Source organism: Esox lucius, chromosome 3 (assembly GCF_011004845.1).
Source record: "Esox lucius isolate fEsoLuc1 chromosome 3, fEsoLuc1.pri, whole genome shotgun sequence".
NCBI lineage: Eukaryota > Metazoa > Chordata > Actinopteri > Esociformes > Esocidae > Esox > Esox lucius.
The window spans coordinates 14803866-14875954 of record NC_047571.1 but is presented as its reverse complement, the minus strand read 5'-3'; positions in this window follow the sequence as shown (position 1 = coordinate 14875954).

Here is a 72089-nt window from a genome sequence, read left to right as displayed (position 1 = left end):
CTGACCATGTCTATCCCTTTATGACCACCATGTACTCATCCTCTGATGGCTACATCCAGCAGGATAATGCACCATGTCACAAAGCTCGAATCATTTCAAATTGGTTTCTTGAACATGACAATGAGTTCACTGTACTGAAATGGCCCCCATAGTCACCAGATCTCAACCCAATAGAGCATCTTTGGGATGTGGTGGAACGGGAGCTTCGTGCCCTGGATGTGCATCCCACAAATTTCTATCAACTGCAAGATGCTATCCTATCAATATGGACCAACATTTCTAAATAATGCTTTCAGCACCTTGTTGAATCAATGCCACATAGAATTAAGGCAGTTCTGAAGGCGAAAGGGGTCAAACACATTATTAGTATGGTGTTCCTAATAATCCTTTAGGTGAGTGTATGTCATGCAATAAAATGCATATTAATTATAAAAAAATCATACAATGTGATTCTTTGGATTTTTGTTTTAGATTCCGTCTCTCACAGTTGACGTTTACCTTTGATAAAAATTACAGGCCTCTACATGCTTTGTAAGTAGGAAAACCTGCAAAACCGGCAGTGTATGAAATACTTGTTCTCCCACTCTATGTTCCTCTTTCCTACATTATCTTTTCAAGGTGCATACCATCATGGTGGTTCTCCATGGTGTTTTCTGTTTGCTCATAGTTTTCTTTACCTTTACCTGTGCAACACGATCCATGACATTCAATATTTTGGGATTCTAATTATCCAGGAGTACATCAACTGACTCAGCACTTATTGTTGGAGAGATAGCTATGGCTTCCATAAACTGAGCATTAGTACTCTCATTAATGTACCTTTTCTTAACAGAAACAGGGTTCACTGGAACATTCGGAGTGATAAGTGATTAAAAAAAGCCATGACAGAGGAAATATCGAGACCTTTTGAAATAACCAGATCTAGAATGTGGCCTTGAGTGTGTGTACGCTCTTTCACATGTTGAGTGAGATCAAAAGTGTCAAGTAGTGCAAAAAGTGATCTGGCATTATTGTCCATACCATTATCTATGTGGATGTTAAAATCCCCTGTAATAATAAACAAGTTATAATCAACTGATATAACAGAGTAGTTCGGCAAAATCATCAATAAAATGTGCAGAATATTGTGGAGGATGGGAGATGTTGTGCCCCCATTTGGGACAAGGACAACTTCTGGAAGCATTGGGTGATTTTATTTAGAGGGTCAGGAGAGGGGGGATGAATACTCTGCATATGAGTACAGTCCTTTATGCTTATCTTGTTTGGAAATGGCATTCCAAGAGTGAGACGTATGTTGGTACCAAGCAGCCTACATCCCATGATGTTTGGATGAACCCCATCAGGTCTTTACAGTTTCAAAAAATATTGAAATTGTCAATAAATGTTATCCTTTGGTTGAGGCTTGCCGATGTCAGCCACGTATTCAGCCCAAGGAGTCTGCTAAAAGATTCAATTCCTTACCCCAAGGTTGGAATGGGGCCTGAGATGAAAACATGTTGTTGAAAGTATATATTTTTTCTTCAGTAGCATAGAAAAATAATTTTTCGGGATCTCAGAGAAAGTTTTCCTTTATAGAATGTCAAAAGACCCAGTGTGGATAATAATCTGCATGTTGCTTCGATGTGTAGAGAGAAAAACTGGCAACATTTCTGTTAGCTCTCTGACCGATGTGTCAGCCATGGTTAGGTTTCAGACTTTGCAATTCTGATATGCTTGGTTATGTCATCCCCAATCAAGTATGTATCTGGTTTATCAGATGTGGAGTTAGCAAAGCTTCTTGTTTCACTTGTCAGTGGTTTTAGGGCTATTTCTTGGATTTTGGTTAGCCCTAATGCTAGTGTTGTGGTTAGCTTCCCTAGGTTCATTTACACACATTTCGTTCCAAGTCAGTGGATCGTACCTATATAAATATAGAACAAACAAAGAGCAATAACCATGGTGGGCATAGGGTAAACTCAAATGTCCATGTTATCCTGTTGCTAGCTAGCCAGTAATGTGACACTACAGCAAGCCAAATTCTTAGCTTCCTAGTTAGCTAAGCAGTTAGCATACTTACTGGCATAAAAGGCAAGTTAGCAGTCTAACCAAACACACTAGACAACATGTTTGAAGTTAGAAATGTTAATACAATTATCTAGCTTTATTGCCAGCCTAGTAGACTAGCTAGCAAATTCCCAACCTTTCTTACCAAGGCACTGGCTATTATCTAGCAGGCTCACAACCATGTTAGCTATCGTTTACTATAGTAGTTAGAATTCAAAGTCTGACTGTTCTACAAAGTGTTATTGTGTAGAACTAAATAATACCAATTGATTCTTTGTTTCATGTTTGATTAATTAAGCAATACTCTCTGACCGCTATCTAGAGGCAATTAAACAGACAAGCTAAAACATAAAAGCATCCAGCAGGGATCCGTTTTTTTTCATTACCTAACATTGTTTACTATAGCTAAGGGTGTTCAAATGGCTATGAAAAATGTCAGTGTTTTGAATTAGCTCTTTTTTTACATGCACAAGGGTGAAATATTACCTGGAATCATGTTACTCAAAAACAGTTTAATTAACAGTAGTTAAAGTCATATCAAAGTCGTATCTCTTGCTTTAACATGGATGTTATTGCATTGGATTTAATTGGGCATTCAGGTGCAGATTTATTACCAGTTGTGAACAAACTGGTGCATGGCATGTTATAATGTTCTTTCTCCAATACTAAAAGCGCACATCTCCCACACTGAGCTCTCCAAAGGATGAAGATTTAAACATATTGCATTTCAGTCCTAAAGTACATGTGGACTTTGGCAAAGTTTGACTATCAATAACATTATCTTAGGGAGGCGTTATGAAGCCTTCACAACAATAAGACATCTGACCTCTAATGGATTTTGCTATTAGGTTCTGTCCTCAACCTTGAGAATGTATTTGTTGTGGTTGACAATAAAACACAAATTCTTAAAAGCCAGGTCAAAGTAAGGAATCAATGTGAGATATCAACCCCCACTTCATTTTAAATTGTTTGAAATAGTAAATATCGACTGTATACCCTCCCTACGGACCAGAGGACCTTGCCTACAAATGAACAGGCGTCTGAACCAAGTCTCTTTAATTCAGCAGACCACATTTCATGAAATGTTGGCACTTACACCATCCGAATCTTTCAAGCATTCTATACGAGGAAATAAAATCTGTTGTAGCTGCCAATGTCTTATGCTTGTACCTGTTTTCAATCCCTTTTGTAACTCTGTAATATGCACTCAGCAAGAGAGACATCTCTATTACATGTAGCCTGTGGCCACAGATTCCTGACTGAAGCAGCAACAAACTCTCAGCTTGATTTCCTGTCTATGTCCAAGATTTCAAATTATACAAATTACACACAAATACAATATGTTGATCCTGGGATGGATGACTGCAAAGTATTTAGGAATGTTTTCAGAAAAAAAGCATCTGATAAAATTAGTGTACATACATCTCAAAAAGCAGAGGACGGTAAATACATGCAAAATGTCCTTAATCGTTTGTGGTTTTATGGTTTTTCCTTGTTTTTTAGAATTTTTGTCATGTACTGTAGTGAAAATTTAAGGGATGGTAATAAAGAAACATATGATATTAAATTAAAGGAATGTCAGACCACAACCCAAAGGTAGAAAATTACTAGTCTCTCAACTTCTAAAAACCCAGTGGCCAGGCAGCGGAATCCTATGAAACTGAGCCTACATTCTGCAGATTTTCTTACTACAGTTTTGTGTTCCAAAACTATGGTATGTTATGAACAGTGGACCCCATTTTGTTGACTTTAACAATTGCAAAGCAAAACAAAAATGCATTGTTTATAAGTGCAGAGTACATTTTATTATTGCACTCACACATTTCAAAGTTCACATTTCTTATCAAAAACATGTTAGAAAGCAACAATATTTCCCAAAAGGATTTTAATAGCTTTTACTTGGCTCTGTAAATGTTATGAAAATCATTGGCAAGACTAGCCTTACCCATTGGAAAGAATGTCTAACTAAACTAAAAACACTACCTTCATGGGAGAATTTGGATATCGAAGGGAAACATTAAAAGCTTATAAAGAACACCAGGTTTTCTCACTTACAAAGCATGTAGAAGTCAATAATTTTTATCATAGGTACTCTTCAACTGTGAGTGACGGAATCTAAAACAAAAATCCAGAAAATCACATTGTATGATTTTTAAGTAATTCATTTGCATTTTATTGCATTACATAAGTATTTGATGCATCAGAAAAGCAGAACTTAATATTTGGTACAGAAACCTTTGTTTGCAATTACAGAGATCATATGTTTCCTGTAGTTCTTGACCAGGTTTGCACACACTGCAGCAGGGATTTTGGCCCACTCCTCCATACAGACCTTCTCCAGATCCTTCAGGTTTCGGGGCTGTCGCTGGGCAATACAGACTTTCAGCTCCCTCCAATGATTTTCTATTGGGTTCAGGTCTGGAGACTGGCTAGGCCACTCCAGGACTTTGAGATGATTCTCACGGAGCCACTCCTTAGTTGCCCAGGCTGTGTGTTTCGGGTCAATGTCATGCTGGAAGACCAAGCCATGACCCATCTTCTATGCTCTTACTTAGGGAAGTAGGTTGTTGGCCAAGATCTCGCGATACATGGCCCCATCCATCCTCCCCTCAATACGGTGCAGTCGTCCTGTCCCCTTTGCAGAAAAGCATCCCCAAAGAATGATGTTTCCACCTCCATGCTTTACAGTAGGGATGGTGTTCTTGGGGTTGTACTCATCCTTCTTCCTCCAACCACGGCGAGTGGAGTTTAGACCAAAAAGCTCTATTGTTGTCTCATCAGACCACATGACCTTCTCCCATTCCTCCTCTGGATCATCCAGATGGTCATTGGCAAACTTCAGACGGGCCTGGACATGCGCCGGCTTGAGCAGGAGGACCTTGCGTGCGCTTCAGGATTTTAATCCATGACGGCGTAGTGTGTTACTAATGGTTTTCTTTGAGACTGTGGTCCCAGCTCTCTTCAGGTCATTGACCAGGTCCTGCCGTTTAGTTCTTGGCTGATCCCTCACCTTCCTCATGATCATTGATGCTCCACGAGGTGAGATCTTGCATGGAGCCCCAGACCGAGGGAGATTGACCGTCATCTTGAACTTCTTCCATTTTCTAATAATTGCGCCAATAGTTGTTGCCTTCTCACCAAGCTGCTTGCTTATTGTCTTGTAGCCCATCCCAGCCTTGTGTCTACAGTTTTATCCCTTATGTCCTTACACAGCTCTCTGGTCTTGGCCATTGTGGAGAGGTTGGAGTCTGTTTAAATGAGTGTGTGGACAGGTTTCTTTAAACAGGTAAAATACAGGGAAACAGCAAATTAATGGTAAAGCTCATAATAAAAAATACAAAATAAATACTTTAGAAAAACAAATATGGAAATTTACCTTGGCACCTAAGACCAATTTTGTATGTACCTGTGAACTTTTTTTGATCTGTAATTCTATGTACTAGTGTCTTGTTCATTCCCTATTTAAGTCTTCATATTTGCAGAATGTAATCATAATGGGCTTTAGAGACATTTTTGTTTGTTATTTGTTATTTTGTTTGTATATTTATTACTTTATTACCTGTTGTGCCATTGCTCCTTTTGTTCAATCCCTTGTGTTTAATCCAGCATATTGTTCCACTGCTTGTTATTTATATTATTTAATTGTTGAATGTGTCTTATGCCCTTGTTTATGATTTTGCTTTACTGTGCTTTTGTTTGTTCACCCTGGGTGAAGGGGAATGCACAGAGGGGGGCACATAGGCAAGATGTCCATAGGCTCACATTCTACTCGAGTCTCCTTGTCTATATACACCAAGAATATAAGGTAAGAATCTGGTCAGACCACTCACTGTATTTTTGTAGTTAGAGAGGCTAGCTGATTCATGGTAGGACGGATCAGTAAGTGGGTTTTTACTTATCCTTTCTTTGCTTTTCTGCCAGGACGGCACTTTTTATAGAATCTTTTAATACATGTGAAGAGACACCAATAAATCTTGTGTTTAACGGTAATACCTGGTTTTGTCTTCCCTGTTCACACTTCAATTTCACATCCTGAACAAAGAACCATTGTGTATGTGTGTCACAGCGTGCTATGGTTCTTCTACCGTAGGGGGTTCATAACAGTTGAGTTTTTGCCAAAAATTTTGATTTAGGTTGTAACCAGAAAGATCAATTTGGACTCATCTGTTCAAGGAATGGACTTCCAGAAAACTTCAGGTTCATCCAGGTGGTTTCTGGAATTAAGACGAGCAGCTGAATTCTTTTTCAGGGTAATGACTTCTTTCTAGCAACACTCCCATGAATCCAGTTTCAATTCAGTGTTCTTCCTATTGTGGAATCATGTATAGTAACCTGAGATGCAGCTAAGGAGGTATGCAAATCACCAAAAACTGTGGATGGGTTGGCATTTACCTGATTTATTATTTTTCTTTTGGCTCTTGGGGATATTTTGGAAGGTTGTAAGGCCAAGTGGCTGTCATGTAGAATTCACTCCATTTGTAAATTATTTGCCTCACAGTGGACTCATAGCCTTACCCAGTCTGATGTGCTCTCATTACCTTCTTCCTGACGTCCTCTGAGGTCTGCTCTCGGAATGGTGTTTTGGGTTCACCAGTAAGGGTAACACCAAACTGACCTGGTTTCTTGTCTCTTGTCTCAGTGTCCCACCAAAAATTTTCCCCAAACATCCCTCTTTTGATTGATTCATTTAGTACAACAATTATTCATCCACCTGATTCTACTTAACTACTTAATTTAACCAATCCAACTTATTTTTTCCCTCATTGTTGCTCCTGCACTAGTAGTATGATACAACAGGCCACATGTTTACCTGATGCTCAGCGGCTGTAAACAATAATAAAATGTTGTTTTATACATTTTGAGTTGTTGTAATCAACATTGATGCTCTAAATGAAGCAAGCCAAGACATTACTTTTGAACAGCACTATAAATGTGAGAGACTTTGTTTTTACTATTGACATAGATAGTTCTTAATTTGTTCAAAATGTACTGCTTGTTAGCAGTTTAGTAAACTGATATGTCTGAAATGTCAAATAATATGACTTATTCAATTCTGGTGAGATTTGTACAGCACAGATGAAAGTGACATGGACACTGCCTTTTGCTATTGCAGATGAACTCATCTTTGCATCAATATCCATTTAATTACCTCTAGAATATGACATACTATTTGATCCTTTGGAACGAAAAAGAGGAGATTTAGCTCAAAGCATATGAAGATAATAAGGTGACATGACCCATGGTGTCTCTAAATGTCCCTCAACACATCATTATATAACACAATGGACATCAACTTCCTCAGAGTCAACTCCTCTGAACCTCACAGGTTTGGAAATTATGTTGCTTGAGTTTATTCTTCTGCTGCCTGTCTGTCTTTGTTCCCTGTTTCCGTCTGATCTAGTTTGTTAGGTGTTTGTTTTGGAGGAAATGAGAATGACACAAATTATGTGATATGATCAAAACCAACATACCCAGAAGCAGACTTACTTTTGCTCATGAAGTCTTATTAGAGGAGGGTTGGTAAGGGGTTGTTGTTTGTGTTTTCCTTTGCCCCTGTTCTGCTGTAATACCAGGGCCAGGACAGGCAGTCATGAAGAGGAGGAAGAGAAAGACACCATTCACTTTAATAATTATTTATTTCTCCTTCCACACACACAGACAGTCATAGTGCCACTGGTTAAATGTCAGACACCAACATACTGGTCAAATGAATAAAGAGATTCTGTGCAGATGCAGATCCAGGATCTCTAGTAGACTGTTCTGTTGCATCAGTGAAGACACTGTCAAAGATTTTGACATTCTGCTGTAGAACCCCCATTGAGTTTATTCCCATGGCAATGTATTCCCTTCCTGAGGAAAATAACTGCTATGCCAGTATGTCATTGCTCTCTCTGGTACACATTTACTTTGTATGGTGAAGTTGTTTCCAATTATTTTCACATTCTTACAAATTCTTACAACTGTACTGCCAACAAAGGGGTTGCTACTAATTTTGAATAGCTAGATTCTAAACTTGTTTTTTCCCATTGCTCCCAAAAAAGCAGATTGTTGGTGCAGTGCTAAAGAGAGTACAAATGAATTATAAGTAAAGACCAGGATTTGAATCCTAACAGTCGGACCATATGTGTTTTGTGGACTAATTTTAATTTACAATAAACAATTCATAGTCGATTCTGCAATAAACTCAACCTGTGCACACCCACATGAAGTAAATAATTGCATAATGATTTAGTTTTATATTAATAAAGTGTGTGTTTGAGTTTTTGTATTTTAGTATGCACATTTTTAAGTGCAGATCAGAGTTCAGGGCCTATTTTTTTAATCAGTCTCTCGTTCCTGGGCATTAAGTTCTTGTACTGCCTTTGAGTGCTAGATGGCAGTGGTGCAAACAGCACGTGGTTTGAGTGGTTGCCATGATGATCTTTGTGGCTGTTCTATGGCACTGTTAGGAGTAGATGTCCTGCACATGACCATACGACTCTCCAAATATCCATATGATAGGTAGTGCCATTGCCATATAACCGAAAGTAAAAAACCCTGAGAGTATGCTTTCAATAGTTCATCTTTAGAAGTTTGTGAGAAACCGGAGAGTCGTGAAGTTCTGTTGTGCCTTTTTTTTTACCACACTTGTGGAGAGGTAGGATCGTTTTAGGTTCTTTGTGATGAGCAGAGGAACATTTTGTACATTGTTTACTGTCTCTCCTGCGCTCTCTTTAAGTTTAAAATCAGCTCCTTATTGTTTTTGAGGTGTTTAAGGGGAATTTCACTGCTGCCATGTCCATGAATTTCTTCTTAACATGGTACTAAACAAAAAACGATTAATTTTACAAACCCGATTCCAAAAAAGTTGGGACACTGTACAATTGTGAATAAAAACAGAATGCAATGATGTGGAAATTTCAAATGTCAATATTTTATTCAGAATACAACATAGATGATATATCAAATGTTTATACTGAGAAAATGCATCACATTAAGGGAAAAATAAGTTGATTTTAAATTTCATGGCATCAACACATCTCAAAAAAGTTGGGACAAGGCCATGTTTACCATTGTGTGGCATCCCCTCTTCTTTTTATAACAGACTGCAAACATCTGGGGACTGAGGAGATAAGTAGCTCAAGTTTATGAATAGGAATGTTGTGCCATTCTTGTTTAATACAGGCTTCTAGTTGCTCAACTGTCTTAGGTCTTCTTTGTTGCACCTTCCTCTTTATGATGCGCCAAATGTTTTCTATGGGTGAAAGATCTGGACTGCAGGCTGGCTATTTCAGTACCCGGATCCTTCTTCTATGCAGCCATGACATTGTAATTGATGCAGTATGTGGTCTGGCATTGTCATGTTGGAAAATGCAAGGTCTTCCCTGAAAGAGATGACGTCTGGATGGGAGCATATGTTGTTCAAGAACTTGGATATAACTGTCAGCATTGATGGTGCCTTTCTAGATGTGTAGGCTGCCCATGCCACACGCACTCATGCAACCCCATACCATCAGAGATGCAGGCTTCTGAACTGAGCGCTGATAACAACTTGGGTTGTCCTTGTCCTCTTTAGCTCGAATGACATGGCGTCCCAGTTTTCCAAAATGAACTTCAAATTTTGATTAATCTGACCACAGAAATGTTTTCCACTTTGCCACAGTCCATTTTAAATGATCCTTGGCCCAGAGAAAACGCCTGCGCTTCTGGATCCTGTTTAGATACAGCTTATTTTTTGACCTATAGAGTTTTAGCCGGCAACTGCGAATGGATTTGGGTTCATCGACAATGTTTTCTGGAAGTATTGCTGAGCCCATGTTGTGATTTCCATTACAGTATCATTCCTGTATGTGATGCAGTGCCATCTGAGGGCCCGAAGATCACGGGCATCCAGTATGGTTTTCCGGCCTTGACCCTTATGCACAGAGATTGTTCCAGATTCTCTGAATCTTTGGATGATATTATGCACTGTTGATGATGATTCTTTGCAATTTTTCTCTGAGAAACTCCTTTCTGATATTGCTCTACTATTTCTCACCACAGCATTGGGGGAATTGGCGATCCTCTGCCCATCTTGACTTCTGAGAGACACCGCCACTCTTAGAGGCTCTTTTTATACCCAATCATTTTGCCAATTCACATAATAAGTTGCAAATTGGTCCTCCAGCTGTTCCTTATCTGTACATTTAACTTTTCCGGCCTCTTATTGCTACCTGTCCCAACTTTTTTGGAATGTGTAACTCTCATGAAATCCAAAATGAGCCAATATTTGCCATGACATTACAAAATGTCTCACTTTCAACATTCGATATGTTATCTATATTCTATTGTGAATTAAATATAAGTTTATGAGATTTGTAAATTATTCCATTCCTTTTTTACTCACAATTTGTACAGTGTCCCAACTTTTTTGGAATCTGGTTTGTATATCTCAGTGTTAGAAATGGGTCATATCCATTTCCTGGTTGTAAGCAAACAATAATTTCAAGCAATTTCAGTACCAACTGCTCAAGATTGGCCATCAACAGGGAGTTTATTAATTTGTAAGTCTAAAGACATCTACATGGGAAATGGGGCATTGTGCCGGGAAAACCGTGGTTCTCAGTGAAGGATGTAGGTACATTTTCCTAAACAGATGTGGCCTTCTGCTGGTTAACTCAGACCCTATCCCTGCCCATTAAAACCTCCATCAACAAACAACTGTAATTCTGCAGAACTGGAAAATTGCTGCCATCATTGCAGGTCTTTCTGAACCATGAAAACAAATAGTTAACCTGGTATGTTAAGAACCACAGCGTTATCTCTGCAGTACACTTAGTCTTCAGTGCTGTCCATGGTTTGCTACTGTATCCATGGTCTGCTACTGTATAGACAAAAAACATTATTGTTGGTATGTTTTTATTGATTTGGCTTTAGTCTACAAATATATTGATATATAACTTGACAGCTGACTTTCATTTGATATCCGTAACATCCACCTTCAGTCTGACGTTATATTCAGATTGTTTTTATTCCCCTAGCAAGGTGTCTGCCCCCAACACTGCCAAGCAGTCCCTTGTAAAAATCAACCATCCTGCCAAGACTCAACAAGGTGTACAGACACTGGTAAACTGGCCCCTTCTTCATTCACATTTTCAGACTCACCAGTACATAATAATATACAGGTTCCTTTTAGGTAAATACATCCACTGCCATAGCTTAGAATGCTACTCCATTAGTAACTTAGAGCTATATCTAAAGATGATCACTTCTAAAGACTACATACTTCGGTCATTATTCTTTTTAATGAATTGCAGAAGAGCCAAAAAATACAGGATTGACTGTAAGGTGCAAAAACGAGTTAGTCTCGAAAATAGGATAGCCTGTTTTCAGGATAGCCAAGCAGGGGTGTAGAATTACGGGGGGGAAGGGGGCCATAACCCTCCCAATATTACAGACAGGTCAATGTGACCCCCTGGAAATGAGTAAAAATCCTGAGATCCATTGACCCTGAACCCCCCAATGTACAATACACACACCGTTGCCTACAAATATACCAAAAAGACCTTAGAGCTCTAGAAAAAGGTATTGTGGATACACATATTAACATGTACCAGAGTGATAACTTGAACTTGAGTTAAATGTGGAGAAAAAATTATCTTGCTAACCAACTAATCTGTAAAACAAGGAGAAGTTGTGTTTTGGGCATGTATGGCTGCCACTGGAACTGGTTGACTTGAGGATCTAACTGCTGATGGCAGCAGTATGACGAACTCTGAAGTGTATAGAAACACCATGTCTGCTCACAACCAAATGTTTCAAAAGTCAACGGATAGCATTTCACCTTTCTGCAGGACAATGATAGGCAAACATACTGCTAAACTTGCATCACTTTCTTAATTCTTATTGACTGCACTGTATGTTTCTTACTGTACAGACTGTAATCTGATATTTATTGTAATTTTCCTTGTACATAGCATTTGTCTGTTCATTTGTATTGATTTTTTTACATAATTTATGTAGCTGTGTTGTCATGTCAATTTGCAACTGAATGTCTTTGGCGAGGTGAACATTCAAAATGAGAATTTGTTCTTAATTGACTTACCTTGTTAAATAATGGATGAATGTAAAATGAATAAAACATTTAAACACATTGTCGTGTAGACAACTTTGATGTTGAACAACTTGTGCCACCTCCCGCTCAAACAACTACAACGTAATAACTTTGGACAAATGGAACGACCATGAGTAGCAAAAGACTGAAAGCAATGTTCAACAATGCATTGCTCTGTACCCTGTTTTCCACCATTGACAACGCATATCCACTTCCATTATTTACATCACTTGGCAGAGCAACTAGATCCTAGTGCACAATCATGCTTTTTAAGTTGTTCCTTGCTTTGTACTACTTCTAAAACATCTATAATTAGCCTCTTCTTTGTGCCTACCTAAAATCTTATTATTATTTTCTCTTTTCAGCTGCCAGAATCAGCTGCTTGGCTTTGCTTTCAAGGCTATTCCTGCTTGCTAAAATGATAAAATCTGTTTTCTGCCATACCCCTAATTACAAAGGAGTCACCCTTACCATATTATATACTACAAGAATCAGGGTCTATATATCGTAATGTTAACAGTCCAAAAATGAATGTAGCAACTACTTATTGAGCATGGGGCTGAAACATGAACTGATTGATTGGCTCCTAATGTACCGTATCGCTCAAAAGTGAGTACACCCCTCACGTTTTTGTAAATTATTTGATTATATCTTTTCATGTGACAACACTGAAAAAATGTCACTTTGCTAAAATGTAAAGTAGTGAGTGTACAGCTTGTATAACAGTGTCAATTTGCTGTCCTCTCAAAATAACACAACACACAGCCATTAATGTCTAAACTGCTGGCATCAAAGTGAGTACAAATTTGGCCCAATTAGCCATTTTCCCTCCCCGGTGTCATGTGACTCGTTAGTGTTACAAGGTCTCAGGTACGAATGGGAGCAGGTGTGTTAAATTTTGTGTTATCATTCTCACACTCCCTCATACTGGTCACTTATAAAGTGATGTATCAGATATAAAGATATAATCAAATATTTACAGAAATGTGAGGGGTGTACTCACTTTTGTTTAGCACAACAGTGACATTTCAAATCTTTATTTGTGATTAAACATCTTGGCAAAAAGATTGAAAAGGAATAAAGGTTCTCTTTATGATTCAAAGAGTTTGTCTGCTACTTCTACATTGCGCACTCATCAACATCTCCTACCACTTCTCCAAGATTAAAAAAGATACAAAAATCACTGCAAGCTGTTCCTCAAAGCAGGTCTCTTTAAACAGTAGGCCTGTATATCATGATCATCTAGAAGAAAATAAAAATTTATAAAACAGTCATTAGTAATTGGAATAACACAGCTATCCATTTGAGATTCTCAGTTAACAAAACGTAACATTAAGGGTAGCCTCACTGCATCAGCACCACAAAGATAGCAAACATTTCCTTCTGTTGTTGGTTTTCCCATACGTGCCACTCACAACCTGGCTTATAATGGCATACAATAATCTGGAATCAAAATGCAAATTAACATTTGGTTAATTTAAGTCTAGCTGGCTTGGGACACGTAATGCTTGGAAGGAGGAGTTATACCACACACAGTGTGGAAACTGCCAGTGCAGCCCATACCTTTGGTTTGCATGAGATAACAAGCAGCATTAGCTCCCAAATGTAGGTATTTGCATGTTTTGAATTTCTGAAAAGGAAGAAATATTTGGTCCATAGTCTTGCTGCACTCCTATAAATGCAAAATATGAGACTTGCGACAGTCATGTCAGCTGGGCTTTTCTCTGTTTCATCATCATGCAATGTCCTTGCAGATAGGGACATTGTCAATGGTAAAGCAAATAAATAATGGGTACAGAAGATGCTCTCTGCAGCAGCCAATAATGTAATAACTACCTTTAATGTAATAACTGCCAATAACGTAATACATTCTATGAACCAATAACGTAAAACCTTTTGCCCATAATACAATATGTTCTTGCATTATTGGTTTGCAATTACATTATTGGCTGGGTTAAAAAAAAATGTAAAATTTTTTTTAATAATTGGAGCCAATAATGTAATATGTACTTATATCACTGTGTTTTTAAGTCTCTAACTTCCATTCCATAACACTTACCCTTACTGTTGCTTTCTTTCAAATAGCTGCCCAAAAACCTGCCCAATCCTGAGATTAAGGCAGCTGGAATGGGGTTCAGAAACAAAAGCTAAGTGAGCAGATGTTTTCATAGTGCACACTTTGGTTCAATTTCGCAGGGTTGTATCTTGTTTAACAGACAGCTCCATGTTTCAGCAACATAGCGCACCTGTTGTTGCAGAGTGACTTCCGAAGGAAGTCAAATCTGTGTTGCGTGCAGAGAAGAATAACAACAAAAATATTACATCCAGTGCTTTAGTTCGCTTGATATTCGATTTCGGTTAGGCTATATCTAAGGCTCTGTGTGTCTGAGCGGAAAGTGGTGATGACCATTGAGTTCCGCTGGCTCGTCTCTTTCGATTGATGCATATCATGTGTTTGTAACAAACGGTTCGATAGTGATTTTCATTGTTTTCCAGGGGGGTCAAATTGACCCCACCTCGTCCATCCAAATTCACACTCCTGCTTTAGACATACCTATTGGCTATTGGTGTCCTCTTAATGACATCACCGAATTCTCTTCTTTAACCTTATAGAAGCCATTAGTAAGTTTAGATTGAAATTCTCCCTAACAGTAATGGTGCATAGAAACACATTCAATATTTCTGTACTTAATTTGTGACTTACTCTGATTAAACATTAAACAAGCAATACCTACCTTGTACCAGCGGATTTACAAGAGTCAAATGGATGTATTGAAAATACAATTACAAAAATATACAAACAGAAAGTATTGAAAACACAGATACATATATGAGAATGTTACGATGTGCTATTTCTGGGGCAAGATAATTTACCGCTACTTGAGTTCTGATGGGTGTGATTAAGCTTGTCCAGCTAGCTGGCTACACTTCTCTCACTGAATTCAGTAGCTTAATCAGTATTCAAGCTATAAGTGAATGTATATTGCGCTTTCAGATCTGCCGGAGAAGGATTGGTTTTTGTATTCTGTGAGTTTCTATTTGTAGGCTCTGATTTGTAATGCTGCGGTAAATCTGGTGTTTTGCTAAGATGATTATCGATCTACAGTAGGCTAGTTACCGAGCTGGCTAGCTCATTGGCTGAGATAATAGCATACGTGTTAATAGCTAGTTAGATAATTGAGACTCAATATAGCACGTGAAAATGAGCAGAATAGCTAGCTATCTCGTTAAAGATGTGATATCATGCTGTGCTTACATGAAAGGCTTTGCTAGTAGGCTAGTTGCATAGAAATGTTGCTCACTCATTTGTAAAATAAAATTCTTAAAATATTTGCTAGTAATTTGATACATATGTTTTGGGGGACTAACTATAAGCATGTGAAGAGTGAAAACAAGCCATGTCGAACTTTATCAATTTGAGTTTTTGTATCCATATCGTTAGGAATCCCTTTCATACTTTATCAAGCTTTTACTCATCATTAAACCACATTGGGCAGTCCACCTTGGATTCCCTCAAACTTGGCCTGCTATACAGTTCTTTAGTTCAGGAGTCGTAAATTCTTTGCCTGGTTGCTTTTTCTGTGGGTGAAGCCAAGGCAAAATGGTGGCAGAGCTTCTTGGCAGGGGTAATAGAGCTCTACAGAAATTGTGCTCTGACCTTGCCATGTATGATTAAAACTGCAGCCATGGAGAACTCTCGCCGGTCCTTGTTTGGCTTGAATAGACAATGCAAGGCGAGAGTCTCGAGAGAGACCTGTCACTGCTAAGGAATACAAGACTGCATTCAGCTACAGAGACAGAGGCTAGAGACAAGCGTTTTTCATGGGAGGATTCAAACAAAGAGAGCAATGCCACACTGTGAATCAAATTGCTAAAGTGCACCGTGGCAAACATCCTTGGGCATCGCTAAGGGAACCTTACCACTGATGACTAAAGGCCCTGTCTAGCTGTTTATTAATTAATCACTTAAAGGATGACGGTATCAAGTATTAACAAGGTACTTGTAAATATATTTATATTAAATATATATTCTAAAGTGTTGATATGAGATCCTTACCAAGGAGTATGTGGTTTGAATTTGAAATCTTTATTTTCTGTTTGATTTAAATGGGACAATGCGCCAGAAAATCTAATGAACAATATAGTTGTTCATTGTCTTGAAAAATATATTCTATGTTTATTCTCTGTCTCAAATTCTTGCTTAAATAAATCAGATAAAGAGAAGACTGCGCTCACAGGGGAAAATCTATGATAATTGAAGGTTTCAGAGCAATTCTTTTTTGTAACCTTGTTTTACATGTAAATCTGTTCCTTTTGAATATGTTTATATTTACAGTATAGTTTATACATTCCCTAGATAAGGTTAGTGGAAGTATTAATGAATCCGCTCAGTACTGCTCAGTTAGTACCATTATAAAATCGTATGGTGGGTGTGTTTGTGCGTGTGTGTGTTTGTCTGTCCGTGATTGTGTCTGTATCTAGGCATATGTGCGTGCCGGTGTATGCGGACATGTGTAGATGTGCATATGTTTATGTATTTGTACAGTACAGATAGTATAGTGTGTACCTGTGTACTTATTTCCTCTATAACCTCTAGTGACCTGTCATGAAATGCCCACTAAGAAGAATACCATTGACAACATCGCAGCCAAGTGATGACATGCTGTATAAATGCTAATAATTCTGTAGAAATAAGGACAATAATATCTCTATCAAAATGGCGGGAGGATGGGATCTTTCCACAGCTAAGAATTGGTGGCGGATTCATGGAAATTGAATAGGGAATCTTCAAAGAGGATTAACTCTCATGACTGTAGAATATGTGTTTGCACAGCACCCAAGGATAAGGATGATCTGAATTGCACTCCAGACCTGGATGAGAGGAATCCCTATGGCAGAACACTGTTCACTGACTGTAGCTCATCAGTAAGATCAGGATCCTGGAAATAAACACATCCCTTTGCAAACGGATCCTGGACTTCCTGACAGGACGCTCAGAGGTGGCGAGGGCCTTCTGGGATCATCCTCTTTACAAGGGCCCATCAGGACTCCCATCCTGTATTCCTTTTCCACCCACGACTTCAACGTCATAATCAAATTCCAATAATGACAAGATGGTGGTAGACTTGATCGTCGATGGAAGCGAGACAGCAAGCATGGAGCAGTGAGACAACGATCTCTCCCTCAGGGTCAGCATGACATACAAGGTAATCATGGACTACCCAGAAGAGAGAGATCAGAATGCCAGTATACAGATAAACAGGGCTGAAGTGGAGAGGATAAAAAAACGAACATGGTCAGCACACTTAAAAAGGTTGTGTAATCCTCGTCCAGACATAACATGAGCATAACATTTACACAGATGTTGAGCGTTAGATGATAAAGATAGTGTCAGCAATGGTTTGCACACTTTTTTTTGGTGATTTACATTTTTGAAGTACTGTAAAAGTGAAGGAATGTAGCTTAATAAAAGTCTGTTTAAAAATATATTTTAGGTAACTCTGATGCTTTTTGCCTCCATTACCACTAATCATATCAAAAAAGCAAAATTAATATCAGCCAGTTAGAACAAGGGTATTTCTCCAACCTCAAATCTCTAAGCAACAGATCCATGATCCATCTGAACATATACCTTTATAAAGCAAACAAAAATTAAATAACATGTCAGGAGGATACTGATGATTGATGAAGCCTTCCCAGAGTATTGGTCCAGTCTAGTTCATGACAGCTGGTTGAGATAAGTGATTAATCATTAGATATGTGTCTTCCTGTCCCTATGGGGCTGATCTGATGTCATTGATCATTTGGATGTCAGCTGTCTAAATGCAGACTGAAGACATTACCCTTCAAATGGAGTCAAACAGGCAAATGAAATGCTTGCCGTAAGTGTTGGTTCAATACCATGACAGTTTGTGTCTCTTTTCTATGTGTACCTGCCTCTATCTGTAGAATAGGCTTGGGTGAGGGTTGAGCTGAACATTAATATGGGAGTGTTAAGGTAAGTCGATGCAGGATAAGAGAGATGAAGCTAGGGTTAGAGTTATGCACCAGGTAAACGTTACACATGTAAATCTAGGAATAATCTTCAAATAACCTTCGTCCTCTTTTAAGTCTGAACATGCCCGACCCAATAAAATCAAGCCATACTTTTTTGGATAGTTTGTTCACCTGTGAAGTTAATACAGTATTTGATTTGTCAATTCCACTCAAAACTACCAGATAATCCCTGCTGTGTGAATTAAACTGGATGTGCAGTGATGTGGTAAATATGGAATAAATCAGCGGACTACAGTGTCCTCCCAGTTTAATTACAGAAAGCAAGTGACCTGATAGCACTGAGATTAAAGCCATTAATGAGCACCGAAATCATTTTAGAGACACAGCATCCAATATTTATCCTCAGGTGACATTGAAAGATACAGTCATCTCGTAAATTGTTGGCACCCTTGATAAATAAGGGCCGAAATGCTGTATAAAATATACCACACTGAGCTCTATTTACATTTTCCCACTCCTGGAATACACAGTATTGTAACATAGTGATCACATATTATTTGCTGACTCACTGGTCACATATGATAAATGTATTGATGAACGATGTGGCCTTGGACAATAATGTACTCTTATAATCTCCACTCGGCACAGTTAGAAGAGGACAGAACATACCTCAGAGTCCAGTTCCTCTCCAGGTTTCTTCCTTGGTCCCAACCGTACGAGGGATTTTATTGCTAGGCACTGTGCTTCAATATCTTGTTGTTGCTTGCTCTTCTGGGTTTTAGTTTAAGTATCTCTATAAGTACTTTGTGACAACTGTTGTAAGAGGGAGGCTGACTTAACATTTTCTGTTGAGGCGTTGGTGCAACACTGATTTGAGGGGTGTGGGCGCGTTCGCTACGTATTACATCAATGTGTGTCTGTATGGTGTTATTGAAGTTGTTACCGTAGGACATTACATGGATCTTAATAACTTGAGATCCTTGAAAAGGGATACTGTGTGCTCTTACTGGAGGTCTGTGAATAACGGTTCCAGCAGAAGTCTAACGTTGGTAGTATTTTAATCACCCTGTCATAGAGTGTGTTCCAAATTTAAGAGTCCAGTAAAAGATGATGAATGACAGCGGGCTGATGGAGAGTGGAACGCTGGTCTCCCATGGTGGGATTGCCTTGATACCTCACTGGAAAGGGACGATTAGGGGCATCTGGGGATGATTAATTGATGCAACAAATTTCCATTTAATGGCTGTTCTATCAATTATTGAAGTGCACATTCCACGAAGCCCACCCCACCCTTAGCCAGTCCTCATTTCACCTGATGCAAACCAACCAAGTGCTAATCCTAAAATATGGAAAAGGGAAATAAAGCTATTATCATTAAACACTTTATATCAGAACAATTTAACACATTGTTTTAGTTGTACCTGTAGTAAATTTGGTTACTATATGCATTTAGAGGATTTCATATTTATTTATGCAATTTATTCTATAAACAGTTTGAATTTAGCTTCCTTGATAATTTTGTTTGTAATGCTAATAGTTAAATGTTTTTTTTTCTCTTCCGGGGCTAAGGGGGAGCTTGACCAAGGTATGCTCTAAGAAAATTGTTGATTTTCAGAACTTAAGAGATATAAGGAAGACTCATTTTTTAAATACTAAAATGCTTGAGGGGGCTGAACTGGAGCTATGCAGACCTGTGACCCCTTACCTCCCGTAGCCCCACTGTAACGCTGTGCCTGTTGCTTGACATTGATATTATAGTCTGACTAGCTATGTTATCCATTATACTGATATGACTGAATTTGTCATATCAGATCAGAAACTAGGCTCTTCTAATCTCTGATTCATGAATACAACATGAACTAACTGGTGCACTAAAGTGTTTCTAATGTTATTTATTCATCCCTGTGTGTTTAATTAATTAAAATAACTTGGTCTGGTCAAGCACTAGGAAATTCTTGTGCCAGATCAGGCACCAAACTCAATTGTGGTTATTAGCCAGAGAAGAACTTTTGAACAAGTTTATCTGGCTGACTTTCTGTTTGGGTGAGCAGTGTGATAGGAAGTGTAACAGTCTGGTAGGATGTGCATCCAAGAACAAAATTCTCAAACTTTGTCACTCCTGAACCTGCTAATAGTCACTGTGACAAGTGTGTGTGGGCGGGTTGATGTGTGGGTGGTGTGTTCGTGGGTGGGGGAGTAAAGTGTTGATTAAGAACGATAATGATATGACAGGTAGAATATAAAATCTCACTGAAAGCATACTGACAAACTTGTAGAAAAGAAACTATGAACTACTGAAACCAAGATGTAAAAATAGCTGATTTAGGTGCACAGTGGTGAGAGAGTTGGAGACTTCCTGAAGGAATTACAGTAAATGAAGTGCTGGTTTACAGAATACACTGCACCAGAGCCAAAATTCACCAAGCAAGTAAAAATATCGCAAGTCATGTCTTACCTTCTAGGAATGCCCCAAAATGCCTCACATTTTATGTAGGCAACTGCATTTTGTTTTTGCAAAAGATTGATTTTCTAATGTTCTCTGTATTTGAAAGGACACATTCAGTGGGGAGAACAAGTATTTGATACACTGCCGATTTTCCCACTAATTTTATCATAGGTACTCTTCAAATGTGAGTGACGGAATCTAAAACAAAAACCCAGAAAATCACATTGTATGATTCTTAAGTAATTAATTTGCATTTTATTGCATGACATAAGTATTTGATACATCAGAAAAGCAGAACTTAATATTTGGCACAGAAACCTTTGTTTGCAATTCGGGAGATCATACATTTTCCTGTAGTTCTTATCCCTGCCACACTGCAGCAGGGATTATGGCCCACTCCTCCATACAGACCTTCTCCAGATCCTTCAGGTTTCGGGGCCGTTGCTGGGCAATATGGACTTTCAGCTCCCTCCAAAAATGTTCTATTGGGTTCATGTCTGGAGACTGGCTAGGCCACTCCAGGACCTTGAGATGCTTCTTACGGAGTCACTCCTTAGTTGCCCTGGCTGTGTGTTTCGGGTCGTTGTCATGCTGGAAGACCCAGCCACGGCCCATCTTCAGTGCTCTTACTGAGGGAAGGAGGTTGTTGGCCAAGATCTCGTGATACATGGCCCCATCCATCCCCCCTCAATACGGTGCAGTCGTCCTGTCCCCTCTGCAGAAAAGCATCCCCAAAGAATGATGTTTCCACCTCCATGCTTCACGGTTGGGATGGTCTTCTTGGGGTTGTACTCATCCTTCATCTTCCTTCTGAATCTTTCTTCTGAATCATCCAGATCGTCACTGGCAAACTTCAGACGGGCTTGGACATGCGCTGGCTTGAACAGCATTGCAGGATGTTAATCCATGACGGCGTAGTGTGGTACTAATGGTTTTCTTTGAGACTGTGGTCCCAGCTCTCTTCAGGTCATTGACCAGGTCCTGCCGTGTAGTTCTGGGCTGATCCCTCACCTTCCTCATGATCATTAATCATTGCATGGAGCCCCTGACCGAGGGAGATTGACCGTCATCTTGAAATTCTTCCATTTTCTAATAATTTGCCTTCTCACCCAGCTGCATGCCTATTGTCCTGTAGCCCATCCCAGTCTTGTGCAGATCTATAATTTTATCCCTGATGTCCTTACACAGCTCTCTGGTCTTGTCCATTGTGGAGAGGTTGGTGTCTGTTTGATTGAATGTGTGAACAGGTGTCTTTTATACAGGTAACGAGTTCAAACAGGTGTAGTTAATACAGGTAATGAGTAGAGAACTGGAGGGCTTCTTAAAGAAAAACGAACAGGTCTGTGAGAGCTGGAATATTTACTGGTTAGTAGGTGATCAAATACTTATGTCATGCAATAAAACGCAAATTAATTATTTAAAAATCATCCAATGACCTCTACATACTTGTTCAAAAAAGTAGGAAAACCTGCAAAATCGGCAGTGTATCAAATACTTGTTCTCCCCACTGTAACTACAGTAAAATACACAAATTATTCAAGCCATGAAAACATGTTTTAACTGTCAAACCTAAAGACTGATGTAATTTGTAAGCATTTGTCTCTGTAATACACACCTATCTGTTTATTTCACCCCCCACTGAAGTGTACACAATTTGTGAATATTATGTTGTATTGTGTTTGTTTCTATTCTGTTATGAATGAATTACTGCTTACCAGACTTCAAAAAGTATTTTATTATTACTGTTATTTATTTATTTGTTGTTATATATCTACATGTCTATGCCCTTCAGTCATGTTTTTCAGTGATGTATTATACATTGTTAATTTACTGTATAGGAAGTAAGGATATATTGTAGCTACCCCCATTATATAAGGTTTTTTCTTTGCTCAGATCGTGACTTGGTAAGTCATCTGAAAGCATTCATTCTATGCATAGTGTGAGGGAGAAACGGAATTGATTGCTGTTTCACATTGGACTCCTGGGGCATCACTAAAGGTGATGGTTTCTCCTACGAATTCATGAAATGCACTGGCTCACTTTCCCCCCATTTCAAGCCAGTCATTTTCTATAGTCGTTTAGAAGCTATAAATTGGAGTGGAGATTTCTCTGTGGACTTAAAGGTGAGAGTATGCTCATGAACCTGCCCTCTGTGAGGTGGATATATTCTCCTATCTCAAGTCAGTAATTGTCTTTATAAAATTGTATGTTTGGATCCTGAATGCTGATTATCTCTACAGTATGGAGGCTTGGAATATTGGTTTTTTTCTTTGCTAAAATGTGAAGATATAGCTACAGTGGAAGTTCAGCCATTATCCAAAATTACAAAGATTATTCTTTCAGTATTGAAATACTGATGAATGGATTTTTTGAACTTACATTACACAACATTATTATTGTACTGTAAATAAATTAAGAATATTAGTAAACATTCTTAAAAGTTATAAAAAACCATGCTTCCCCGAAATTAAAGAAAGGTTATCCTTGTATGTTTTCCACAGCCAGGTGAAACACATTGAAGTCCATGCAGTCTTGGTGGTCTGCGAGTGTTTGTAAAGCAAAAGAATACTGCATGAAACATTAAGGCGTCTTTTAAAAACCATCTCAGTAAAAGGCCAAATGATGTCTTCCATATAATTTTATTGCAGTCATCCTTCCTTTTATCTGTATGTTTACTCTCAGGGTATGCTCTCTCACCCACCTCCCCTCCCCCTCTATCGCCTCCATGAATAATTCAATAAGCAGCTAACGGATAACAAGGACATAAATAAAAAATATATAGTATATTGCCTTGTGATCTGGGAGGAGGGCCAAAAGATCCATCAGACACAATTATAAGGAAAGGAGAGAATAATCCCTCTATGCACTGCTACTAAGGTCCTTGTCCCTTTGGCTCTAGGCTATCTCTCAGATTTGGTGTCTTCTTTTGCCTTACTTTCAGTCCAGCGTGGATGGGTGCATTGATGCCGGGTGGATTGATGGGGGTTGAAAGTGACCCTCTGCTCTCAACGGGCACTCAGCGACCAGCGGATCCACTGGGGTTAAGTCACAGTTCTCCTACCTGTCATAATTGCTCAGTGAACCTGGCTCGGCCTCAGTAGGTGTTGAGCTGCCGGCCGGCCTTACCCTGGACCCCAGAGAGTGTATCACGAGTGCTCCCTCCACTTAATCGGCTGCTGTGTCCTCCTTCCTTACCTCACAGTTAGTCCAAGTTCAATGACAGCTAGCTGAGCCATGGTTTCTGTCCTGCTCGTCTCTATCTCTCTGAAGCCCCTCTTAAGAAACACACGCTGGATGCGCCTGGGTTTTAACGTTGTAACACTGACTGTACAGGCGCTTACTGTGTTAGACCGTACATTGACTGAGTATATGCATTCATATTAAAAACTGGAGATATTTCTGTTGATCTGTTAGTGGGAATTTTCATGCGGTCTGTATAACCTCAGCTGTTGTAAGTAGACCCCACAACCCCACAGAATGTCTTTAGAGTGCGAGCTTCCTTCCTGCTCATGGAGGGGCAATATGGCCAGGCTGAATGCTCAGTGCAGATTTCTTCCTTGTAAACGTACAATGGAACCTAATATCAGTGCAGGGTCTAAATGAATTTGGCTTCAATCACATTTCCCTGCTTTACCATGTATTATAGGTAGGCACCTCCTCCACACAAAATGAGTCAAAATGAAATACATTACAGTGAGTGGGATTAATTTCACCAATGAAGAATCATTCAGTCCAATGAAATGAAAGAAACTCATATTGCCAAGGTCTTTACCCTGATATTACCTATGATCACTCAATTTAATAGAGTGAGAAGTTGTGAATTCAGAACTCACTGGTCCATATTGTCAATACATTTTAAATATTCTCAATTTATTTCCAGAAAATAAATCTTCAAAGCAGTCCCATTGCATATGAAAGGAATTATTTCAATTGTTCAGAGTTATTATTTTTAAATGAATCACTTCAAGCTGATCCTATAGTGGAAGAAATTACTTGACATGTATCAACACAAACTTGCCATGCGATTCAATTCCAAGTAGCTCAAGGACCATTTCAATTAACTGTATAATGACGAGAATGAGCGGGTGTCTGCCTGGAAGCAGAAACAAAGGATAACAAATGTCAACAGTCACAGTAGTGCAACTATTCATTCTCCTTCCTTGTAACCAGGAAGAGTTGTATAGCTGACAGTAACTCACCCAAAGTTTACAACATTTCTACTGAAAATATTAAAAGTAAGTTGGTGTTAAAACCCAGGACAACAAGCCCTGTGATTGTTTTGCGTTTGGAGTATTTCACTAAAGAAGAGAGGCAACACGGTTTCTTCATTCCATGAGAAATTAGTCATGATTTGTCATTGTGTTTCTCTTGCATACAGTATACACTGGATATCAAGTCTTATTATTGTACATAAAATAGTAAGCCATTTTCTATCTCCTCGAGCATATCCACTCTCTCACAATTTGACTCTATTCTCTCCCTCTCCCACAGAACTAGCTGAAGGGCCCTTACATGTCATATTTTTCACAGGCCAGTGGCTATCCTCTCTGAGAGGAAGAAGAAATCATCTCAAATATGTCAGCACTAAGGCAGAGCAAGTGCCTTTACTAACGGCAGAAATTGAGTCATTTAAGTTAGAGTGTCCGCCGCAACTTGTAATTTCAGACTTGGAGCTGAGCTTCTGTCAACCCTGTCCGCAAGCCTGATACAGGCTTCAGATCTGGTCGTACAGTTGTGTCCATAGCAACATTGTGTCATGTTGCGCTGATTCTGGTGAAGGCTACTGATGATTTGAGCCTTGAGTTGTGTCTGGGTGTATGGGGTATGGCAAAGTGACTAAAAGGAAACAGACTTCTCCACAGACAACCTCGAGTAAGAATATAAAGCTATTAAAATACACAAAATTCCCTTGCCGTCAAATAAATACTTTATGATTTATAGGGGGTAACTTTTCTGGGTAGACAATAACACAACTTTTGCGACGAATGTTCTAACCACTTCAAAAACCACAAAAGAAAGAACACGTTCCTACAAAAAGACTCAAACGTTTCCTGGGGTGACTTGCGGTTGAATATTTACTCTGAAGATCAAAGGCTTTGCATTTCTGGAAACAGGGCCTGGCCCTAACCTGACCTCTGGCTGTAGCAGATGTGGATGAGGTTCGGTCCCTCCAGATAGAGACCCGGTCGCTGCTATGATTTCATTAGGGATTCGAAGGAACATCTGGCTCTTTCCTTCCGTCACTCCTTCATCTCAGCAGCAGCAGTTGAGACATGACAGAGAGAGATCTGTAATCTCAGAAGAAGGTGTGTACTTATGGACGGAGAGTATTAATCATGAGGATATAATGAATGCATAGGTCTTGGGGATGCGTCCTTTTAAAATAGAACGTTGGCCGTGGACAGCTCAGCAGGTTCCGTGCTACAGCTGAGAGGCTCCTGCCTCTCTCCCTCTCACCTCTCTTTTTCTCTCAGTACAGTATCTCTCACTTTGCTTTGTTCTAAAGAAATGCATCGCGACAGGTTGTGTCTCTTAATTAGAGTGGGTGAAGCTCGGTTGCGAAAGGTTTCCATCTCTCAGATACCCTCATGTTCTTATGCAGAAATGATGCATAGGACAAGTGCTTTACTGTAGTTTAGCTTCACATACCGCGCAGTACATTCTTATCTGCCTAGTGTGTGACGGTCCATTAACTTAATCCTCTGAATTGTGTAGAGAGACAGGGATCAGGAGAGACAGGGAGACAGCACATTTTCTTAAAGAGGTGATGGGGATGGAATTAAGCCCTACTGTACATAATGTATATACATGCTGCTCTATTTTAAACCACAGCCTTTGCCCATGCTGACATTGTGTGTGGATAACCTCTGTTGTGTCAAGTACCACTTTGTGCCAGTGAATAAGGTTAGAGGTGTTGAGCTAATGGATGGTTAGTGTAAAGAACATGAATTCCCCAGGAGAAACAGCCAATGTATTTATATGCACTCTTTGTTCTCTGTCCCTCTGTCTTCCACTCTGTCCCTGTATCCCTCTGCATCTATCCTCCTCTCTTCTCCTGCCCTTGTCTCTGCCTCTGTTCCTCTGTCTTCCACTCTGTCTCTGTATCCCTCTGCATCTATCCTCCTCTCTTCTCCTGTCCTTGTCTCTGCCTCTGTCCCTCTGTCTTCCACTCTGTCTCTGTATCCCTCTGCATCTATCCTCCTCTCTTCTCCTGCCCTTGTCTCTGCCTCTGTCCCTCTCTCCTCCTTTGTCCACGCCTCTCTGTGTCTCTTTCTCCCTCTCTCTATTCCTCTGTCTCCATCCCTTCCTCAATCTCTCTCCATTTGCCTCTGCAACTCTCTCCCCACCTGTTCTCTCTCTCTCTCTCCCTACCCCCTCTTTCAAAAACAGCAATAAGGGCAACTGGTCATGGAAAATATAATAACTAGACGTTTTTGTTATTTGATTGAGGCCATTTGGTGAGGAAATTTGGTTCAGGGTTGGTTCTCTCTCCACCGCACCATTTGATGTACACCGGTGAGCACTTAGTATTCCTGAGCCGAGGCTCGCGCCAATCGTTTACATGGATAGCGGTGTCAAAACATTAAGTAGGAGGTTCTGAGAAAACGGCTCTTCCAGCACATCAAAAGCGCTCTCTGACTTCCGAATTGGTTTTGATCAGTGCTGCACTTTCGACCATCACCTGTGGATGGCAGCAGATCACAGACGGACAAGGTCAAATTAGATGTTGTGATGTTTTCTGTTCCAACCTCACCACAAATAAGTACAACTGAAGGACATCTTTCATAGAAGTGTGTTGTTTTATCAGATTGGATATGTGATATTCCACTTTAATGGTGAGTGTAATATCAAATATATATTTTCAGGTCTGTTATGGGAGTTCACAGAAACTATGGCTATAATGAACAGCTTAAACATGCAAACCCTTTATATGGAAAATCTATAGTGTTCCTGAAAGGCAACCAGCCAGGCGATCCCCCTGGGTGTTTTGTCTCTCTGCACCTCCCTCTGCTTATTTCTGCCAGTTGATATGATTGATCACTACACACACCACAGACTAAATTAGAATCTAAAACAGAATCATAGTCAACAACAACAAAAATTTAATTTGGAAACACTTTCAATCCCTTAATCATTTTCAAACGTCACCATCACACTATGGTCAATTCTACGGGTTGCAGAGATAGGCTATTTTAACACTGCACTAAAGAATAATATATAGGCGTTTTCACATCACAATTGTTGGTCATGACATTCATTTCATACATACACAGATCGGCCATAACATAATGACCACTAACAGGTGAAGTGAACAACACTGATAAATATCGTTATCATGGCACCTGTCAGTGGGTGGGATATGTTAGGCAGCAAGTGAACATTCTGTCCTCAAAGTTGATGTGTTAGAAGCAGGAAACATGCCAAGTTTTTGTGATGTAAAAGAATGAGACAAAGATGAATTATGACAGAACTTTTTCTACTTTTAATGTGACCTATAATGTGAACAATTCAATTGAAAAACAAACTGAAATCAACATTGGGGGGATGAAGACTTTTTATATCCACTCTATACTACATAACCATGGTAACACATGTAACCTGCATTTTACCAGGCAAGTCAATTGAGGAGCAGACAATATGACTGTATATTTATATGGCTGGGTGGTCTAGGCAGGGCTGTTAGGCTTGTGCTAATGCTCTTACAGCAAGCCAATCAAACGTACCATAGAAGACACCACAGCGGGTGGCCTGGGATCCCCAGGAAGCCTGTCTCCCCTTCTCCCCCCCCCCCAACCTGTTTGTAAAGGAAATGGGTTCATACAGGGACATTTATCCAAATCCAGCCATAACATTTCTCATTACTGGCCTTCTGGCGCCACCATTCTCAAAGTGGTGTCTGTGGCACAAGGGATCAGTGCAATAAGTTTAGAGGATGTAACATAATACAATGTAATGTTATTAATCTACAACGTATGTTCTTAACACTGGGCATCATGAGTCTGGAAGGCTGGTAGGGAATGTCCAAAGTATCTATTACCCTTGGTATTAACAGTGTTTGGTTGTATCTTTACAGACACCATAGACGGTCAATGGCATAACATCATCACACAGTGTTGAAAATAGGTCTGTGTGTGTTTGTGGTATTTATTTATTATACTTTGTATCTCTGACTCTATACTTTGTGTCTCTTACTCTTTGAATTTGCCAATATAAGGCATTGTTGTATTGTATTGCATTGCATAGGACTTGGTAAATGCAGTTTATAAACATTAAAGTTTCTGAAAATAAGTGAAGTCACAAATGTCTCTGTTATACCCCAAACAAGAAAATGATATAAAGTCTAGGGAATATGTTGGTCATTGTAGTTTTCAAAGCTGTAGCTACGCACAAATTAAGTTGCTGGCAGTGATTTCCTTCAGGTATTTTGTCTCAAAAACAAATGCTGACACCTAACCATTGGCTTTAAAAATACTAAATACATTGTTGATAATATACCATACCATGCCACTGCATCTATACTTTAGTGTTGGTATCAGGTTCATCTGTTCAAAGGCAGAGTTTTGTTTCTACCAAACATAGTATTTGGCATTGTGACCAAACTACTCTACCTTTGACTATCTGTCTAGAGTACATTGTTCCAGTAGTTTTCTTTTTTACCCAGCTGTTGTCGGGTAAATTCTTGATATTCTTTTTTAAGAGTAGAGGCTTCTAACCTCTTGCCCTCCCATGTAGACCAAGTTTGTAGAGTCTATTCTCTGACAGTTGACTTGTGACATGTGGCAAGAAAAGCCTGTGTTTGCCTGGGGTTCTTAGAGACTTCTATGAGCTTCTTATGTTCTTAGCCTGAAATCAGTGGGACGACCTGTCCTTGATTACATTGTGAGTGATCTGGAATGTTCTCACTTTTGTAGAAGTAAAATGATTTCCTTCAAATTTCTTGGAATTTATGACTTTTTAATCCTTCTCACACTCAGACAGAAATCCATATTTGTTTTCTGAAGGCCACAGATAGGTCTTTTGATCTTGGCATCATGTGCTACCCTCACACCCATACTGTATAGTTAAGACCAAACCAGACCATACCATGGCCATTTTGTTTGGCTTAATTTTAAATAGTCTTTAGGGGAGTCAATCCATTTGAAACCAATATCATGAAAGGTGTATTTTTTTAGTATGTAAGAATATTTCTTGCCTCTATATTATTTTGTTGTTTATTTTGCTACCTTGGACCACCAATTTCTGAGGTTCTTGTCAGATGAAATCCAACTGAGGTTTTCCCTTGTTCAAGCAAGACAACAATAACTATTAATCAAAAATGCTTAATGCAAAGTGAATGTGAATGCTTTTTAATAGCATTCGCTTTTTAATGTTTTGATGACATTTCAGACAACATCAAATGCTTCAACACAAATGTACTTTGTCTATTAAAAGCCTTTTTTAGAATAATAGATAATTAAGAGAAGGATTTCTGATTTCTGCAGAGAGGAAAATATTTATATAGTTACGACAAGGCTAAGTTGTCATTCCTTTAAGCTTGGGGGGCGGTGTTCTTGCCTTAATGGTATGATTACAATGTACCAGAACAGGGTGTACAAAACAGGGGTTTGTTTGTCAGTGGCTCAACTAGGGAAACTGTTTGACCATTGTAGTTTGATTAAGGAAGCCATAAGGCATTCTGAAATGAATACATATTGTGCCAATGAATTGAACATTACCAAAATGAGTCAATACACAAAATGTTCTATCTTGCTCTTAACAGATTTCTGTTTCCAACTTAGCTTTTGAGAAAAAGTTCATTGTTTCATATTTTCTCTGCTCTAGGGCAGGCATTTAGGATGTATAAAGCATTACGTATTATGTTTCAGTGAGCCTTGTTCCATATATAAAATATAAAGCACCAATATCATTATGTAAGATTATGAAATGCACATTCAAATGAATACATTTTACCATGTCTAATAATCATGGGTGATTAAGTGGTATTTCTCTCTATCTTTTTGTCCGGCAGTGTAAAATGGCCCTTAGCACAAATCTCTGTGCAAAAAAACAAATTTCTGAATACTGTTAATGCTATTTCCACTCTATAACGTCAAAATAACACCCCAAAGGTTATACAATTAAGATAATGTTTTTGGTAAAAAAAAAATGCTGGAATTTTAGCGGTACATTTGGCCCACTGCATGATGTCAAAAGAATGATTTAATTATAATAGACGCATTACCGTTCAGTTGGCAAGGGGCTGGGCTCTTACCCATCCAATCAGGCTATCAGGAGTACTGAAAAATAAATTATTTCTTAACGCCCACACATTTAGACGGAACATTTCAAAGGCTGAAGGAGGCTCTGGGTAATACATTATAAAAATATTTTTGGAATTGTATAAATAAAATAAGCACACATGGAATCATTAGCCAAAGTGATGTTATTAAAATACACATAAAAAAATACTAGTTGGAGGCCTTCAGTTAAAATGTTTGTATCTCTGCCTCCTGGCAAAATCTGTATAACTGCCAAAATGTAGTTTGAAAATTGCAATGTTGTCTCTCTGCTCATTGCAAATTGTGTATGATAGCATTTAACTGGATAAAACAATTAAATGTGGTCTCCCTTTCTAAGATGTGGTCCTTCATTAATGATTCTTCCCAGGACCAATAATTGGTAGATAAAGCCATGCACTGCCACAGTTTACTCCTTGTCTTCTATTCTAGCTTTTGTTCTGTTGTGATTTTGGCATGATCCCTCATGAATCAGAGAAGGGTTTTCCAGCACCAAAAAAGTTTGAGAACTCAGGTGGTAAACATTGAACTGATGGATTGAGGCACCGAGGCAGCCAGGGACCTGAATGTGTCCTGAATGGTACCCCTGTTCACTATGTAGCACACTACATTTGACCAGGGCATATACAGTGAATTTGGGGAACAGCATTCCATAAGGGATGCCCGCCGGTGCAGAAATGAGATAAGTCAACCACGAGTATCTTATCGACCTGCGACAGTCTTCTGGAGGGGATATGGATGGGTCAGCGCCACAAGGTAAGCAAAAGAAACGGTCTCAGTCCCGCATGGCTGACATCAATGAGGTGTTGGGAGGCCAAAGTTATGGATGGTGATGATCGGTGGACACTTTTAGTGTCTCTACTGAAACTAAACTCACACACTCAAGACACGTGGAATTTGGAGAAAATAGATAATACCTGAAAAAAGGTTTACACATCTAGAAAGAATGGAGTTAACTGCTAATAAGCCAATATGTCAAGAGCGCCCAATATTTTTACATTAACCTTTTATTCTGATTCTGATGTCGCCCAAAATATGTTCTTGGCTCGAGGGATGTTCTCGGGGTGTTCAGTGGATGAACCATAATACATTTGTGTGCCTGAAAAGTAATTACACCGAAAAAACAGTGTGTCAGAATGACTGAGAGTGGCGCTGAGTAGAGATCTGAATGAAGTAGGCGCTCATCACTATCAGCATAATCTCTTTGATTGAGATGACATAGTGTATGTCCTTCTTCACTGTGCCTTTAGTGTCACCTCTTCTTCTGTTACCCATTGGAATGAGAAGAAGGGGAGAAGCTGGCATTTCCACAACCGCCCCTTGTGTCATTTACAGTGTTGAGTTCATAAAGGGTGAAGCACTTGGTATACCGCCAATTAAAAGTCACTGATGAATGTGCTTTTGTCCTTTTTAACACTGAACAGACTGTAAACCGTTATAGAATGCAGACCGTATTTTTTACTTGCATTCTATTAAATACTTGCAACTCTTTAAGTAACAGCTTGGTGTATTATTACCAGGGTTTAGGATTTTCATCATGAGCACAATAGATATATATGCCGGGGGATTTGACTGTGGGAAGGGGCTCATTTTAATAATAATAATGAAACATATAAAGTTGTGTGTATTGTTACTAATTGGATGTGTGGATCTAATTCCCCAGTCATAGGACTGACCTGTGACCCGGCATTTTCGAACGGACAACCCACAACCCCATTCCAGAACCTTTCAGTCGGAACGCTGCAGAGGTTTAAAGACCTTAATGATGTGTCAGTGGATCTAGAACCGAGGGGTCAGAAGGGGACCAGGGGGTAACAGTGAACCCCCCCAATCCCTGATTGATATAACACCGTTAAATTATTCAGTTGAAGTAATAGTCTTCATAATGAAATATTCATTATTCTGTAATGAGGGATGTATTGTTTTAAATAGCAGCACTTTGTACTAAGCTGCAAAGCTCTTGGTCTCCGTTGCCGAAACGAAATATACCATTGGAAGATTAGAAATGGTGCTTCTGTGATGATTTTGTTTTTCAATGACAGTTTCCTGATCGTGGTTTGCATTTTATGAAGACCCTTGTATGTCTAATAAGGATTAGCTGACATACAGTATTGGTACATATGGGAGATTGATACATACAGAGTCATACATATATGAATGATGGTTAAAACCATTTCTCTTTATTGCATCAGTCTATTGAACTTTTTATGCCAGAGGCAAATTTGCCTTGCAGAATTATGCACTGATGAACCAAAATTATGTTCACGCAGACAAGATGTACCACACAAAAAAGAAAATAATATGGCTCCTGTATTTCAGAAAAAAATCACTTTGATGTAAAATCTGGTCCTAACCCAGACTTACAAAGATTACTGCCTGGGAACAAAAAAAACAACAGTTTAGTGAAAGGTGAAATTTGGCCTGTCTGCATGAGTCAAACATTCAATTTTACATTTTGTTATCTTAAATCATTTTCATGTGACTTAAAGCTTTTTAGAAACATGAATGTCCTGTGTTGTGCCAGCAGTACTCCACCTCCACCAGCACCAAGAGCTAAAAAAAGCATACACTTTTGTAGAGTGGTAGTAAACTCTTTTGTAGAGTGGTAGTAAAATCACTCAACTAGCTTTTTCTTAGAGGACATTTTGAGAGCAAAAGAGAGAGAAAGAGCAAGAAGAAAGAGAGAGCTGAGAGAACAGATGGAGAGAAAGAGAGAATGAAAGAGATCCTTCAAACAGAATAGATGGTCAAGTGCTGGTAGAGCTAAAGTGATTAATGTTATGTGATTAGGTATAATGTGACATACAGTTGCTGGGCTTTGATATACAATGGCAGTACAATGTTTTTTGATGAGGCTATAATGCTTGCTGGCACAGATATGCATGGGAATGAGGGTTGAAAGTGTTGCGAATTAACATAAGGTTGTGTTCATTCTCTCTTTTCCACTTATAGAGAGGAGGTTCTCAGTCCGTCACAAGCTCTGGCTTTGATAGGATAAGTACTGCAATGTTTGACATTATTATTATGATAGCAGATCAACCTCATTTTCTTGGACTATCCCTGGAATTAACTGAGTAGATGAAAGACACACAACTGAAATATCGCTTTATGTGGACAAGCACATGTATTTTTTTCCCATCATTATAAACAAAAGTGCATTATCAATAGATGAAACGTTGACACGCTGCCAACAGCTCAGCATTTCTGCTGGAGAAACATTAACAAAATTAAATGGCCTTTAACTAAAAACATGTGGCATATATTTAAATAGGAAGTGTTATCTCTAGTGTCATATGAGAGATTCGTGTCGACCATTTTTCATTGTTGTCCCTCTTGGAAATGAGCAGAAGACAAAGAATAAGGACAATGTTAGAGGTAGACACCATTCTGCAGGTAGATACAGGGTAATGGAAATGTGTATTGATGATGGCAATAATATGATTCTGCAAGAGCAGGTAGACATGTTAGCAATCTTCCAACAGACACAATTTTCCCTTTCTCATCACAAATCCAATTCAGTCTCTTGAGCTCTGTAACATTTCAAGAGGGCATTCAGTGTAGTTGACACAACAACTAAATTACCATCAAGAAAAATAATCTTCATAACTCAAGACTGTCAAATAAAAAGTCAATGAATTAATGTAAGTTGTCTGGTCTTTTTCTGACAACATATTGCTTCATGTGTTTTGTACTCAATGATGATGCCAGCCCACAGCTATCATGGCCACTTTTCCAAACAACTACTAGCTTTATGCATACTCACTGCATGAATCTTTCACTGCTTCTCTGGGAGCAGGAGTTTATCTCTCTATTTCACTTTCTGTCCTACAGCATGAGTGTGTCAATGCAGATCTTTGCCTGTCGAGGATCTTGATAAATGGAGAGACAGTCTAAATAAATTAAGCGACTGTCAGAACCAACTTAAAGCACTTATTAGAATATAGGAACTCTAATGACATGATAGAGGAGGAGTGTTTCACTGGAAGAGAAGGCTACTTATAGAGCTCAGTCTTCTTGTCTTTGTCGGTTTTTCACAGTATGTCCACAAGTATCCCTGCTCAGTACCCATCCTTACTTTAAGTTCTGAATCTCTATGAAATGCTTGACTAGAGAGGTACGTATTCATACCCTCTCTGTTGATCAGGCAGGGTGTCTATAGAAGCGCTTTGTGAAAATTGCTCATGTAAAAAGGGCTTTATAAAATAAATGTGATTGACTGAATTGATTAGAAATATTCTGCTGGTTTCAGGTGTTCTGGTTTTGCATTGACTGTAATTTTATGTGCTTTTGTTTTATTAACAAGTTCTCTGGTATGTCCCAAACATATGTGACAGCAAGAGTATACTGTTAGGACCCTGGTGCTTTGAAGTTGCACGGTTACAAAACCATGCAATCTGTATCATGACCTGAGTTTATTACCGTCTGAGAATATTTTTATATGCATTTAACAATAAAGGCTTAAAAAATGCAACAACTAGACCTTGCGTCGCTGTCAATGAAAGTGCTGCTGCCCAAAATGAAACTTTAGGTACTCTAACGATATGAAAGTTACAATTCCCAGAATGTGCGGTGACCTTATTTTGGTGCAAGGCATAGGGTGTGTGCCTTCCATGTCAGAGACCAGGATTCGCTGATCGGTCCCTTCATTTGCTCTGTTGGTGTCAGGAGTGGGATAGCAGCTGTGAGACCATCAGAACGCACAGCCCTGCAGTCTGAAGGGGCCGAGGTAAGTTGAAGCACTGGGGCATGCCTTCCCGTTTTGGACAGCGACCTTTGATACATCAGACCTTGCTACAATTCCCAATCGGTTAAGCCTATTGGTCCGATTGGTAGAGCGTTTTGCCTTTCGTTTTCAGAGACCCACTGTTTGCTGCTATCGTTTGTTTAAACTAATAATTTTTTTTAATCAGGGCTCAATGGTTAAAGAATATGGCTGTCAAGGCAAGCCCTGTCACCAAGAGGGTGTTTATGTGAAACACAACAGGATAAAAAATATATATAATTGTCAGCCACTTTCCCGCAGAGCAACAAAGGTTTGAGAATTTTGTTTACGCCAGAAGAAAAAACACAGAACACATTCAAGAGCCACTCCAAGCATAGAGTAAGAATGAGGCTGAACAAGGCTTCATTTGTCTTAGGTAAGCACTTTGCTGCCTCATCATTGCGGCGTGAACTGCTGATTAAACATGACGTTCTGAGGAGGCTGGACAGGGACTTTGAAAAGGATGGTTACATTATGAGCAGTGGAGAATACCTATCATCCATCCCTACAGGGGATTTAATTAACTAAGCTATGAAAGCTTGCCTGCCCTCTTCTCCGTAAAAGCTGCTGAATCTACAAAAATAATAAAAGAGAAAAAAAAAAGTATATATATATATATATATGTATATAATACAGCAGCTTTGAGAAGAAAGATGATGAAACACTAAAGATTGATGAAGTAATAATCCCCTGCCTTAATGTTGATTTGTAGTTGGATTTCAACTGACCTTTGACTCTTGTCTTGTTGCTGAGTGACAGATATGCTACACAACGACAGATCATCTTTCGTCCATAAGATCTCCTATGGGGGAATTTGTATGTTACATTTCTATTGGCCTCATAGTAAAGATTCCAGTGGCAAAGTATCAATCAATCAAATGTATTTATAAAGCCCTTTTTACATCAGCAGTTGTCACAAAGTGCTTTTACTAAACACCCTGCATCCCTTCCTTCTGCCATACAGATGAAATCCCAATGCCACGGGACAGTGACGGGGACATTGCCCTGCATACACTACTGTCTTTTCAATGTTAAATGTGTGTCCTGACCCTCTGCAGTTACTAATGACCCCAAGGCACATATTGTATGAGTAGGGGTGTTAATCCCAGTGTCCTAGTTATATTTTCAATCTGACCCCTAAGTGATCATGTCCACCTAATTATCCCAAGGTAACAAACAATCCCATCTGTAACATAATAAGAAACCAGGCCCGCAATTGAATGTGTTGATCGTGGCTGCCCTCTCAAGAATCTAACCCGGGTCACCCACATGAAAGGCTGTGTTGTTAACCACAACACTACAGAGCTGACCATTTGCCGGGTGTCAGTATAGCATATTGACATTATATAATATTGTCATGCATTAACATCACGTCAAGTTTGAATATTTCGTTAGACACCATAATATATTGTGTTTAACTGAGTAATGTTTATTATTAAGTTTACCTCCACCATACATAGCATCTATGAACTTTTGCCACTGGCCGTTTTAACAGCTTATTAGAAGTTCGTGAATGACACTGATACAATAACTACTGTATCAATATAGGTGACGATAACAGACTTTTACATCAAGTGAAAAGACGCGAGAATAGTGGAACCAGCGAAGTTTTTGTCTATCCTGAAGAAATCCTAAGACATAATTCAAAAATCCACACAAAATTGTTGCAATATAACAGTAAACAATTTCATTTTAGGCTTCCCATTACGTAGTTACTGAAGGTTGTAGCCTGTGAGGTTTTTGTCTATCCTGAACAAATCCTCTTTTGACACTGGTCGTGTTAACAGCTAATTAGTCATTCGTGAATGACATAGTTACAGTATCAATATAGGTAACGATAACTGACGTTTTTGTCAAGTGAAAAGGCGAGAGAATCATGTAGCCAGCGAAGTGTTTGTCTTTTCTGAACAAATCCTAATATCCACCAGAACTGCTTTATTTTAGGCTTCCTATTATGTAGCTACATAGGGTTGTAGCCAGCAAAGTTTTTTCTGTCCTGAACCTCAGGCATAATGCATTTCAACTATTACGGACAACAAACGCGGGACCTGTTGTTCCAGAGGACCTGCCTCCCTAACTGCTACGCTATTTAACAAGGGGCAGTCAGTCACTCAGTCAGTCACTCAGTCAGTCAGTCAGTCAGTAAGAGACATTCGCTCTTTTAGGCTAGCTCTGCTTACGCGGTCCGGCAAAAACTATTGTGAAGTATTAAAGATACTGAACGTATACAATTAATAATGTATGTTGATCTGGATGAGAACATCAGCCACATGACAAACATTTAAATGTAAAGACATCATTTAAATCTTGAGAAACATGTAAAGACACAATTTAATGACTTGAGAAAAATGACTTGAAAAGTCCTAGAGGCTACCAAGGCCATTTTTTGCAGGGAATCTCATCTCTCATTCCGGGGGTTTATCTCCCCATCCCCTTCCTTTAGTTTCCCACTAGACTACTCCAGGGACTGTTACTCAGTACAGTTACTTAGGCAATGCAATCACATCTGCTTGACAATGCCAAGACAACAGTGAATGAGGAATTAATGTCTGAAAACAGCGTTTATGTTTTTTCGTGTTCCTAAGATGTTGGGTTGATTTAGAGTTGATCCAACTCAATCTCTTTCGATTGGATGACCCTTCTCTCTAAAGGTACTGAGTAGTACCTACTCGCTTTAAAGTGACTCATAGGTCTGTTTACTGCAATGCACAACACAAGAATGTTAGTATAATGCAATCTCTCTTAGTCAAGATAATGTTTCCATACTGTCTTCCGTGAGGGGATCCAGTAATCACTTCAATTCGGAGATATAGTCTAGGAGTCTTTGAGAAGTGGAGTCTCCTGAAGAATGAAGAGGCTTTTTTGTGTGTGCAAGGACAAGAATGTTATATCAGCAAGGATAACTGTCATTGTCATTTTTCAAAAAAAATGCTCAATCTCTTGTGATTTCGTTTCTGCCGTTTTTATTCAAACGTATCTATTCAACAACATTTATAACATACAGACTCGTCCATCTAGTACTTTACATTCAACTCTGGGAAACATGGGCTCTTACAGTGTAAGATCAATAATGTTCATTTAGCAGTTTATTCCTTTGGTGTCTGAGAGACATAATATCTCATGGTGAAGAATAACAGGTTCTTGATTCAGATCAAATGCGTAATTTCAATCTAACTTTTGCTCATTAGTTTTATTTCTAAAACCACGGTTGTTAAAAACTTTATGCCAAAACCAGGAGGCAGTCATCCATTTTCTTTTTACATCCCTCAAACTCCATTATCTGTGTTTTTAACAAACGAAGCCGCTACTTTTTTTGTTGCCATGTTACAAGTCAAGACTGAACATTTGGAGCTTCAAACAAAAAAATCAGTTTGACTCAATAAATCTCTGAAACATGATCATTTAGGTGGTTTTGCTTTACGATTCATGATTTACACACACACACACACACACACACACATATATATATACATATATATATATATATATATATATATATATATATATATATATATATATATATATATAATGATTTATGTTTTTATCCAGCCGATGCCCTTAAAAATTTTATATTATTTTTATTTTTGAAAAAATAAAACAAATGTGGTCGATAAGAAAGAATAAATGTCACTGTGCTTTCATTTGTGCATAATACATAGCAGTCATTCGAAAAAGGCAAATGTCACATCGCTGATGTTCTTCTGAATACATTGTTGTTGATTATAAAAGACAAATGTTACAGGTCTGAGGTTCTTTTATCTTTCTCTTTGGGAAAATATCAGTTACAGTCAGTTGATGCTTATGTAATACAGTACATTTCACTCATTGGGAAAAGTGAATGTTATAGGGTAAATGCTCTGAGAAAAGTGTGTCAACTTTTTGAGGTTATACAGATGGAACCTATTCAGCAGGTAGATTGGTGAGACCTGACTTTGGGTGGGATATATTAGGCAGTAAGTGAACATTCTGTCCCCAAAGTTGATGTGTTAGAAGCAGGAAAAATGATCTGAGTGACTTTGACAAGGGCCAAATTGTGATGGCTAGGTGACTGGGTCAGACCATTTCCAAAACTGCAGCCCTTTTGGGGTGTTCCTGGGCTGCAGAGATCAGTACCCAACAAAAGTGGTCCAAGGAAGGAAAAGCGGTGAACCAGCAACAGGGTCATGGGCGGCCAAGATTGATTCACGTGGGGAGCGAAGGCTGGAAAACGTTAATGCTGGTACTGAAAGAGAGGTGTCAGAACACACAGCGCATCACAGTTTGATGCGTATGGGGCTGCGTAGATGCAGACCTGTCAGGGTGCCCATGCTGACCCTTGTGACCACTTCCCAAAGTGCCTACAATGGGCATGTGAGCATCAGAACTGGCTTATGAAGCAATGGAAAAAGCAGAAATGGTTCAGGAATGGTTTGAGGAACACAACGAGTTCAGGGTGTTGACTTGGCCACTAAACTCCCCAGATCTTAATCCAATTGAGCATCTTTTGGATGCGCTGTACAAACAGGTCTGATCCATGGAGGCCCCACCTCGCAACTTACAGGACTTAAAGGATCTGCTGCTAACGTCTTTGTTCCAGATACCACAGCACACCTTCAGAGGTCTAGTGGAGTCCTGGCCTCAATGGGTCAGGGCTGTTTTGGCAGAAAAAGGGGGACCTACACAATATTAGGCAGGTGATCATAATGTTATGGTTCATCAGTGTATACACTCATAGACAGAAAAGGTACATATGTATCTACATATTGTCATGCCGACAGAGAGACAGACATGGTGGGCGTGTCTGTGTTTTCCTATCAGTAACCATAACTCCTACGGAGACAGTTCATCATCAGTTGTTTTCATCTATTGACTATATTTTTGTATTGACTCAAGGTAAAGTAGATTGATGCTCATCTATTTCTATTGACTGCAAGAAAAATGTCAGCTCTGTAAAATTCATATTTCCTTATTTACAGCAATGCATTGACAAGTGTCAAGCATGTACAGCAACACATTGTTTCCAGTTGAAGGCATTGTATGGATTGCACTCATCTTTTCCAATTAAAAATAAAATACTCTGTATTGGTATAAGCATAAACATTGCAACGTACTAGGAAAAGCATCAGTTATGTGGCATTTATTTTTCTTAACCTAAAATGTATTTAGAAAAACATCAGTAATGTTACATGTATCTTTTTCATTCATTAATATTATCTTTGCCCATTAAATGCAATAAAAAATAAAATATTATAGTCTAAGATTTTGACATTCATCTTTTCCCTATTGACTGCCAAGCATTGAGAAACAAATGTGTCTGTTGTATTATATACAATTCTAATATTTTTTCAATGAATGCATTTCACTGAGGAAAAACATAATCTATTGTTTTTGCTTATTTTTTATATCCTGTGGGTTCAGCCATGTTTTCTATGAGGTACAATTTTACATACTGGAGGTCCTAATACTCACAATCATATTGTTCAATAATCCATGGTTAACATGACCAAAAGAACTATTCCTAATTTTACCTTACTATAAATTGCTAATTATGGACAAAGAAGCACAAAGACAATGAGTTTTAAAACCACCATTTCTACAAGTTAAACTTCAATCCATTAGGTCAAGAGATCTTAGATAACTCTTATATCTATATATACTGAAAACATATTGAAGTTTAAATAATCCCTAAACAGTCAAACTCACTTTAATCAGTGAGGGATTTAATTGAGGACAATTTGTTTTTGTTGGCAACAAGAACAAAGAGAAAAGCTGAAGAAACACTAAGATCACAACACATAGGTACTTCTCAAGCAGGAAAAATAACAGGAATAGCAGGAATAACCATATACCACAGAGTATCATATTATGAGTCATCAGTGAAAATACACTACTTGTCCACCTATGATTGGCTTAACAGACGGTTGCCTGCCAATTGTCCGGTGCCTGATTTAGCTCTTTGTTCCTATCTAGCCAGGATTCATATAATTCAGAAAGGCTAACTCATTTTGTATCGTTGTATTTTTTAAAGATAACATCTGGCTAATAGATTTTCCATAGGTTTGTACTAACATAATTTGTCAACACAATACTTTCTTTAGCCCTGAAGACTAAATATATTGGTTCGATCAGTGCAATGCCCTCTACAGCAGGTAAATCCATTTTTTGCCCTCTGAACCCCTTATCGTATCTGAGAGATTGTCTTTAGTAAGAAGACGGTTAGCTCAGCTAAAATGCCTTGTCCATTCAGGCCTGAGGAGTTCAGTGCTTTGGATCTGTGGGAGATTACGCTCCCACTCTCTCCAGAAACCTGCCAGGCCTCTCTGTCTGGTTTTAATAAGGTGGAGTTTACAGGCTTTGAGTTAACAGTGGAGTCAACCGTATTTATTTGTATTGCCATTGCTGTGTTTTTGCCTTTAATTCCTGAGTGTTTCTGTGTGATAGGAGAAAACAGTTGGCCTCTGCATTCACCCTCATATTCACCATCACAGCATATAGTTGCCGTAATTAAAAGAGAGGGATTAGAATGCCTGCCATGGGGACAGGGGAAAACCGTGGGTGTGGTGGGAAAATAGACGCATTTTCTTTTACCTCTGCTCTCTACGTCCAAGCAGAATCACATACCTGCACTAAAAATGCTACATATAAATACACAAATAGGAAAGAATGTGTGTTTTGTATTGCCTGTGCATCATAGCTTCAGATTAAAAAATATTTCCAACCAATTTTCAAACGAGTTGATGTTTCCGGTGTTTATTTACTGTAGTGATCATGTTGTAATTTCACAGCATGGATCTGTTGGTGTGTGACGGTCAAATATAATACAGATGTTATTTGGAAAACCATATTTTGTGTTCCAGTACTGTTTAAATTTTTCACACATTTTTGAACAGCAATTCGATCTCAATTCGAACCGCTGTTACAGTATGTAAGAATGTTTGCTTTAGGCCTATCTCTTCAATAACACCATTTAAATATTAATTTGACAATACCAAAATTGGACTACATAAAAGCAGAAAGTCATTGATAATTCACTGAATGGATACCCACTAACGTATATACTAGAAAAACAAGGTTTTTGAATTTCCTTTACCTATAAAGTAATTGCAGTTCGAGCATGATGATGGTAATGTTTGATATACAGCTGCGAACAAGCAAATGTCCTTCTCATGCCTCCATCCCAATGCCAGCTCCTTTTCAGACACTTTATACAGGGTATGATCAAATTCAAGATTCTCCTGCTCACATTTACAGCCCAAGTTCTTTCAACTACCTCTTGCGGACTATTCCCCCAAGCAATGCACCCTATAATCATCGGACTCAAACAGCCTGGTAATACATAGCATGAATGGCAGGGCTTTTCATATGTGGACCCTCAGCTCAGGAACACTCTCTTTGTACATGTCAAGGAGAGAGATTACCTTTCTCATTTGAAAAAACAACATAAGACGTACTCTATCTAGTCAAGCATGCTTTACATTTGTGATTGCTTAATATGTTGATGAATGTTGCATTAGTAGGCCCTTTTTCTGATTTATCAATCATCAAGTATAAAAAAAATTGAATACTCACTAGACTGGTATTTTGTATAAGCATTTGGGATGCTCATTGGAGGCAATGAAAAATGTATTCTCCATGTGAAAGCTAGTTAACCTGTATACTGACAGAAGAAACAAGATTTCCACTTAATGTGCACTTAAACAGAAATTTTGCAAAAGGATTTGGCTTGCCGCAGTCTCACCTGGTCAGCCATTAAGGATTCAATAAGTTCAAAATAATATCATTACCTATTTGATTTTGGATTTTATCTTTCAAAATACAGAAATAATAAGCATTTTCTTTACTTCACAATATTGAAAATATTGGAATTGTGTTCAATTTTCCAAACCGGAACATCTCTAAAAAAACAACTTTTCTACTCGTCCAATTTCTGTTTTTAGAGCACGCATAAAGAAGCAATAGAATAAAACAGAAAAGAATGGGAGTGCAGCGCAAAATAACATTTCAAACCAAATACTTGGTGGAAAGCAAGGTGTTATGGAGTGGCCTAATGAAAGCTAGACAGAAACACCATTTAGTGACCCAGGAGAGTCCATTCTGTCAGTGTCATAACAACCTAGCTCAATGTTCTCTGGGCTGTGGCTAAACCTTCTTCCACCCCCTTCCTTCATAATGAATTAAACAGGCTTCAATAACGAGCCTATTACAGAATCCAACCTCCCAGTCGAACAGAGAATTAGATAAGAGAACTCTTGGACCCTTTAGGAGCTGTCAACGTAGATGCCAATTAGGTTTAAAGAAACACTGGGAAGTGAAGATAATGCCACATCTGTGTAAGATACTGTGAAAATATTTTGAACGCTGGTGGATGAACCAATAGACATCTGACCTAATTACAACTCAAAATACCGCAATGTCTGTTTTTTGGGGGTTTGATGGACACTGATTACCATCTAAATGGGTGCACTGATCATCTCTGAGCATTAGTCTAAAGACCAGTCAGTGGATATTTATAGAAAATCTCTTGACTTTAGTCTCTTGTCTGTCAGTGGGCCCCGATCTTTATATGTACTTCATGGTAAAGAATGACATTTACATTTCAATCATTTAGAGACCTCATCCATAGTGAACTACAGGTGCAATTAGGGTTGCCCCCCCCCCCACACACACACACACACACACACACACAGACATGAAACTAGTTGCTTTAAATCTACATTTCATTGGGTTTGATTTAACTGTCTCTTTACAGCGCAAAGTTACAGAGTAAATTACAAGTATAGAAAGACAGAGTTAGAGAGAAAGAGAGAGAGGAAGAGAAAAAAGGGAAATTGAGAAAAAGAGGAGAGCTGTGTGAGAAGTAAATGAGGAAGCTAGGTCAGACAGACATATAAACCACTGAGAAACTGAAGCTAGGTCTGAGAGACATATTAAACCACTGAGAAACTGAAGCTAGGTCAGAGAGACATATTAAACCACTGAGAAACTGAAGCTAGGTCAGACAGACATATTAAACCACTGAGAAACTGAAGCTAGGTCAGAGAGACATATTAAACCACTGAGAAACTGAAGCTAGGTCAGAGAGACATATTAAAACTCTGAAGCTAGGTTTCAGCAATGCCAACATGAGAAGGAAGAGAGAACAAAAGTACCATATCAATTCAGCAGCCGTGTCCTGGGTTTTTGTTAAGGAGGGGGTGGAGGGAGGGGGGTGGCAGAGATTAGTAATGAAAACATAACTCTTGACAACACTTGACACCATGACTGTAAGATGCTGCCGTGATTCACTTTGTAATTAAGAAAGGAAATGCTTGGCACGGTGTCGCTCTGTGCTTCCAAATGTCATTTTCATGCCCCCTACCCTCTACACATTAACTTCCCTTTACTCACGTTGTAGAGAACTGTCTCCTAGGAGATTTAAAGCTGGATGTAGCATTAAATTGGCTTTGTCCAAATGTCATTGGCCCAGGGGTTAGCTGATTATGCTTCCTATATTGATCCCCGATCCTACCTCCTCTCTCCTGATCCAGTTCTCCTACTCCTCAGCAGAAGTGTTAACACTCACTGCCGGCAGCTTAGTAAACATCTCTCTCTTTCTTTTTCCCTTTTTTCCACAGGCCTTGATTTCCCTCCTTAATGCTGTATAACCCTGTCGCCATCTCCAGGCAACTCAAAGGCTGTTGAGCTCATTAAGACTCCTTTTATTCCCCTGAAGAATTCATACAGAGAAGAAGCTGAGCTCCTTTAAGGATCGTCGCCCTCCCTCTCTTCATACCTTCAGCCTCACATCCCCTCTTTCCATTCACACTTTCATCCTTTCTGTTTCCGCTCATGTTAGGGGTTGTATCAGATTAGTTCCACATAAAATGCCATTCATCTATACATATGTGAGCGATTCATGCTCTTACGTTGTTAAGCGGATCGATGACCTCGTAATATGGCTGTTTAGCTCAGGATTGGAGGCAGACGGTTTCATCAATGACTGTGATTACTTGGAGGAATCAGTGGGAGAGATGATATTGATATGTTTTATATCAACTGAGATTGTATATGGTAATAGTATTGACAGTGTGGTAGAGCAAAACACAGTATGAACTCATCCTGACAGCAGAAGTGTGTTTTTCTTTTTCAGCAGGGCTAACTTGTGTAGAATATGGGCTCTGTGCCTCCAGTATAAATATTAAGAATTAAAATCCATTGCATATTACATTACTCAAAGGCAGGGGAACGGTAAGTGGAGAGGACTGTCCTTTTGAAGGAGATGCTAATCGAAGCTACTCCAACAGGGAGAAATAGTGTTTAAAAGTACCCTCCTGTAGACTGCCTCTTATCACAAGGAGGCCTCTCAGAGAGGCTTCAAGTCAGCCATTTTCCCAAATGATGACAGATGGTTCATTTATTCTCTATTTGTCGGAAAGGCTTTATAACTTGTCCAAACTTCATTACTTGCACTTCTTGTTTTTTCTACACTAATTATTTTATTGTTGTGTCTGATGTCAACACTGGTACAGTATGTATGTCAGCACAAAATACATTTAACTTCTCAAAGTCACATCTATGAAACCAAAAAAGCATAAAATGGATTAGGATGCTAATAGCTTTCAAAAGACTGGGGACTCGATACTTGAGATGAATCATGACATTTGGTTGGATTGGAATTGGATTCAACATATCTTAGAGGAAAAGAGAAGGTCTTGAATCCCAGATGAAATCAAAGATATAATGTGTTATAGGAAGGGGTCAGGAAGAAAGGGGAATGATGAACATAAGTTATGAACAATGATGCCTTGATTCAGTATTTTTCTCAATTTTCATCAGCTTTGTAATGCATGGGATTTTAACATGAAACAAAGGAATAACTACTATGAATTACTAATCTGATCAGGATCATAATTGATTAATTATCTTAATACAGCACACTCTGGGCAACACACTAACAATATTCATCTTCATGGAATTCTAACTTTCCCTTTCCGCATGATGGACAGACTTGTTTCATTTTGTCTGGTTTCCATCAGACTCCATGTTTGTCAGCTTTAAATGAAAAAAAAAGGTGTTTGAATGATAAGGCCAAATCAGTGAGCCACTCTCTGTCCATCAAATCTCTCTGTTGCTGTCTCAGCATAAACAGACATGAACAGATATAAAAAGAAATGCTTATAAATATAACCCCCCCCCTCCAAAAAAAAACACACAAAAAAAACACACTCAGCAGTCTGTATCCATTGACAGCTGAAGTGTGTAGCCAGTGGGGAGTTAAAGAGGCAGATTAGGTTGACGCAGGCCCCCTGCCATGAGGAGATTGGCACATTAATTAGCTGTGTTGAACATGGTGGGAGAGACCTGAAAGAAGCTGTTCAATGAAAACCAGCCATTGATCGCTATCCGTCTGGAGTGAGCTCCATTAATGTTGTGTGACCCTTCTGTCATCTCTCAGTCCTCCTAATCTGCATCAGCTCTGCATGCACACACACTCACGCATGTACACAAACATTGAGCATCAACTAAGCGCCATCCTACTGTTTAGAACAAAGCTCTGAAGAATAGAAGGTGCACGTTCCCACTCAAAGCCTTCTTGCTGTTTTTGTCTCTTCGCAAGAAGCAAAATGGTGCCAGTCAGAGGCAAAAACAAAATGAAACGACTATTTTTCAGGAGTGTTCTGGGATATCTCATTTTGAAAATGCATGTTTTTCAATAGGATTCTGTCCCAAACTGGCTGGTTTAAAGTTGTCAAATAGTCCAAATAGTTTTGCACATTGATAGACATTTGAAATAGTACTTCATTTGCAAACTTCGCCAAAATAGTTATTATGCGTATTCAGTGATTGTAGCAGTCTGAAACCTGAATCAAATTATTTTGTTTTGTTTTCACAGGGTTTCTGTGACATCTGATGACAAACTATACTCCCCCTGTAACTCCCCAACCAAAGAGATGTGTCTGGCATTACCAGAAAAAAAATGTTTAAGAGATGGCTAGACCCTGACTGTCTGGGCTGTGTCAGTCTGTTTTTTCCACATCGAACGCACATTGTTCTGCATTTCAATCTGAAAAACAAGTCATTAGTCAGGGCCAATTGACTTGAGCTGTCACATTCCAAAAGATATATGGCAGTGAAGGAGGCAGAGAATAAACACCACTATCCCAGCAGAGGTTGGATAAGGGAGAAGTAATCAGTGGCATTCCTTCCCCACGTTTTGACTGGCAGAGAGTATATGATGTGTCTGATATTTTATCTCTGGATACTTGGGCCTAAATTCAAGCCTTACGCTGGTTATAGGCATTACAGCTTTAAAGGCGATGCTCCGGCATTCGCAGAGATCCCATTGACGGTAAACTTTGCATATGTCAGCTCAATTGAAAATTGCCTATAAAATCCAGGCCTTAGACTTCATAGCCTTCTCTGTTGTCTGCTGCGTAGTGAATGGTGTTTTCACGTCCCCCAATACATTCCCATACCCCCCTCAGATGAGCTAGAGTTGCTCATCGCTCTTTTTTTATTTGCATACAAAATGAAAACATGATTGCCAGCAGTCTCCAGACATGTCTGAATGAGCAGATTATGCCTGCCTACCTGGGGACCCTCTGGGGAATGCTTGGAGACTGAACACACCATTTTTATCATTATGCAGATAACACACAATCACTCAAGTTCTATTACTATGTAATGGCTTGTTCTAGCATATGCTCTTCTTTGTAACTCCAGCACATGCACGACAGCACGCAAAACATCTGCAATTTTGTTTTGTTGTTGCGACCTGGTTCGCCCCAATTCCAAATAGATTGCTTCAGAATTACATATAAGGGATCAATTTGGTGAAATCTCATAGAAAATGGAGTTGTACAAAATGAAAAGATGGATTACTGGAAACAAAAGAACAGATGAACCTCATTGCCTAGAGTATAGAAAAACGATGAAAAATGGTATGCGGTCTTACTGGGCATCAAACGCGTCTCTAACCGACAGGCAAGATGTCCCACGCACAACTCTCCCGCGGCTTGATTTGAGCAGCCTGTCTGTCACAAGCACTGAGCCAGAGATCACGTGCTAGAATGTCCTACGTGTCCCCGATGGGATGTCTCCCCTCCGCCGCCATCACACCGTTGCCGCCATGGCTGTGCGGGCCTGTCACGTAACACCGGGACAGCTGACAGCCGCTCGCCGATTCTAAAGCCACAGCTTATTTACTCTGTCCGATTGTTTTGACGCGTCCATTCGTCGAGATCAGCGGCTGAGTAGAGGCTAGTGAGGGTTTTACTGCTTCAGGGTCTTGCAGATGAGAGGAGGACCAGGCCGGCTGACACACAGCCAGCGTGTGGAGAAATCAAACACTATCTGCGTGTCATTGTCCTGTCTTGTGCATGAGTTCTTCTGTTGCGGGCGAGAGGCTCTCAAGGCTTCTGACCATTGAATAAGGTTGTATTTACATTGTGGAAAGAGGTTCCCAGCGGAACAGGAGGGTCAAGGCACCCAAGTGTGTTTCAGAGTGCTGCCAGGGGGGCTTGAGATGACAAGGAAAAATAATGATACAAATAAATATTTGGCATAACTGTTTTGCTAAATAAATTAAGTAGACAATGATCATTTTGTTAGGAAATATATTAGGAAGCATACTCTAGAAGTGTAGGCTAATGCCACTGGCAACAAGCAATGTAATAATAATAAACACAGTGAAAATGTATACACAGTGTTTCGTGCTCAACTCACTACTATCTGGATGTTTATCAACACATGGAAGACGTGCACTTTTGTAATACTTTTATCATAAAGATTTAATGTCTCGTGTAAGAGGGTTGTGATTTTTTTCCTAGGAGGCAAAATGACAGAACCACTGCTATTGTCTATTGCATGTGGGGAAATGTGTGATAGTATATTCTTATCTGATCATGAGGTTTTCATGTTTGTCTTACCAATTCTTTGAGAACCAAGAACATTGTACTGTGAAAAAGCCTGCAGCATTTAGAACCTCTGAACTTCTGTCAACTAAACATGTACAGCGTGGGTTTTATGGCTGACTGAATTGTGACAGAAATGAAAACCATAGGCGTTATTTTGCCCCTTGCAGTTAGAGAAGGTTTTTAAATGGACAATGTTAGAAAGATAAAAATACATTGTTATTTGATATATGTTTTTGAAGAAAACAGCATCAATACTAACAATGTATTTATGTAAATACTTACAGGGTGTTCATATATGTGTCTCCTTGTATGGGTGACTGCCTGTGTGATCATCTTGCCCAGTTGAGCAGAGTCAGACAGGTCAAGTCTTCAGCAGACTTTATATGAGACCCAATACTTCCATACAGTCTTTACCGTCTGACAAATGTGTCGCTGGGGTGTGAAGGTTCCTTGAAAATGTTGCAGGTATCGTTTGAGACGTTCTGGATGAATGGGAGCAATTCCCCAGTGATGTGTTGGGGTGTCTTCACCCCCTGCTGGAGGACCTTGCAGTCGATCCATAGTGGAATGGAAAATATATCTAGTCCTCTTAAGGAGGGGCTGTTCCACCCTCCTAACAAAATTGGTAGTTTTCATGGGTACTTAAAACACAGAGGAACATAAAACTGCTGACTCTTATCTTCCTCCAGCCCTGTTAATGTAGACTGGTGTTTGCTTCCTGAAGTGAAAAAATTGTGCTTGTGCTTTTACTTTAAAGGTAAAAGTTGTTGTCCTTGAACCATAACGCCAGCTTGCTAGCACCTCTCTGTAGGCTGATTCATCTTTGTTGCCCTACAACCATGGCATTGTCTGCAAAGTTGTTGATGGAGTTAATGTCATGCAGAGACACAGAATCATTGGTGAACAGGTGGTAAAGCAGAGGGCTTCAGACACACCCCTGGTGAGCCCCAACATCAACAGTCAGGGTGAAAAGCAGAGGACAAAGGACAAAGCCCTGGTGAGCACCAGTGTCAAGAATCAGGTACAGTTGAGAAATATAGTCGGGGACAGGTTAAAGATGTCTGTCTAACATACAAACCAGCAGAACGGCACACACTCTGAGGATGTGATCAGTAATGCCATCTGGACTGTCGCTATGCTTTTGAGAGTGCCACCATCGGACATCGAGAGCTTTCCTGGTTGGTTTGATGTTGTCTGCCTCCAAGTGCAATGTGTTGAGCTTGTCTGGGAGGGAGGCATCCTTTGGCACAATGCAGCTGGATTTACCTGTGTAATACATGATGGCGTGTAATCCTTGCCACATTGTAAGTTTGAATTGTGAATTGTATTATCATTTGATGACCTTTTATTTACCTATATACCTTGTATGCCTACCTTGCCTGTCTTGTATGCCTACTTTATGCTGACTTGCTACAGTGCAGGCTTTGATTGGCTGAATGGGGAACAGGGGATGGCGTTGTACTCATCACAGATATTGATGTACAGGTCTAATCCTTGTTTTCCTCTTGTCTGGCGTAAGACATTTTGGTCATATTTTAGCATAGTTCATACAGCAAGTCCTTCTATTCACCTGCAATGGAAGACTTGCCCTACGTCAAGTCAAATCATAACAAAAACCAAAAAGTTATTTCATGAACAGAGGTCTCCAAGAAGAAGAAGGGGAACCAGGGCATTTATCACTGGATCCAGGTTCGCTCAATTTCCACTGATGGCCCTTTAACGTCTGTCAACCAATACTCGTCAAAGAAAACGAGAAAAAAGTGAAAACATATCATCATACAATAAGCCTAAAATCATGGCACACGATTCTATGAATTCCATGATTCAAACTATACCATGCTATAAGTGGAAGAAGGCTATTTGATAGGGCATCCAATAAATATGAAGACCCAAATTATTTAAATGGTAAAATACTATGAATAACACATTATTGAATTCTCGTTATTATTGAATTCTCAAATACATACAATTAGATCTCCACCCCAATAGGCTCTATAAGCGTTGCCAGAAATGTTTTATCAGTTAGGCCTATTGAGAGAAACCGATACAGAATTAACTTTATTATTGGGTTATTTTTCTTCCAATAGTCTGGGGCTCTGGTTAAGGTCCGCAACATTGTGAACTTTATCAAGTTCCGGGACAATTTAGTCAAAAACCTGGTTAACCAAAAGAACAAAGAATAACAAGGATCTGAATAGATTTTGTATGAATATATAATGTGCTCTCCAATCAAAACATCAAAGGTGTCAATCATTTTGGAGTATTGTGTACAGTTTGATGTTAAAGCAGTAAAGACTGATTGAGCCCAATTATTGTGTGTTTGAGTACACTGGTTTTGGGTAAAACCATGGAATTCTGGAATTGGACAGATAGGAAAACAATTTTGAAGTTCCTTTTGGTGGTTTGGTTTTTAGGGTAATTTCAACAGTGCCTTGGAGCAAAGGGCCTTGATGCACTGTGTTTATCTAGATCAGCAAAACAGTGCTTCCTCTCCCAGTGATTTCCCTCAGATTAGCCTTTCTATGGAGGCAGATCTGCCCTATGGCAGAAATTATCTGATTGGTTGACTCAATAATGAGAAATTACCCATTTGCCAACTCTAGTTGATAACAAACTGAAGTTAAAATGTAAAATGCTTAAGATGAGAATTAAGGTGAAGGTTAAGTAAGGGTAATGGCTTAGGTTCGGGAACGGGTAAGGAGTAAATGTTAGGGTTGGAATTTAGAGTAGAGATTAATCTTGGGCCAAAGTTCTCTCTCATCATTTGTATGAAATATAAGCCCTGCCCTCAACTTGGAGTCAACTAATCACATAATTTCTGCCTTCAGGGCAAATCTGCCTACCTATGAAAATAAATGATGATTAACCCCAACTTTCATATTTCCTATGACTTTAAAATGCATAGTTGTATCTGTATTACACTATACACATATCTTGAGTATCACTTCAATTAAAATGGATGAGAAATCAACAATCATCAGCGACATTAAAAATACAAATACACAGCGTTGTATCCAACTTTACAGACTATAAATATTCCACAAATATGCAATACTTTAGTTGGATGACAAAAATGGGTTAATTTACATTATTAATGAGTAATAATATAAAATTCATTAATTTACACCAATGTTGTTGTGGTAGTGGTGGTCAGAAAACCCAAATTATAAAACATGAATAGTTTTGAATAAATGTTCAGGAAGGGTAAAATAATACATATTTAATATTTTTCTGAAATGTCGATGAAGGCTGAATAAAATGAAACAGTGCATGACCTGTCTACCTCAGTAAGCACTGCTAGTTTGTCTTCTTCCTTGATGCTCTGGACAGAATGAAAAAGAAAAAACTGTGTAATTATTGTCAGGCAACTGACAAATTACTGTGTTAAAATCACAGAGATTTATCATCCTGTTGTCAATCCGGTCATATTTAATCAGTCATTCAGTCAAACCCAATTGAGGTTTGGACACGACGACACCTTGGAATGTCAGTCCATATTCACATTTAGTTTAGATGGAGAACAAATACCGTATAGACTCAGATCTTTTCTTTAAACTATTTTTAACATAATTGTTTTGACTTGTTGTTTTTGGTCAGTAGGTACTAAATTCAAGAATAAAAAGGAATATTGTGTTATTTAATGTGATTAAAATAATGTTGTGTTTTCCTAATAGAACCAACTGCCATTCAGAATCATATCCATAAAATTTGTTCAACTGTAAAGGATCGGTTCAGTCAGTCCAATCCCTAAATCTATTAAATAAAATGTCACCAGTTCAATTAATAATCAAAGCAGTAATGCAAACAAACTGTGCTGTTAAAGGCAATCCAGAGGAAAATTCTACCTTATTTTGACTTAATTTTCACAAACATCATTGAAAACTAGAAAAGGAACCAGGCAAGCCTAGTTCAGTCGGCCACAATTAAAAGTGATAAATGTTTTTGCTCTCACTGGAGTTGAACACAGGTCTGCCACGTGAGTGGCTGCGCCTTTACATCACAGTGCTGTACAGGTGCTGGTCATTGAATTAGAATATCATCAAAAAGTTGATTTATGTCAGTAATTCCATTCAAAAAGTGAAACTTTTTCTTTTAATTGTAATGATTAAAACTGACAACTAATGAAAATCCCAAATTCAGTATTACTTAAGATCAATACAAAAAAAAGATTTTTTGAAATGTTGGCCAACTGAAAAGTATAAACATGAAAAGTATGAGCATGTACAGCACTCAATACTTAGTTGGGTCTCCTTTTGCCAGAATTACTGCAGCAATGCAGTGTGGCATGGAGTCGATCAGTCTGTGGCACTGCTCAGGTGTTATGAGAGCCCAGGTTGCTCTGATAGTGGCCTTCAGCTCTTCTGCATTGTTGGGTCTGGCGTATCGCATCTTCCTCTACACAATACCCCATAGATTTTCTATAGGGTTAAGGTCAGGCGAGTTTGTTGGCCAATTAAGAACAGGGATACCATGGTCCTTAGTTAAACCAGCTACTGGTAGCTTTGGCACTGTGCGCAGGTGCTGTATAGAGGACCAACAATAAAGTTGGTCAGCAGCAGGAAGCATGATGTGCTCTAAAAGTTCCTGGTATACGGCTGCGTCGACCTTGAACCTCAGTGCGTGGTGGTTCTTGAAGCACTGACTCCAGCTGCAGTCCACTCTTTGTGAATCTCCCCTTCAATATTGAACCTTTTCACAATATTCAAATTTTCTGAGATACTGAATTTGGCCTTTTCATTAGTTGTCAGTTATATTCATCAAAATTATACGAAATAAACACTAGAAATATATCAGTCTGTGTGGAATGAATGTACACATTATACAAGTTTCACTTTCTGAATGGAATTACTGAAATAAATCAACTTTTTGATGATATTCTAATTATATGACCAGCGCCTGTATGTGTGCCCAGTGTCGGTATAGCATCTTGAAGTTGGATCATTTTGTCACACATTAACCTCACGCCAAGTTTTAATATTTCACCATTAAAACACAACAAGAATAAAGAAGGACTGTTTTATTGCTACTTTAATCAGCACAACATTTTCAGCAGTGCTAACATAATCAGAAAAAGGTTTTCTAATGATCAATTAGTCTTTTAAAATGATAAACCTGGATAAAACAAACACAACATGCCATTGGAACACAGGAGTGATGGTTGCAGATAATGGGCCTCTGTACGCCTATGTAGATATTCCATTATAAATAAGCCTTTTCTGAAATAGTAATTTACATCATAACAATCTTTATGCTGCATATCTGATCAATTTGATCTTATTTTAATGGACAAAATAATTAGCTTTTCTTAAGTGTCCCCAAACTTTTGAACGACAGTGTACGTTACTGAAACTTTCATTGGGACGAGGATCTATGGTCTGATGAGACCTGTAAGAAGTTAATGTTTCATATAGGATCTGTCTCAATCATTGTGAAAGCTTTCACCAGTCTATCTAAATTACGTTCAGTATAAGCCTAGAATAACATGTTCCAATTGAAACAGTTATGTGGTTTTCATTACTGTCAAATATGAAACCCCATGCTTCCTACCTATAACGCTCAGAGACAGTACAACCTTTGAGCAATAACAAGATGTTCCAGTATGCAATAACAACTAGAGATAACCAAGAGGAAAAGGACATGTGTGTTATGACTACTGAACGCTGTGCTTCTAAATAAAAACGAGTCCACCCATGGAGAAGGGTGAGTTGCTGAGTTGAATCCTACTGGCAGGCTCGTTCCTGGCTCAGTTGAGATCAATGGCTCTCTCCCTTCTGCAGAAGTGACTTCTAAAACGTCTTTCTGACTCTTGGTGTGGTTCTTTCTCATTAGACAAATTAGACTATATAGAAGTTTGGTGAACTGAACCCAACATTAACTGGTGCCGAAACCCGGGATCCGATACCTGCCCGTCGGGGCGACGGAGGAACAACAGGTCATTAAACCTGTCCACAGCCCCGCCGACCTTCACAGAGGGGGACCACCTAGGTGTTGATCCGCGGCCATCCCGAGGGACAGTGAAGGATCCCGTCGAACCAGGACCTCACCGGGAGACAGAAAAACGGTAAAAGTTTTCGTTATCTTTTAGAAAAAAGTAGTGAGTCGTGTGGAAACCACTAAGAAACTGTATTCGTGGGTTAGATAAAAAGCGTGTCAGGGATACGTTGTCTAGGTCTGGGACCTGGTGGGGAAATCAGGGATTTCTAGCCAACCTAAACGCTCTCTACGGTCGTGGGTTAGATTAAAAATGTGTCAGGGATATGTTGTCTAGGTCTGGGACCTGGTGGGGAAATCAGGGATGCCAATTCAAGTGATTGGGAACCGGGGATAGAGCTGTGTTCATGGTGAATGGGAAGTGCGCTGTGTCTAGGAGGATGAGAAATGAATGATGAACTGAGTGTCTGTCTTACAACTGCCTCTGCGAGGAAGCTTCAGCTGGGCCGTGGTCAGATCTTCCAGCAGGAGAATGATCCAAAGCACATCTTAAAATCAACACAAATATGGTTGACTGATTACCGAATCAAGGTTTTGAAATTGCCATCCCAGTATCCTGATCTTAACCCCTAGGAAAATGTGTGGGATGAACTGAAGAGAGACCACAAGCGTGGACCTCGGAATACGAAAGATCTGGAGAGATTCTGTAAGGAGGAATGTTCTCAGATCCCTTGCCATGTGTCCTCCAACCTCATTAAGCACTATAGAAGAGTCAGAGCGGCTATCTTGGCAAAGGGTTGTTGCATAAAGAAGGAAATGAAGGGGTGCCAATAATTGTGGCACATAAATATTGGAGAAAAATTTTAGTTTTATGATAATAATGTATTTTTTCAAGGTTAAATTTGCCCGTTTGGCTCATAATTACCAAGCGTGCCTATATTAGTGGAGGACACTGTATACTGTCTAATAATGGTTGTTATCCATACAGGCCATTACACCCTTTAAAATACAAATGTAATGATTTAAAACAGCAAAGATGTTAGGCAGACCATCAATGACAAAACGCAGAAGCCATGCCAAAATGTTTAATGTAGCTACGCTTATGATAATTACAATCTGTTGTGCTGCAAACAACGATCTAACTGTTATGGTCTTTTTGTTGTAAGGCCTATTGTAATGCTATTCTGGGCCTGTCAAATTTCTTATTAAAGAAAATGTCTTTAAAGGGGGTGGAATGCCAGTTTAAATTAGTGAAACATCAAAACATGTCAACCAAATCAAATGCATAATCAAAAAAATTGCAGATTAAAACCCCATGAAAATATGTTGACATATACAGTACATGGATAGACCAACCATGGTTAGTATGGTTCAACGGATTCAGTGTAAATTAAATGAAAAACACTCAAGCACTGTTCTTTCCAGTATCAAACACACACTAAACACACCTAAGTAACCTCACTCTGCTTTCCAGTATCAAACACACACTAAACACACCTTAGTAACCTCACTCTCCTTTCAAATATCAAACACACACTAAACACACCTAAGTAACCTCACTCTGCTTTCCAATATCAGACACACAATAAACAGACCCATGTAACCTCACTCTGCTTTTCTTTAGTGACCACAAAGCATCAGAACATTTATTTAACATCCCAACCGGAAGATGGATACCACACTGGGCAATATCCCCTTCACGGCGTGTTAGCATTGGCATGGTATATTAAATCAGTGTGAAGAGTCATCTATTGGTCCTCCAACACCACTTTCAGTAGGATCTGGTCTTCCATGCAGGGCCTGACCAGTACTAAATTTTACATTTTCTCAAGTACAGGCCACAAATGGTCAAATTTATAGTCATCAATCATTTAGAAAAATAATTTACTAAAATAATATGTTTTAGCCCAAAAATATTCAAGCACTGTTCTTTCTAGTATCAAAACACACCCAAGTAACCACACTCTGCTTTCCAGTGTGGCAATCGGCTGATTAGTCATTAAAATGTTGAAATTACCTGAACTTTTTGTCCATGGGAAAGTTACGGTTCATCTCCACAGACATCTTTCCTTTTCCCTATAATGTCTGCACATTGCACATAATAACCACACTTTCTTTCTACTGTAATTAGTAGGTTTTTAGGGGATTTCAAAATAGTTGCTTTATGATAAAGTATGTGATATAAAAAGCAGAAAAGGAACCAGCCATGCCTAGTTCAGATTGCCCACAATTAAAATTGATCCTCTTTAGCGCATCCATGGGATTTGAACCGGAATCATTCACATGAGAGGCAGGGTCTGTAACCTCTATACCACAGTGCAATACAAGTGCAGAGTGTAATGTTGAGATGCTAAACTAAAATCTAAAAAAGCTATTTCATTTCATGGCACAAAAACGTAAAATTTTCTTTCATTTGTGAATGACATTGGCACAATAACTATAGGTGACGATAACTGACTTCCTCGTCAAGTGAAAAGACGAGAGTAGAAACCCCAACTCTTTTACTGCCCAAGGGGATTTGTTAAAGCCTATATTATTACCCACAAAAGCATGCACATATGCGTACCTTTGAGAATCCACCAGAAACAGTCGCAATATAACCGTAAATAGTTTGAATGACTGAATGACTGACTGAACCTATTGCTTGTAGGTCGGCTTCTCTAACCACTAGGCTATTTAACAAGGTCAATCAGTCAGTCAATCAAAGACATTCGCTCCGCTTACGTGGTCCGGCAAAAATATTTCATATCCAATTATATTTTTGTAAGCAGCTGATACTCCTGATAAGTTAAGGAATGCAGTGTATGTTTGATGCAATATTTTAATTTCAACCACTTTTATTTTCTCAAGATTGTTTCTGAGAACTACATTTTCACATTTGCTATTTCATTTGTCTGATGCTAAGTCACACTGACTACATGAATAACTGACTACTGGGGTGAAAAACAAAAAGTTGTGTGCAAATGAGACGTCTTCACCAAGCCGTCACGTTTCATGCCGGGCGAGAGCGTCGTGTCCAATTAACACATGTCACTTTGATATTGTGTCTGTTAGTTTTGCTGTGTTTAGGAAAACACTGCCACATCCCAGCACTTCTCCAATGGTGAAACACGTCCATCAAGACTCGCCATAAAATTACCATGTTGTAGAATGGATTACCATGACAATTATTATCAGTTGCACTCCTGTTATATGTAAATATAAAATGTGTTTTGAGACACTGATGCTACAGGCATAGAATGCAGGGAATGCAGCACACAGTCTTGATGTAAGTAGTTATAGCTGGTTATTGTGGCTGTGTATATCACATTTCATGAATTGATCAACTAACCCTGCACCATATGCACTAACCTAAAGGATTATTAGGAACACCATACTAATACTGTGTTTGACCCCCTTTCGCCTTCAGAACGTGGCATTGATTCAACAAGGTGCTGAAAGCATTCTTTAGAAATGTTGGCCCATATTGATAGGATAGCATCTTGCAGTTGATGGAGATTTGTGGAATGCACATCCAGGGCACGAAGCTCCCGTTCCACCACATCCCAAAGATGCTCTATTGGGTTGAGATCTGGTGAATGTGGGGGCCATATCAGTACAGTGAACTCATTGTCATGTTCAAGAAACCAATTTGAAATGATTCGAGCTTTGTGACATGGTGCATTATCCTGCTGGAAGTAGCCATCAGAGGATGGGTACATGGTGGTCATAAAAGGATGGAGATGGTCAGAAACAATGCTCAGGTAGGCCGTGGCATTTAAACGATGCCCAATTGGCACTAAGGGGCCTAAAGTGTGCCAAGAACACATCCCCCACACCATTACACCACCACCACCAGCCTGCACAGTGGTAATAAGGCATGATGGATCCATGTTCTCATTCTGTTTATGCCAAATTCTGACTCTACCATCTGAATGTCTCAACAGAAATCGAGACTCATCAGACCAGGCAACATTCTTCAGTCTTCCAGTCTTCAACTGTCCAATTTTGGTGAGCTCGTACAAATTGTAGCCTCTTTTTCCTATTTGTAGTGGAGATGAGTGGTACCCGGTGGGGTCTTCTGCTGTTGTAGCCCATCCGCCTCAAGGTGGTGCATGTTGTGGCTTCACAAATGCTTTGCTGCATACCTTAGTTGTAACGAGTGGTTATTTCAGTCAAAGTTGCTCTTCTATCAGCTTGAATCAGTCGGCCCATTCTCCCCTGACCTCTAGCATCAACAAGGCATTTTCGCCCACAGGACTGCCGCATACTGGATGTTTTTCCCTTTTCACACCATTCTTTGTAAACCCTAGAAATGGTTGTGCGTGAAAATCCCAGTAACTGAGCAGATTGTGAAATACTCAGACCGGCCCGTCTGGTACCAACAACAATGCCATGCTCAAAATTGCTTAAATCACCTTTCTTTCCCATTCTGACATTCAGTTTGGAGTTCAGGAGATTGTCTTGACCAGGACCACACCCCTAAATGCATTGAAGCCACAACCATGTGGTTGATTAGAGAATTGCATTAATAAGAAATTAAACAGGTGTTCCTAATAATCCTTTAGGTGAGTGTATAAGTCTCTATTCATTCATGTTTTCAAATGAACCATGATAATGATAATGTCTGCTATGCTGGGTAGGTATACTTATGAAAATGTGAAGAGTAATGTAGCTATAGCAATCTAAAGATTCACCAACACTGTCTGATGTGTTTTTCCCACGTTACAAGAGTTAGGGACACAGCAGTGAATCTCCAGACAGTGGTGTTGTCCGGTTGGAGGACTAAGGTCAGTACTGTCTTAGTCCGGATCAGTGCTTGACATCTCAGCCACAGCATCCATGTCCACAAGATCCTCCACAGCAGTGAGGACAGACTTGTGAATGCAAGACTGTGTGGAGTTGCGGAACATTTGAGGCCTTATTGAGGTAATATCCAAGTGTCTGCAGAAGTTTCGTCAAACCCAACAGAAATTCTTATGATTTTGTGAGAAGTGGGAGTCAAAGTGATTACATACTGACAGCATAATGATATACTGCAAGGCAGTCCAGCTTCTAGACCGAGAATTGCGTAGACATAATGGATTATGGGTCTAGCTGTATAGCATTTAACCACCCATGGAAATTAGGCCCCGGTACATTGCTTCATCTGCTTTTAGTAGCACTTAATCGTTAGACGGATGGTATGAGCATCATTTGCATCCTGATTTTGTGTGGTTCTCCAGCTAATGAGTGTATAAGTATGCATTCAAATGTCCAACCTGTTCTTGTATTTGTCCTTGAAACTTGTCACCACTGCGGTAATGTAGCATGTGAAAGCTTAGAACTTAATTCTTTAAATTACAAGTGAAAAATTAATTCTATGCAGATTTTTTGCTCTACCCTTGTTCTTAATTTTTTATGGTCAATTTAAAATTAGAAACTCCCCACATAAGGTTGTCTAAATCTTAACATGAAACCAATGTAAAGGAAAAATGAAAGACCATAAGACACCAAGCCAGGAGTAAGAAACCCTGATAGTAGCGACGCAGGATAAGCAGGGTTTGGATGGAAATGACCAATGACCAATGACCTGGCGAGTAACAGTGGTCAATCAGGGAACTGGCCAGCTGGGATCATTGATCAGGTCAGCGAAGTAGTAAATTCAATTGTTTTTATCTTCCTGGCCTGTTACTCCAAAAATCAGCATACCCTGCAATTCTCCAAGAACAGGGTTTCTGTGGATTGAGTAGGAAATACTTGCCATAGATGTAACTACACACACTTTTTAGTAGTCCTTGGCCGGTATTAAAGTTGGTTGAAACCACTGTGAGATAAAAACTGCATTAAAGCTCCACTGACTGTCAGCATCCAGCTTGTGTTGTTTTGCACATGTGTAATATGTCATCATTGATTTCTAAATCTACAAATCACTGACTCCCAAATGAGTAGATTTAACCTTGAATCCATTATAACTAGCTAGCCTCATGTATTTTGTATATTAAGATTTCATTATGCATGGTGCCCCTCCATCTGACACTGACTCGTAACAGAGCAACTTCACATTTAATCAAAACAAATGTATCGCTTCAAAGACAATGTCGGTATTTATTGTTTAGACCTGAGATACATATATAGTTCATTTATTAACAAATTTTTCATATTTTTGATTATCACGTTATAAATGACACCAATGTGGCCAAAGCTCCAACAAGGAGAATGCTTCAACAAGGGCCAGTTTTGTGGTCACAGTGTCAGGTCCTGACCTGGGGCCTCTAGGCAACTCTGCGCTGCCTGTTTTGAATTGTCCCTAATTAGAGGCAGCTGTCCCGCATTGCCTCTAATTGGGGACCCTATTTACAGTATCTCACAAAAGTGAGTACACCCCTCAATTTTTTTTAAATATTTGATTATATCTTTTCATGTGACAACACTGAATAAATGACACTTTGCTACAATGTAAAGTAGTGAGTGTACAGCTTGTATAACAGTGTACATTTGCTGTCCCCTCAACACACAGCCGTTAATGTCTAAACCTCTGGCAACAAAAGTGAGTACACCCCAAGTGAAAATGTCCAAATTGGGCCCAATTAGCCATTTTCCCTCCCCGGTGTCATGTGACTCGTTAGTGTTACAAGGTCTCAGGTGTGAATGGGGAGGAGGTGTGTTACATTTGGTGTTATCACTCTCACACTCCCTCATACTGTTCACTGGAAGCTCAACATGGCACCTCATGGCAAAAAAAAAATCTTGTTGCTCTACATTAAGATGGCCTAGGCTAAAAGAAGATTGCCAAGACCCTGAAACTGAGCTGCAGCACGGTGGCCAAGACCATACAGCGGTTTAACAGGACAGGTTCCACTCAGAACAGGCCTCGCCATGGTCGACCAAAGAAGTTGAGTGCACGTGCTCAGCGTCATATCAGTTTGTTGCCAGCGGTTTAGACTTACATTTCTGTGTGTTGAGTTATTTTGAGGGGACAGCAAATGTACACTGTTATACAAACTGTACACTCACTACTTTACATTGTAGCAAAGTGTCATTTCTTCAGTGTAGTCACATGAAAAGATATAATCAAATATTTGCAAAAATGTGAGTGGTGTACTGACTTACTGTAACCATGTGAGTCTAGACCACCCACCAGCCCCATTGAACACATTGCCTTTTCATACCAGCCTATACAACACATGAGGGCAGAGTTTTACTGTGTGTTTGTTGCATATGTGCTTCTCGCACTTGATGGTTGTATATTGTGTTTTTCTGTCCATCTTGGGTCCACACACTTCGCAGTGCTTCTTTTTATTGCTGCTGGCCGCAACCTATACTAATGAAAAGATCAGGAATAACACCTCTACTAACACCCCTCTCTCTTGCTTGGCATGAGCGTCAGACATATACTGCAACAGCATCATACACTTCAGGCTCTGCAGATGGTGGTTCTGTAGGTCCTGAGTACCACATTCTCCCATCCCTGTGCAGTGTACTCATGAGTACCACATTCTCCCATCCCTGTGCAGTGTACTCATGAGTACCACATTCTCCCATCCCTGTGCCGTGTACTCATGAGTACCACATTCTCCCATCCCTGTGCAGTGTACTCATGAGTATCACATTCTCCCATCCCTGTGCAGTGTACTCATGAGTATCACATTCTCCCATCCCTGTGCAGTGTACTCATGAGTATCACATTCTCCCATACCTGTGCAGTGTACTTATGAGTACCACATTCTTGCCTTTCTTTGGCACACAGGCACCAGGGACATGTCGGCCGTGTACACAAACGTGGAAGACTTGACAGGCCTGGTCCTGTGGCTCGTCTTCGTTTTGGAACTAGCTGATGCTCAATCTCATCCTCTTATTCAAAGTCACTGTCAGACTATGAATTTCCAGAAATGTGATCCTCAAAAGCTTCTCTCTCTTCCAAAATCAATTGCAAGGCCCTCTGAACAGAATCATTTGGCCATCTTGATCAGTTGTGATAAGGAACCACAATGGCAAAGCTATACTTACTGTGTCCCGCCCCCAGTTTGCAGCTGGGATAGAGGATGAGAAAATAAAGATTGGTTCCTGCAAGACAGAGGGTAGAATGTGCTGGAATGTGAGAGCAGACAGTGTTGGTGCTTGAATTTTGCAACAATGTTGCAACCTTGTGCTGGAACGGCAGGGGCAGAAACACAAAACACACACACACACACACACATACACACACACACACATACACATACTAACAGCAGGCCCAGATAGGAGGAGGACAGAGAGAAGGTACACAAGACCTACAATTTCCACACATTTATTAGACCCGGGGTCCAGGGGACCTGAACATCCAGTGTGTAATATTTGTGTAGGGGGGGTGTACAATGTGTGTTCATTGAAAATGTTCATTGAAAATGTCTTCTGATACATGTCTTCTGATATATGTTCACAGAAAATGAGCCAAGGCCAATGAGTCTGAGTTTGAAAGAATAATTAATCGTATCATTTTCCTTTTGATAAAAAATTAAAATGGGTGCCACAGACCCAAACACCACACAAGGCTAAATCTAGGCTTAATTTGTGCCGTGAAACCAGACCCAAGGGTTTTTATAGTGTCGACCAACAGTCTGGGACACTTTCTTCACTGCCACTTCGTCTTTCCAGTTTTCCTAGCCAGAGTCCCCACATTATTCATGTATTGTATAGCTGGCCTTCTTGTGGGGCCAAGGGGGTCCCATGATGAGGATATAGCTGTCCTCAGGCTCGTCCAAAGAAAGTGTAAATAACTCTTAAAATACCGTATCCCCTCTCATATAAACAGCAGAATTTGATCCTACATTTTGATTGGATTATTCTTTGTTTGGGCAATTTCTTTATCGGACAACCCCCTTTAGTGGGAAGAAAAGGGTACATTTTGAATATCTTATTTAACAGCAGTCTTCTCCAAATAATGAATACTTTTTTGTTGTCTTTCCTCAGTCAGTAGTCTAAATGTAAGTTAATGACAGTAGCCTAATACAAATGTTTTTCAATAGCCAGTTTGAAAGACAAAAAAACCTGAAGGTCCAGAAGTCTTGTATAAAGACTAAAGTTGTATATCTTTCATCCAAATGCAAATTTGATTTGTTTCAGCAATGCAATATTTTTGCTTATATTTGTAGTTGTGCGCTGGGTTACAACCCATTTAGGTAATCTTGGATAGTCACACTGTCCTTCTTGCTCCTCCAGTGCATTTTTGTAGTCTGGTTTAAACAAAGAATGTCTATTTAAGAGTAATTTGGACTTCATTATTTTGGTGTCAAAAGTAAATCCACAAAGTCGACATTCTTCCAATTCTAGTATTTTTTATGGCAATGCTGTTTTTGTCATATGAAACTCAGACTGTAGAACGCAAGATCATTTTGTGTTTCCAGGCAGGAACATTTACTCAAACAACCTTCCTCATTTTTAGCACAATCCTGAAACATAAAAATAAACAGTGTTAAAAACTGCTGAAAAAATGAACTAATGCTGCTTGTTATCTCATACATGCCACCCACTCCTAGTAGATATATTTATTTACACCCATGTGCCCATGGGAGATTACTTGCAATATAATGTGTGCTTGTCTCTCCCAGGAGGCACAGCAATCTAAATTGCCCTTTCGTAGCACCAAGCTGACCACTACACCCTAAGTTTGAGCATTTAGACTTTAAGATGCACTTTGGAAATGTTCATTATAATTTAAACCTCACATGTTTGTCTGGGTGTGTAATATGTTTTTTATTTGTATAAAAACGTTTAAGTAGAATAACTATGTTACCCCAGTTGACAATTGAATTCCAAGTTTGAAAGTGAATGGTTTTGATAGGGCACAAATAGACACATTTTTGAAAAACCTTTTTGGCTCGACACTGTCACTTTTACAACAAGCAGCCAGAAATCACAGACCACATATTGGGTTGGGATTTTTTAAATTAAAATAAGTACAAATAAATATAAGAATCATTCAAAATGACTGGCTTACTTATAAATGGAATTTACTGCTGCTACACCAAACAGCAGTGAAACTAATTTAAGAACAAGAAACCAGGCAAGCCTAGTTCAGCTGGTCCGCAATAGAAATTGTTGATCGTGATTGCCCTCTCGAGATTCGTATCCAGGTCGCCCATGTGTAAGGCTGTGTCGTTAACCACTACACCACAGAGCTGTACAGTATATATGAATATTTAGTTAGACACCAATAACCATTGTGTTAAACTGAGTACTCTTTCTTATTAAGTTTACCTCCACCATGAAGAGTATTTATCAAATGTATTACTTTTGCCACTGACCATTTTAAAATTAAAGACAAGAGAATTGTGTAGTCTATCCTGAACAAATTCGAAAATCCACCAGATATAGTCACAATATAACACTAAACAGTTACATTTTATGTTTTCTATAATGTAGCTACTGAAGGTTGTAGCCAGCGTAGGTGAATTTTTTGTCAAGTGAAAGGACAAGAGAAGCGCGTAGCCAGTGTTAGACAAGTGTTTGTCTATCCTTAACAAATCCTAATATCCAGCTGAACTGTTTTATATTAAGCTTCCCATTTCATACTTATCAAAGGTGGTAGCCAGTGAGGTTTTTGTCTATCCTGAACAAATCCACTGGGATAATGCATTTAGACTGTGATGGGAGTCAAACATAGGACCTTTTGTTCCATAGCCTGCATCTCTAACCACTACACTATTTAACAAGGGGTAGTCAGCCAGTCAGTCAGTCGCTCAGTCAGTCAGTAAAAGACATTCGCTCCGCTTACGTGGTCCGGCAAGAACAATTCGCCACACATTTTACACATAAAAGTGGCCACATAGAAAGAGCAAGAGGTCACAGACTATCGAAGGATGGAGGCAGGTAGCCTGCCCTGCCCTCCAACCAGCTTTGCACAGCCTGTGAGATTGCTTTGTTCTCTCATATACTGAAAAATGCAGTTTGACGGTGTCAATTTGAAGACAAGGAGCTCAAGCTTTTGATTAGAATGGCAATGAGGTGTCAGCCTGACCATACAGAAACTACCACCATATACCAAGATGAGAAATGAATTGCAAAAGACATAAGTGATACGCAGACACGAAGATCTGTCCTTTCCTTTCTAATGTGGTTCCTTTCAGCAGGTCTGATCAAGTGAGGAAAAAAAGATGGCAGAAAGTAACCGCTGTAAAACTCCCCCTACATGCAGTCTTTCTTCAAGGTTTGCATGGGAACTCTAATAAACGCAAAATTAGTAATAAACTAGTGTTATAACTGTCTCTATGGCAACATACAGTATTTGTGTTGTTTTCCATAACAGGTGAAGACGGAGCATGGCATGTGAAAGTAAATGCATTGAAAAGAGAAGCCAGATGGTACTGTACACTGTTACTTTGCATTTAGCCTCAATTGACTCCATTTCCACCACAATAGTCTCATGCATTTTGCTGAGTCGTAGCTCAGAGTTCTGCAATATTGATACAAATTATCTTTTTCATTTCAAGAGGCATATAATGTTTTCCGATGTACAGTATGTTGTCATGGAGCCTACGGTCTTGCTGAAAGGCTAATGTATTTTCCGTTATATCAGCTCTCTCTATTTCTTTCTCTTCCTCTCTCTCACTCTCTCTCTCTCTCACTCTCTCTCTGTAGCTGGGCCATTGTGTTTTAAATTGGTAGCCTTCCCTCAGTTCAAAGATACTTTAATGTTCATTCATGTTTAATACTGGAGAAATAGTTGTTGCCCCTGAGAGGTTAACCACAATCCTTTGTGCAATATTCATGTTAATGACATTAAAGTCACTGCAGCACAGGGCGAACAGTGTGCAGAAGTGATGGGTTTAAAAATAAGTCACCAAGCCTGGGGAGTTGGAAATAAAGGCTAACACTTCATTATTGAGTGGAGGGATTTTTAAACTTTGATAGGGGGAGGCTATTGAGGCAATAATGTATCTCAGAAATGTATATATTCAGTATTCTATACAGATAGGCCATATTCTTGACATTGACCTGAGCTGTACCCTGAGCTACAACTATTAGACCTATAAAAATAAATGCCCTCTCTTCTCTAATGAACTGTATGTGCTGAGAGGACGGTTTGGTATGCCTGCTATTCAGTTGGGTTACGGGAAAATACACAGTATGTATTTTAATTTGGTATAAAAATAGAATATGTGCAATCAAAATTGTAATTTCCTCATGCAAAAACAAATAAGAAACTCTTCTGCATTTCACACCTAGAAACATCCATCTACATTTCCTGGTTGTAAGCAAACCCCAATACCCAGTACTCTAAGCAATTTATAACGATTTCACAGCGATTGTCGGTCATCAGAACCAGCCTCTTCTTTTCACAATCTTAAAAAATAGAGATGGCCAGTGAGAATCTGTAAAAAAATCACCCCAAGGCGGACAACACTGAATGCCATTGTTTAATCCAATGGTTCAACTGAACAAGACAACCATATCTACCCACCACTAGTGTGATGGAGCAAAAGGCAAAAAAAAAAACCATGATGATACTTTGAAGAGAACGCAAGCTCAAATCAAACAATGATGTCATTGGTTGAAGCATCCTCTGGGAAAGTTTTAAAAATACTACTGTAATGCATGAAACAGATCCAATCCTTCATAAAGATCTAAGGGGGCAAAACATCACCCTGGATAGTGTATTTTCCCTTTAAAGAGAATAAACAGAATGCTGCAGTAACCATTTATACTTGATCTGTATAAATGGAACACAGGAGAGTTCTAGGTATTTACTCAGTTCTCATCATTAACCCCATGCAGGATCCCTGGACTATAATCCATGGGTCAGATTCATATTCTCAGCTCTGCCATTCAGGTCGTGGTTGAGCGGGAGTAGTTCTTTATTACAGAAGAGCACGGCAGCTGTTCAAAACCAAGAAATAGAAATAATTGCTATTCAAACAGCAAGTTGGCGGTCTTTGTTTCTGAGATGTGCCATTTCATGCATATTCCCCTTTATGATGACTCGTGGGTCACAGACCAACAGTAGTACTGCCAAGCCCTATCAATTCTTTTCCACAACCCTGTTTTCAAAAAAGATGGGATGCCGCGTAAAATGCAAATAAAAACAGGAATGCAATGATGTGCAAATAAATTAAACCCTATTTTCAATAGAAAATATTACAAGGACAACATATCAAATGTTGAAACAGAGTCATTTTTTGTTTCTTGAAAAATATATGCCCACTTTGAATATGCCAGAAACAAGTTTCAACATATTTGTGACAGAGGCAACAACATTTTGGAAAAGTTGTGTAATGCTAAAAAACTAAACCAAGCGGAATATCACACAACTAATTAGGTCAATTGGAAACAGGTTAGTAACATGATTGGGTATTAAAAGATCTTTCCAGACAGGATGGGTCTGTCAGAAGTGAGGATGGGGAGGGGTTCACCACTCTGTGAAAGACTGCGCAGGAAAATAGTGCAAAAATGTATGAGTACAATTTCTCAATGTAAAATTGCAAAGAATTTGGGGATCTCATCATCTGCAGTACATAATATCATTAAAGACTCTCTGTATGCAAGGGACAAGACCTAAAACCAATATTGGATGGCAGTGATCTTCAGGCTCTCACTGTATTAAAAACAGACATGATTCTGTTGTAAAAATCACTGCATGGGCTCAGGAAAACTTCCGAAAACAATTGTCTGTGCACAGTGTGACGCTGCATCCACAAAGGCAAGTTAAAATTCTACCATGAAAAGAAGAAAACCACATAAAAACAAAACCCAGAACCGGTGCCGCCTTTCCTTGGCCCAAGGTCAGCCATGTCCTCCGGACAGAAGAGGAGAGGGACCATGCGGCGTCTCTTCAGTGTACAGTTCAAAAGCCAGCATCTGTGATGGTATGGGGGTGCATTAGTGCACATGGCATGGGTGACTGTGGAGGCACCATTAATGCTGAACAATATATACAGGTTTTGGAGCTACATATGCTGCCATCCAGATGAAAAGACAAAAGCATTCCTCTTTCAAGGAAGGCATTGCTTATTTCACCAAGAGAATTCCACATTCTGCATGAATTGCAACAGCATGGCTCCATAGTAAAACAGTCCGGGTGTTCAACTGGCCTGCCTGCAGTCCAGACCTGTCACCCATTGAAAACATTTGGTGCATTATGGAACAAAAAATATGATAAAGGAGACCCCGAACTGTTGAGTAGCTGAAATCCTATATCAAGAAAGAATGGGAATACTTTTCACTTTCAAAACAACAGTAATTGGTCTCCTCAGTTCCCAAATGCTTACAGAGTGAGAGATATTGAGCATGAAAAGTAATTGAATTAAGTTTGACACAATGTATGAGAGTATTAACTATCTCTGTACGAAGGACACTAGGTAGGAAATGTGATGCCCCATTACTGATTGGTCCCAAACACTCTGTCCATACCACCTGCTAGGAACTGTGTATGTGATTGTCATAGGACTCTCTGAATAGACCCTTGGGTCACAATACAAGGGTTTTTTGTAGGATAAACTATTTCTTATAATAGTCTGTGTAATGGTTGGCTTTGAACACTAACCACCTCCTGCGTGTCCTGGTATAAAATACTGTTTATACATAGTAATCATTTGGAGAGAGAAAAATGAAAGAAGGAAGTTTAACATCATAACCTCATGCTGAAAAAAGATGGCTCTCCCCTGACTTCTGGTTGCATACATTTTGTTCATGGATCAGAAATGGACAGAATCTAACAAGAGTATTGTCAAAAGAAGATGTCTATGCAAAACGGTGTTATACATGCCCCTGTCCCAACTATTTTAAAACATGTAGCCAGCATCAAATTCATAATGGGCATGTATTTTTCCAAAAACCATAAAATGTCTCAGTTTCAACATTTGATAGGTTGTCTTTGTACTATTTTCAATGAAAAATAGGGATTAAATGATTTGCACATCATTGCATTCTGTTTTTAATTACATTATACGCAGCGTCCCAACTTTTTTGGAAACAGGGTTGTATTCAATATAGTAATTTAAAGTCATTTGCTGTTCAGTATGTAACCCATGGCTGCAGGTATGCTTATTAAGCAATGCTGTGTGGGTATCAGTAATAGTCAGACCACTGGGATTATGCCCATTGATTTGACATTAATGTACTCAGTGGGACCTACCCAACTAAAGGTCAAGCCAGATGGGAGCGGACTTATAGATTGTTCTGTTGACATTCTCCATTAGAGATATTGAACACTTACTAGTGGTGTGTTTGTTTGTGCACATGCATGTGTGTGAACCCCATAACACTTCCTGTTGCTAATTGCTTTTGATTGCTGCCCAGAGGACACTACACCCCTCTCACCTGAGAATTGAACAAGCAATTTCCCGGCACCATCGCAACAGATCCTAGAATGACGGTATCTCAGACTGTATTTGTAGCAGCACACTAAGCTCAGAGACCAGACAGGTGTTTTTGAGTGAGTGATATGTTCCCTCTGGGGAGAGTGGAGAGGATATGAAAGCCATGACTAATGCCTGCTAATTAGGCTTATTTATTTCTTTCTTTTTTTCTCTCGTAAATACCGTATACTACCATATAATGGAGTCTATTCCCGTAATGAGGGTCTTAAACTCTTTATTGAGGGCGATTGTGGCCTCTCTCTTTATCAGTCATCCTCCCCTCATAGCATTGAGCACATGAGCTTTTTGTAACTCCAATGAATACGCCATCCTATTTTTATGTGATTTGGTCCCAGTCAGCATGGGAGTAAACACGGACAGGGGGAGGGAAATATAACCCATAAAACCACCATCAGTTCAGTGGCACTCCAATGACTCTAGAAAAGAGGATAAGATGCTGAATGCACACCAAACACCGATTCTACCACTGCCCTCTGTTTGCCTCTTTCAAGTTGAGACAGCATGTCCGTGCAGGCCATTGTGTGCCATGGCAACCTGTCTGCCTTGTACCTGATTCAGCAGCTCCACACCGTCTTCAGAGGTTGTTGAGTTATTTTAAGAGACTGATAGGAGGATTGGGTTCTGAACAGCAGAGAAACAGGGTGAGCGTGCGAGTGTGTGTGAGAAATTCAAGCTAATTCAGCTTAGTTCTGTGTCTAAAGGCAATTTTTTTATGAGTAGCATAGATGAAATGGTCATCTGGCAGATGGGCTCGACAAAACAGAGACACATTAATATTATTTTATAGTATTAAATATACATATACACACATGACCTATTCTGTGAACAATTCCATTGAAAAACAAACTGAAATCTTGGAGTAAAACCTTACAATAACCTGGTTGCGTAAGTGTGCACACCCTCTTATAACTGGAGATGTGGCTGTGTTCAGAATTAACCAATCACATTCAAACTCATGTTAAATAAAAGTAATTACACACCTGCCATCATTTAACCCTCTGAGGACGGATTAGGCGGTAGCGCCCACGCCCGGGGCGTATTTGCATAACAATTACGTAGTATTACATATTTTCAAAACGGTTTGTAATAGAGAGATTCTGTTTACTTTGCTGTTTCAACGAGAGTCCGATGAAAACGCAGATGTGCTTTGTGTTTACTTGGCATATTTCCTTGTTGTTGTCATCCTGTCCAAATGAAACCAAAACCTTGTGCACCTGACCAATGGATGGGCTGTTGAGTGAGAGCATCCAATGGAAGGCTGTTGCCATGCAGAATAGTTTATTTTACCTAATCTGGGGAAGGTATCTGTTGCGTATTTGATCCAATCATAAGGTTGCTGGGTGGGACGTAAGTTTTGTTTTCTTCATTTGCTC